Source organism: Staurois parvus, unplaced genomic scaffold (assembly GCF_062004578.1).
Source record: "Staurois parvus isolate SC_StPar_1 unplaced genomic scaffold, SC_StPar_1.0 ptg000154l, whole genome shotgun sequence".
In the NCBI taxonomy this organism is placed as follows: Eukaryota; Metazoa; Chordata; class Amphibia; order Anura; family Ranidae; genus Staurois; species Staurois parvus.
In genome coordinates, this window is record NW_028317950.1 from 23,821,618 (window position 1) to 23,893,706 (window position 72,089).

At 41.5% G+C, this 72,089-nt stretch overlaps 3 protein-coding genes across 5 annotated transcripts in view; 1 reads left to right on the plus strand and 2 right to left on the minus strand.

Annotated features, from left to right (window-relative positions):
- Positions 1-8,868: 8,868 nt before the first annotated feature.
- On the minus strand, positions 8,869-44,601 carry LOC149463663 (rho guanine nucleotide exchange factor 3-like). Its single transcript, XM_089675256.1, has 12 exons — positions 44,355-44,601; positions 37,827-37,884; positions 37,697-37,750; positions 30,776-30,883; positions 28,909-29,070; positions 27,441-27,503; positions 25,298-25,394; positions 21,457-21,533; positions 20,068-20,325; positions 18,714-18,884; positions 16,029-16,218; positions 8,869-9,598 (listed from the first exon to the last, which is right to left on the minus strand). The coding sequence occupies exons 1-12, from the start codon at positions 44,426-44,428 to the stop codon at positions 9,360-9,362; spliced, it is 1,551 nt and encodes a 516-aa protein (XP_089531382.1). The 5' UTR covers positions 44,429-44,601; the 3' UTR covers positions 8,869-9,359.
- Positions 44,602-53,770: 9,169 nt separating this feature from the next.
- VMA22 (vacuolar ATPase assembly factor VMA22) lies at positions 53,771-68,558 on the minus strand. 2 transcript variants are annotated; one of them, XM_089675265.1, is made up of 6 exons: positions 68,504-68,558; positions 65,630-65,863; positions 64,150-64,253; positions 62,194-62,309; positions 60,602-60,763; positions 53,771-57,601 (listed from the first exon to the last, which is right to left on the minus strand). In XM_089675265.1, exons 2-6 carry the CDS (start codon positions 65,756-65,758, stop codon positions 57,483-57,485), a joined length of 630 nt encoding a protein of 209 aa, XP_089531391.1. In that variant the 5' UTR covers positions 65,759-65,863; positions 68,504-68,558; the 3' UTR covers positions 53,771-57,482. The 2 variants fall into 2 exon arrangements, with proteins under 2 accessions (XP_089531391.1, XP_089531393.1); XM_089675267.1 differs by lacking the exon at positions 68,504-68,558 and adding an exon at positions 68,438-68,457.
- Positions 68,559-68,574: 16 nt separating this feature from the next.
- Positions 68,575-72,089, plus strand: part of IMP4 (IMP U3 small nucleolar ribonucleoprotein 4) — a 10,539-nt gene continuing 7,024 nt past the window's right edge. Inside the window, exons 1-2 of one of the 2 annotated variants that reach the window (XM_089675261.1) lie at positions 68,575-68,694; positions 71,977-72,085. In XM_089675261.1, the coding sequence (XP_089531387.1) occupies positions 68,692-68,694; positions 71,977-72,085 (112 nt within the window). In that variant the 5' untranslated portion in view covers positions 68,575-68,691. Of the gene's footprint in view, positions 68,695-69,064; positions 69,086-71,976; positions 72,086-72,089 lie in introns of those variants that run through there. The other variant, XM_089675260.1, reaches the window with a different exon arrangement.

Below are 72,089 nucleotides of genomic sequence, written 5' to 3' on the forward strand. Positions count from 1 at the left end.
TCCTAGAGCAAAATGAAAACTCCTCCTACAAGCTTTAACCAGTGCTCTGCTGGAGACTGATAGAAGTCACAACTCTTTATATTTACTAAAATAATTGCATTTCCATGTACTGTGGGAGACCAGATATAGTGAATGCAGGGAAAACAGCAAACTCAAATACTCCTGCGCTTGGAGATGGACTCAGCTAGGGCTATGGCTGCATCTCGGATGTACTGGAATAAGCACTCTTTGCTGCTCTCAACAGACTGGGGTAGTCCAAATGCCCATTTCTGTTTTTACATCAATTTTTTTACATATATTTTTTTTTCTCTTGTCAAACAGACACGTACAAATATAGGTTTAATAAGCACATGTGTGTTCACACTGCAATGATATAAAACTACTCAAAACTGTTTTTCACATTGCTTAGACACACCATCTTTTGCACATTGATACCCCAAGTTTACAGTCAGGCTAGGCGGATGAGTGGAGTTTTGTTAATATTAACAACAATAATATACACCAATTGTTACAGTCTGCCCTCTAAAGCCCCTGAGAACAATTAGGGAATTAGCAACTGCATTGACAGTGTAGTTACCCATTAGCTAGGATTCTATTTGTTATAGTTTCCTTTATTTTCATACGTATTGACATTTACAGCATAGTCACCCATAATCACCCTATTTATTAAATATTGATCACTGTCCCTCTCGTTTTTATATTAATTGATAGTTACATATCCTATGCCTGCACATATACAGCCACACAAGTATTCTTTTGTTACTATTAGCTTACCGTCGTTAGTAACCATTTTTATTAACAAATTTCCTGGTAAATAGGCCTCCACCCATGAAATCATTGGGTTATCGTAACATAATATTATATTTGCATCTCTGTTATTGTTAATTGTTATGCATGAGTCGGCCACTTTATTATTAATACTAATTAATACCAATTTTTACTAATCTATTCACTATTTGAAATTCCATTTGAGCTTTTGTCTCAGGCTACCTAGAAAATAGGGATGAGGATGATGGGCGTTGTGACTGCAGACTAACATCTGCTGCCCAGCAAATATCCAGCATTAAGCTTGCTTTTGACCTCTAGTGACTGTGTTTAATTTAGTGCATCAGAGGAAACATTGAAGATGGCCGCTGGAGCGCAAGTTGGAAGTGACATAATTCTTTGACCAGAAGTAGCGGCTGGAACACAAGACGATGCCCCATTTCCGGTCTTCCTGAACGGCGTGCGTTCCACCACTACAGCAGCTATTCCAATTTCTGCTTTTCACTGCATTCAATTGCAAAGGTGTTTTTTTTCCTCTTTCTCCAATGGTAACTGAAGCCTGGACACTAAAAGTACCTAAGTGATACTTTTTTGTACATTTTTGTAAATATTTTATTTATTATATCTTTTCATGTGACAACACTGAAGAAATGACACTTTTCTACAATGTGACGTAGTGAGTGTACAGCTTGTATAACGGTGTAAATTTTCTGTCCCCTCAAAATAACTCAACACACAGCCATTAATGTCTAAACCACTGGCAACAAAAGGGAGTCCACCCCTAAGTGACAATGTCCAAATTGGGCCCAAAGTGTCAATAGTTTGTGTGGCCACCATTATTTTCCAGCACTGCCTTAACCACACTTTTACCCCCTTCCTGTCCAGGGCAATTTTCAGCTTTCAGCGCTATCACACTTTGAATGACAATTGCGCGGTCATGCAATACTGTACCCATATGAATTTTTTATAATTTTTTTGAGACAGATAAAGCTTTATTTTGGTGGTATTTATTCACCGCAGGGACTTTTATTTTTTTTGCTATGTAAATGAAAAAGTCCAAAAATTTTGAAAAAAAGTGTTTTTCTTATTAAATTTTGCAAATAAATAATCTTTCATCATAAATCTTGACCAAAATGTATTCCGTTATATTTTTAGTAAAAAATAAAATAAGCCAAATTAGTTTATAACCAAAAATCATAATTTTTAAACTTTTTTTTTACATTTTTATTTTATTTTTTTATATTATTTGTTTTTTTTTTGTTTTTGTTTTTTTTTTACATACTGTCACCCTAGCAGTACAGTGTCACCATGGTGACACTGTACTACTTGTGGGGGGTGATGAAGATTTTTTTTTTTAACAGTGATTGCCTTTACACCCATATAGGATGTAAAAGCAATCATTTCTCTTTCTCTCTGTCTGCATTCTTGCAGCCATTGAGAAATACTGAGTGAGCTGTGATTGGTCACACCTTGTCACATGGTACAAGGCTGTTGTGAATAGCCTTGTACCATGTGACCTCTGTGATCATTCATTCACAGATTTCACACGTAGTAAGCAATGATGTCACAAGTGACATCTTGCTTACTACTTTGCATGTGATCACTGATTGGCCAATCAGTGATCACATGATCGGGACCTCGTACAGAGGCAACCCGCCCCTGGAGTGCCACCGCCCTGCCGTTTATAAACAGGCGGACGGCAAGTGGTTAACCCTCTTGGGCATGGGATTCACCAGAGCTTCACAGGTTGCCACTGGAGTCCTCTTCCACTCCTCCATGACGACATCACGGAGCTGGTGGATGTTAGAGACCTTGCGCTCCTCCACCTTCCATTTGAAGATGCTCAATAGGGTTTAGGTCTGGAGACATGCTTGGCCAGTCCATCACCTTTACCCTCAGCTTCTTTAGCAAGGCAGTGGTCGTCTTGGAGGTGTGTTTGGTTCGTTATCATGTTGGAATACTGCCCTGCGGCCCAGTCTCTGAAGGGAGGGGATCATGCTCTGCTTCAGTATGTCACAGTACATGTTGGCATTCATGGTTCCCTCAATGAACTGTAGCTTCCCAGTGCTGGCAGCACTCATGCAGCCGCAGACCACGAAACTCCCACCACCATGCTTGACTGTAGGCAAGACACACTTGTCTTTGTACTCCTCACCTGGTTGCCGCCACACACGCTTGACACCATGTGAACCAAATAAGTTTATCGTGGTCTCATCAGACCACAGGACAAGGTTCCAGTAATCCATGTCCTTAGTCTGCTTGTCTTCAGCGAACTATTTGCGGGCTTTCTTGTGCATCATCTTCACAAGAGGCTTCCTTCTGGGACGACAGCCATGCAGACCAATTTGATGCAGTGTGCGTCGTATGGTCTGAGCACTGACAGACTGACACCCCCCACCCCTTCAACCTCTGCAGCAATGCTGGCAGCACTCGTGTCTATTTCCCAAAGCAACCTCTGGCTATGTCGCTGAGCACGTGCACTCAACTTCCTTGGTCGACCATGGCGAGGCCTGTTCTGAGTGGAACCTGTCCTGTTAAACTGCTGTATGGTCTTGGCCACCGTGCTGCAGCTCAGTTTCAGGGTTTTGGCAATCTTCTTATAGCCTAGGCCATCTTTATGTAGAGCAACAATTCTTTGTTTCAGATCCTCAGAGTTCTTTGCCATGAGGTGCCATGTTGAACTTCCAGTGACCAGTATGAGAAAGTGAGAGCGATAACACCAAGTTAAACACACCTGCGCCCCATTCACACCTGAGACCTTGTAACACTAACGAGTCACATGAGACCGGGAAGGGAAAATGGCTTATTGGGCCCAATTTGGACATTGTCACTTAGGGGTGTACTCACTTTTGTTGCCAGCGGATTAGACATTAATGGCTGTGTGTTGAGTTATTTTGAGGGGACAGCAAATTTACACTGTTATACAAGCTGTACACTCACTACTTTACATTGTAGCAAAGTGTTGTTTCTTGAAAAGATATAATAAAACATTTACAAAAATGTGAGGGTGTACTCACTTCTGTGAGATACTGTATATGGTAGGTTATTGTGTCTTTTGTTTCTCATTTTAGCATGCATATGTATGTACATACAATATGAATAATAACCATTATTGGAAATGTTTTAATATGTTATAAAAATCCTAGTAGCTATATCTTTTCTATATATATGTTTTTCTTTGAATAATGTTGGATATCCTGTTGAGTATTTTAGTGCACACCCCCCAGATAATACTGGTAAATGGGAGGAGCCTATTCACAGGACCTGGGACCAGAGTCAAATGATGTTATATAAGGGGTGACTGCACAGCATTAGGAATAGGCTCTAATGAAGAGGGGATCGTTCCTCGAAACGCATCAATATTTCTGAATCATCCTTTTGATTTTGGGATTTGTGCATCATTTCATCATGGACTATTTCCGGTCATGATATTCCTGGGTACATTTGTTTGTGAGAATACATCTGCTACATTTTGTGATTAAAGTTTTTATTGAAGTAATGTGCAAGGCTTGTGCACCCCTTTTCTTAGTGCCATATTTGGCTACCCCAGCCCTTGGGGGGGCTGCACAGCATTGCCTTTTTGGATTGAATGCTAAAGTCTACAAAGATCCTTCCACATATGCCATATCCGGTCCTTTGCGCGCAGCAGGTTTTTTTCCTCTCTTATCTAAATGTTTGCAAGCCCAGTCTGTTTTCGTCCAGGAGTCGAATTCTTGTAGTCCGTTTCGTGCCAACCTGTTCAAAAAAAAATGTGTGTGTGTGCAAAAAAGTTCATTTATTTCAGTAATGCAACTTAAAAGGTGAAACTAATATGTGAGATAAGACTCATTACATGCAAAGCAAGATAGTTCAAGCCATGATTTGTCATAATTGTGATGATTATGGCTTACAGCTCATGAAAACCCCAAATCCACAATCTCAGAAAATGAGAATATTACATGCAATCAATAAAACAAGGATTGTACATAGAACAATATCGGACCTCTGAAAAGTATAAGCATGCATATGTACTCAGTACTTGGTTTGGGCCCCTTTAGCAGCAATTGCTGCCTCAATGCGGCATGGCATGGAAGATATCAGCCTGTGGCACTGCTGAGGTGTTCTGGAAGACCAGGATGCTTCAATAGCGGCCTTCAGCTCTTCTGCATTGTTCGGTCTCATGTCTTTCATCTTTCTCTTGGCAATGCCCCATAGATTCTCTATGGGGTTCAGGTCAGCCGAGTTTGCTGCCAAATCAAGCACAGTAATCCCACGGTCATTGAACCAGGTTTTGGTGCTTTTGGCAGTGTGGGCAGGTGCCAAGTCCTGCTGGAAAATAAAGTCAGGAACCCTTTGCAGGTGTTATGGCTTAATTAGCTGATTAGAGTGGGACACTTTGAGCCGAGAATATTGCACCTTTTCACAATATTCTAATTTTCTGAGATTGTGGATTTGGGGTTTTCATGAGCTGTAAGCCATAATCATCACAATTATGACAAATCACGGCTTGAACTATCTTGCTTTGCATGTAATGAGTCTCTCATGTATTAGTTTCACCTTTTAAGTTGCATTACTGAAATAAATGAACTTTTGCACGATATTCTAATTTTTCGAGTTTCGTGTGTGTGTGTGTGTGTGTGTGTGTGTATACACACATACTCTGTAATGTTATCCAGCTGTTAGGACACATACATTTTGAATTCACTCAGTTTTTATAGTGTCTTGAAGATGCCTCTGAAAGGGTATAAAACTAAATCTTAATCATACAGTTCAGGACCCATGAATTGATTCTTAGACCATGGGTTATATTCCACTACCTTCAGGTGATGACCCTGACAGCCTCTTCGGGGTATGGCTACCATAACAGACAAGGCCAATGACGTGGACAAGGTAAGACAGGATTTTTCTTTACCTTTACATACTGGTTAATAGCTATAGATATCTTGTTGGATTATTATTGGGATGTAGCACACACTACATAATATCCCTTTACCCTACAAAGTACACCGCAGTGCTAACACACAAGCAGTTTTTAAGGCACAGATAATTCTTAGGGTAATTCTACATTTTGTGTGTTTTTTTCCCGTTGGTATTATTGGCCTTGTAGGTGATGTTTTTAAAGCTTTTAATTTTTTACAATTAGTGTTCTTTCTTTCACCTCACTACTGGAAGTTCTGCTCTGGTTTGTGACATAGTGCTTATAAGACTCCTAACTGTGCACTTCCGACTGCCGTTCTACGCCAACGAAGCAAGCTGAGCATTTCTGTCTCATCTGTTGCATAATATCTCAGAGACACAGCCTCCAGAACTCCAGCCCACATCTAGTCTGTGAGTACCCCGCAGTGGGAGGACCTCATTTAGGAATAGCAGATTTCATGCATGCAGGGGCATATGGGACAAATGGCAAGAATAACACTGCAGGCTCTGAGGAAACTTAAAGTTCCTCTCATGTTGATAACTGTTACTGTGTTTTAGAGCAAAACTTTCATCCTCCTGAATCCAGCTCCTTCAAAGACACACAACATGTGGCCTGTCTGACTGAAGCAGAATTTTTTACACTCTGATCTATCCCAATTTCTATCCCCTCTCTGTTCTTCTCCCCCTCCCCCTGACTGTATTAGAACCTGAATTTCCTGGATTACTTGCATTAGCATAAGGCAAGGGGGCACTGACATTTTAATGGAGAATTTTATCACCAATATTTTATGAAGTTAGTCCTTCTCAAATAATATGGTTTCTAGATTTTATTGACTTTTTTTTATTGAATTAGTATATGTTCTCTTTGTGGCACATTCAAAGTCCCCTTTTCTTTGACCACCTCCCTTCTCATTTGTTGTGGTCAGACGTTGGGATATTATAGTTTTTCCTTATTGATTTGTCGTCCTATACCTTACATGTACAATTTATTCACCTCTTCCAGGTTTCCCCTATCTACTGCACATTCCTGATTACAGAAGGTTCTAAAGGCTTGAGGTTTTTTTTTTCTGTATGTGTTTGGTTAAAAAGAAAACCTCAAGCATTTAGAACCACCTTTTAGGTTGGGTGCCCCCTCTATCCTTGGTGTATTATTTTTATTACTGCAGGTACTTCTATAGCGCCATCAATTTACACAGGGCTTTATATATATATATATATATTGTACATTCGCATCAGTCTCTAACCCTCAAGGGGTGTAGAAGCTAAGGTCCCTAACTCACATTCATACATACACATACTAGGGCCAATTTATACAGGATCCAATTAACCTACCATCATGTCATTGATGGAAGGACATGTCGTTGATGTGGATGGAAACCGGAGTACCTGGAGGAAACTCGCACAGGGAGAACATGCAAACTCCAGGCAGGTGGTGCCGTGGTTTGAGATTCAAACCAACAATCCTAGTAGTTCCAGGCAGAAGTGCTAAGCATTTAGCCACTGTGCTACCCCGGTATGCTGATTGCTTCCGCCATACTCTGTAATCTATCATGTTCGGCAGTTCTCATCTAGTGTGATGATAGGAAACTCCATATTAAGAAGTATTTCCATTCCTTGTCCTGCAATTTCTTTACTTTGCCAAACACCTAGTCTTTGGTACCCTGCAGGTGTTGGTTTGGCCATGTAGGTCCTCTTCCAAACACTTTAGCTCTTGTACTCCCTGTGCACTATTTTTGCAAAAAGTTGCTCTTTGTCACCCGCTGCAACCTTCTGTGTCCCTCTGGGGCCTGCTTCAAGTGCTCACCAGAGCCCTCCCATTGTGTTTTTGGGAGCCACTCCCTTAAAAGTCCTTTGGAGAAAAAAAAACAGCCTTCTTGTCTCCATTGTTCCTAGCAGCCATAGTTCTGCCTTGTCTCTTCCTATTTTCTTTTGCTATATGGGGACATTTCCTAAAAGCCAATTATTTTTGCTTCTCTGGTGCTCTTCCCATCGACTTTTTTGGAAATTGTTTTCTCCTTACGCATGTTCTGCCTTGAAAGCATGTCAAGTAATTTTTGCTTCACCTTATGGGCGGGTCAGGACTGTCATCTGTGGCTACCTGCAACATCTCCCCTCGCGAATGGACTCCCTTTTCTGTTTCCCCACAGGGCTGTCCCCCTATGGAATGCTTCCCTCCTCTACTATACTGCTGGGTGTTTATTTTGCCTTTTTTCCAGGGTTTCCTCTTTTCAGAGAGCTTTGTTCCAACCTAAGCCCATTCTCTCAGAGACGTTGGGGTTTCTGGACTTTTTCAGCATCAATCATGTTTTTTTTTTTCTCTGGTTGGGTGGCCAGCACCTGATCCACTAAACCAATTTTTGCCAGATGTCATTTTGGGCCTCTGCTAATATGTACAGACTGTCCTTTTTTCCTGTGGTCGTGGTCCTGCTTCTGCTGTTTCCCACCCCTTGCCTTATTGCTTGGGGATGTCCCAGGATCTGAGTAACAATTCTGTGTCCTGTACTGTACAGTTAACATAACAGGAAATTTGCTTTGTCTGTAAATTACATATCTTAAAGTACAGTACAAGATCAAGTCTCCCTCCCCCCCCCCACAGCATGGGCAAGCTTTATATGGAGACACTGGGGGCAGTCTCAGCAAAGCTTGGGCCAGTGTCCAATCACCTAAAGGTAGCAGCATGGTCGTGTATTATGTGCTTTTCTCCAAATGTGTGCAATCTACTTTACCTTAGAATTGTCTCTAGAAAAGCCAAGCGGTGAAAATGATTGTGGATCAGCATATTGCGTCTCCTCACTTCCTCGAATCTGTTGCTTGCACACGGAAATGACTATACTTTTGCCATCCAGTCAGTGGGTAGCTAAACCAGGCAGGTAAAACACTAAGGCAGCTCTTAGATTGTTTGTTTTTTTTCCATTCCTCACACACACTGACAAAATTTCAGGGAAAATAGTAAAGGCCTTGTTAGGTATTTTTTCCAGGAAATAAACCAGTGCTAGAGGTGTCTTCATTTACATAAACATGCATGATCATCAGGCGGTGGGGGAAATGTCTGCATCAAACCACCTCACCTATCCGGTTAAACGTTTCACAAGCAGAAAGATTTGGTAACACTATAATATGCTCTGCTTCTAGAAGTTCCATTTAGTAAAGACCTTCTAAAGAAAAAAATACTAAGCTTTGAAACAGACCAGGTATGCGCTGACACTGTTTTTACAGTAATCCACAGTCATATTTATTTATGTCTTATAAAATGCAACCAATTCACTATTTGCAACAGTAAATAAAGTGGTCAGTTCTCCTTAGTTATTGGTATTCATAAAAATGTTAATAGCCTCCTTACTAAAATGTACAAAAGATCAATACTGCGTCACCTTCTTAATGAAGCTTTAAAATAGACCTTAACACTCCTTCACTCTCCTTGCGGCTCTGCGAAGTGGTGGACATCAGTTATATGGCAGACCTAGTCCTCTCCTCACAAAAAGACATTGATCATTTTTAATTAACAGCCTATTAAAATTAAAAAGATCATGCTCTTATAAACAATGTATAAAAATATATGTCCTTGAAATAGGTAAAATCTGTAATTTTTTTTGTTTCAGCCTAATTTATTAGAATTCCAAGTTGTTGCCATAGGTCTGATCTATCAAATTGTCTCTTTACTAACTGCATTTGCGTACCAGAGAAGCACAGTTGCCTTTTCACCCATCCTCCATCTTCTTGCTGTCCTCATAGCAATTGAGGCTCAGGTCAGAAAAGTCTATAAGAGTACCAGCATTCTCCTGTGTCTGGAGGGAGCTGCTACTTTGCTCTCTACTTGCCACCATGGCCTGCCGGATACAGCTGACCCACTGTTGTTTGTTGAAGGAGTCATTGGTTTGTAGAGTGTGAGCTTGGCCTCTGGATCGGTCCCGGAAACTCACCCGAAAAAAGTTTTTGGCTGTTTTGAAAAGAAAAAAAAATTATGTAGAAATCTTGGTGAGTCATAGTATTTCTTTTTCTCACCCATCTATATTATAGCATTAGATTAACTTGCCACACTCTATCTGGCTAAAATCAGTTCTGAACACCAGGCATTAAAAATACCACATAATGCTGTTATGTATTCATTAAATCATTTTAAATGCAACTAGTGTAAGGCCACCCATACATAATACAATTTTCCATTAGATTTACCAAAACCATATAATATGAGGTCAAGCTCAATCTGCTACTGCTTCTTCTTCACTGTCCAATCACAAAATGGGTGCTGGGAGTTGTTATAATTGTACTAAGCTGGCCATAGATCCAAATTTGTCTGATTGTTGCAGGGACCAGACGTATTTTGATCCAGCTCTGGCTGTTCCTGTTCAATAGGAGTCAACCTAGTGATCAGCTGCTCACAAATGGGAATGTTGGGGAAAAAAATTCCCAGTTACTACGTGCAGCCAATTAGTTTTTTTTCTAAACATTTAATCTATATTTATTGTTAAATATGAACATACTAAAAGTTCCTGTATGATGTGTTTTTATATGGGCTGCTTGCAAGGTCCTGCAAGATAAAGAAATTAGTGGTGGCATCCCAGGCTGTCAGTCTAACATTGGATGTTTGTTGGTAGGAGTATTAAGCAGAGTCATTTTCAATGTGCTGCAGTGGAGGTCAGGAACCTTGGCTGTGGAATGTCAGAATAACAAGACTGTCTAAAGAGAATTAGAAATTCTTTGCTAGGTATGACAGTTCACAAATGTGTATTTCAGCTGTGTGTATAGTTTGCCTGAAGATCAGCATCAAGTCTACAGTTTACTATACAGAATTCTTGGAGTTTATATTCTAAAGATACACATTGATGCTAAACAACCAATGTACATTATGCATAAACTTCACAGTCGGTTCAAAGTGGATCTAATGTGTAAACAGGATTCCCAGAGTCTTCTTTTAATAGTTGTCGGCACTCCCAGACACAGAATTCCATGACAGGCAGTCACATGACAAAATGTCTCAGCATTTGATCACACAATTTTTGCTGAAGACACAAGTTAAGCTTAGAGTGGCTGGTCCATAATGTTAACAACTGTGGGTTTTCTAGACATAAATATTTCAGGACTGCTGTTGCCATTTATGATTTTAAATGGGACAAGGCAGAACAGCTGGATTCTAAATTTAACGGATTATTTAGAATTTACTCTAATTCCCCTAAGTCATCAGGGCTATGCCTTACATTATTTTGGAATGAACTTTACGGTTGCAGGCTTGTGTTCTGTTGCCCACTGCTCCTAGAGTTTATCCTGACATCCTCTTTAGCTCATTTGCATGTGACTGGTTCCTCTAGTCTTTCGGCTGAGGTTTTTAATACAGCCATGCAAGACTTTGAGTCAACAAAAATTGTTGGATTTGGGCTATAGTCAGTCCACTGCTATTAATTCCAAGTTAAGAGTTTCATCTCTCATTGATGTGGTGAGTACCACCTTGAAGCTACAGTACCAGCCTGTTGCATCTATTACTGCTGCGTCCAGTCTTAGATCCCTTACAGCCCCTAAGGCTGCAAAGATTTTCCCATTGTACCTGCTGTTCCAATTCTCCCTTCCTGGCTGTGACTTTACTTTGCGAAACCATGGCTGATTGGGCAAAAGCCCCTAAAAGAGATCTTGCACTGCAAGGTAGGATTTCTAATTTCCCTGGAGATTGGCTTTAAGATGCTGGGCTGTGGAAACTGCATTCAAGAAGCATCTGATACTCATGGCCTTTGCAGACCATCTCTTATGATCTACCATTGATACATTATCAAGGATGCTAGTGGTGGCAAGTATACCTTTCTTCTATAGCACAAGCTCAATAAATTGGCTACAAAGTGTTATCGATCTTTTATCTGTCAAGAAAACCTCCTTTTATTTCTCTAATCTCACATCCACCATGTCCACACCTCTCCCCAAGCTTGGGTGTCATTTCAACTTCAAAGGCTGGAGCTTTAAATCTGCCAAATCCTCAGACAAGCCTTCCTCTGCCTGAAAGTTCATCCCCACTTTACAAAGGGGGGGGAGACATTTGTTAACCATTGCTTCTCAGACACTTAGATGCAGGAAGTGATTTCCCTGGCCTAAAAATTGGTGTTTTGTTCTCTGCCACTTCCCCGCTTTCTCACTTCCAACCCTCCTGTGTCACCACACAAATTTGCAGATCTTCATCAAGATCTCTGGCCCAAGACATCATTGCTCCCAGTTCCTGTGGCAAAAAAAATTCAAGGATTTATTTCTCCAACACAGTTCTCAGACCTTAAGGGGGCATTTGCTCTATCTTGGATCTCATAGCTCTGAATGTACTTAGACAAGGAACAGTTGGTGTGGGCTGTGTCTCACAACATAGCATTAACTGCCCAAATAATACAGCAGTTCGGATAGATCCTAAACCTTCAGAAACTATTGCTGAAACAGACATCCTTTGGAGTATCATGGTCTATTCCTAAAAACGGAGTAAGTCCGAGTGTTCCTTCCATAGGAGAAACTGCAATATCTCCAGTCTCAGATACAAGCTCTCCAGTCCAGAATTCATCCAACTCTCCACCATTTTTGGGTCTGATGGTAGCCTTCTTTGAGGCAGTCCCAGTTTCAGTCTAGAACTCTACAATGCATCATTCTGTTTGGCACTGAGGACCAGGTTGTCCCTAGTCTGGTGGATCAGGAGTTTGGCTCTGGAATCGCAGAAATCTTTCCTTTCTGTCTTCTGGAAGATCTTAATGATGATTGGCAGCTTGTCAGGTTAGGGATGAACCCTGGGTACCCTGTCATTGCAGGGGACTTGACTTTCTCTGCAGTGTAGGACCACCCAGCTGCAAGGTTATCTAGATTCAGTCAGAAAACAGTATGGCGGTGATATATAGCAATGCACTTGGACCCAAGAGAGTGGTCCATAAACCCAGAAGTGCTTTAGGACCCATATCACAGGTGGGGGATGCTGACTTCCTGGCCTCCAGGTGCAACAACAAACTGAAAAAGTTTGTCTCCAGGTATAGGGATCCTCTGGCAGAAACAGTGGCTCTGGGATCTACACACCTTGATCTGTGCCTTTCTGCCCATGAAGCTTCTTTCTAGTCTGCATAGCAGAATAAAGATGGAGGCCATTCCAGTATTCCCCATTACCCTGGACTGTCCCAAGTGGATGTAGTATGCTAATTTTGATAAGACTTCTTGCACACACTGTGTGGGCTCTGCCATATTATCAGAATCTTCTCTGCCAGGAATTAATTTACCAGTCTGCTTCACACTGACAGATTTTAATGGCATGGTTGTTTGAACCTATGTTCCTGCGATGTTAAAAGCTAGGAAGTTCACTACTTACAAAAACTATAATTTAACATGGTAGGCATACTTCACTTGGTGTGAGCCTCAGGACTTCCACCCCTGGAGCTTCTCTATGGTTCTAATCCTCTCCTCTCTCTGGCTGTTTGACTTTGTCCCATCAACTGTCATGTTTCTGACTGTTTCAGAAACAATTGACCACACACTCTTTAAGACCTTGGTGCAGGGGGTCTCTGAGTAGTTCCCCCCAGTTCCTCTGACATGTGTGTACAGTGAAGGAAATAAGTATTTGATCCCCTGCTGATTTTGAATGTTTGCCCACTCACAAAGAAATGATCAGTCTAAAAATCGAATGGTAAGTGTATTGTAACACAGACAGAATAGCAACAAAAAATTCAAAAGAAATGCATGTCTAACAAATGATGCACTGATTTGCATGTTCATGAGGGAAAGAAGTATTTGATCCTCTTCACAAAACATGACTTAGTACTTGTGGCAAATCCCTTGTTGGCAATCACAGAGGTCAGACGTTTCCTGTAGTTGGCCACCAGGTTTTCATACATCTCAGGAGGGATTTTGGTCCACTCCTTTTGGCAGATCCTCTCCAAGTCATTAAGGTTTGGTGGCTGACGTTTGGCAACTTTCAGCTCCCTCCAAAGATTTTCAATCGGATTAAGGTCTGAAGACTGGCTAGGCCACTCCAGGACCTTAATGTGCTTCTTTTTGAGCCACTCCTTTGTTGCCTTGTTTTGGGTCATTGTCATGCTGGAACACCCATCTATGATCCATTTTCAATGCCCTGGCTGAAGGAAGAAGGTTCTCACTCAAGATTTGACAGTACATTGCCCGTCCATCATCCCTTTGATGTGGTGCAGTTGTTCTGTCCCCTTAGCAAAAAACACCCTCAAAGCAGAATGTTTCCACCACCATGTTTGACAGTTGGGATGGTGTTCTTGGGGTTATAGGCAGCATTCCTCCTCCTCCAAACACGGCGAGTTGAGTTGATACCAAAGAGCTCGATTTTGGTCTCCTCTGACCCCACTTTCAACCAGTCCTCCTCTGCATCATTCAGATGTTCAGTGGCAAACTTCAGACGGGCCAGGACATGTGCTTTTTGAGCAGAGGGACCTTGAGGGCACTGCAGGATTTCAATCCTTGTCGGCATAGTGTGTTACCAATTGTCTTCTTGGTGACTGTGGTCCCAGCTGCCTGAAGATCATTGACATGATCCTCACATGTAGTTCTGGGATGATTCCTCACTGTTCTCATGATCATTGACACTCCACGAGGTGAGATCTTGCATGCTGCACCAGACCTAGGGAGACTGACAGTTTTTTTTGTGTTTCTTCCATTTGCAAATCATTGCACCAACTGTTGTCACCTTCTCACCAAGCTGCTTGGAATTAGTTTGGTAGCCCAGTCTAGCCTTGTGTAGGACTACAATCTTGTCACTGACATCCTTGGACAGCTCTTTGGTCATTGCCATGGTGGAGAGTTTGGAATCTGATTGATTGCTCCTGTGGACAGGTGTATTTTATACAGGTAACAAAATGAGATTAGCAGCACTCCCTTTAAGAGACTACTTCTAATCTCAGCTTGTTACCTGTATGACAGACACCTGGTAGCAAGAAATCCTGCTGAATGACAGGGGATCAAATACTTATTTCCCTCATGAACATGCAAATCAGTGCATCATTTGTTAGACATGCATTTCTTTTGAATTTTTTGTTTCTATTCTGTCTGTGTTACAATACACCTATCATTCGATTCTTGGACTGATAATTTCTTTGTGAGTAGGCAAACATTCAAAATCAGCAGGGGATCAAATACTTATTTCCGTGTGTGTGTACATATAATGTCCCTAATGGGTTCAAACTGATGCTTGTTGTAGCCATCTCCTCTGTAAGCCAAGTGTTTGGCCTGGCAGGAGTGTCTTGCAAGGAAACCTTTTTGATTTTTCATAGGGACAGAGGTGGTGTTGAGGCCCAGTACTTCCTTCCTGCCCAAGGTGGTTTCTGTCTTTCACCTCACTTAAGGCATTAGGGTTTCATTACTAAAGCTGCTTCACTCAGAATCTCGTGCACTACATACAAACCAATCTTACCGTTTTTATTGCTAAAGCTTAATTGAACAAGCTGAGGTTAGGAGCCGATTGGCTACCATGCACAGCTGCACCAGATTCTGAGTGAACCAGCTTTAGTAAATAAACCCCACTGTTCTTTCATCACTCAGTTCACCAAAAGGAAATTTCCCTCTGTTGTCTGGATGTGGTGAGTCTCTCAGCAACTGCCTATTTCACAAAGACTGATTATTATGTTACCCTGAATGGTGGATTCTCATTCCACCATCTCTAGTAGGCTTAGTCAGAGCATCATCCATCCATATTGTCTCACTCTACACGATCTGTGAGTGCTTCTTGGGCTTTTCGGCATCAAGCAACTGTTTCCCAGATTTGCAAGGCTGCCACCTGGTCTTTTGTTTGCATATTGTCTAGGTTCTACCAGGTGAATGTTCTGTCCTCATCTGATGCCAGCTTCAGGCCTAAGGTCCTTTATGTACGTCTTTGAGCGGCAGGCAGTCCCCAGTCTTCTATTCTCCTTTCTTTCTTTTTTTTTTCCTGAGCCTGTCATAGTGTTTCTTTGCTGTGTTGTCCACCCCTCTGTTAGACTGCTTTTGTATATCCATAGGTTAAATACATTCTGTATCTCACTTGACAAGAAAAACAAAATATGATTTTTGTAGTCCCCATAAAATTCTTACCTTGGAGGATACAAATCCCATTCCTCTGTGTTTATAATCTTGCAGTACTAAATGCTTTGCTACTAAGAAGGCATGCTGGTAGTAATAGGCGTTTTCCTGGGCTGACCTGCAGTTTTTGTTTGTTAGTGTCCAATCCTCCTGGGGGCAGCAGCATGATGCAATGGTTTAAAAACCTTCTGTGTCCTTCAATGGACTCCAATTAAAGAATTTTACAGTGAGTAAACAAAATCCTGATTCTCCCACAGCAACTAAACCTCTTTTGTGGCTCTGGTGCATAGTGAAAAAATCTGACTATTAGGCTACAGTAACCCACATAAATTGGAGGTATGAACCAGTACCTCGCTCACTGGCTGCTGTGAAAGCTCCTCGAATGGAGCCACTGACTCGCACTTCACCATCAGGGAGGTCCTCCAACACCAATTCTGGAAGAGGGATGGGTTGACGATAGACCTGGAACTGAGGCTGATCATTGTGGTTCACTAAGCGCGTTAGGACCAAGACGCTCTCAAACAAGAAGACGTGAAGCCTCTAGAAAGAAAAAAAAACATGGGCAATTATAAACACTTACGTTTTGCTCCTGAGTAAAAAAAAAATTATTTTATAAACCCAACATAATTACTACTTTTTACTGAACAGCAAAATGTTTCTATAGTTCTTAAAAGTTAGACACTGAACAGTTATGAACATGCTAAAAATTGTTTAAAAGTAAACTGATAAACAGCATTTGGAAAACAAATGTCCCCTTGAGTCTGTTCTTTCTCGAAAATAATGGATTATAATAATAATTTGGAGAAATTTCCAGTGAGAAGTTGTGAACACTTTTCTTACCAAGAAAAAAAATAAATCAACCAAAGCAGCTTAATAAACTGGTGAAACGTATTGAAACAAAAAAAAAAAAAAAAAATCAGTCAGGTTTAATTTTTATCTTGTTTGAACTTTCTCAAAATTGACAAGTTACAGGTGCATGTTGCATTGAGCAAGGCCATTTATTTTTAATCAGACCTCAATCCAGGTCCATTGGCCAAAAAAAAAATATACCTCCTTATTTTTATTCCTGCGCACTGCCAAGCAATGTATTCTATGTAGTATAACAAGAAATGATTTTCCCTAAAAGGACATATAGTTGTAGAGTCATTAAATGGTGTACCATACCTTCAAACAGATGAATATTCCTATCCCCTTCCAATATTCCCATCACATTCATGGAAAATGCTCGAAAGTAATGAGTGCTACAGCAACAACTGGAACCATGCGCACAGAGCAATGGAAATATTTGCCAACACACCACAGATCTTCAGATAAAGTCCAAAGGTTTTTTTTATTGAAAAGAGATCACTTCACATCAGTGTAATGTTTCTGAACCACGCAGGCCTCCTTTGTTAGGTATACCTTCAAACAGTTTCTGGAGTGTGAGGAACTGTCCTGGCTTTTCAGCTGAGTCCCACTGTCCCTTGGGCAGGGGCTTTATGGCTTTGCTTCTGTACACAGTGCTCATCCTACATTCATATGCAAATTGTTGTCTATACCAAGAATGTAATTTGCATATAAATGGTGTTAGGGGTTATTTTTGGTTGTTATCCTGTGTGACTTCTGCCTGCTGCACTCTGCATGACTTACTTCTGGCTCTTGCACTCTCTGCATTACATATCCTGACCCCTGCACTCAAGAGTACAAATTGCATAGAGTGGAGGTGTTTAATACAGAGTCCTGCAGCCTGTGCACTCTAGACTCCTGCACTCCCTGTTACACTCTCCTGATCTCTACTCTTGACCACTGCACACTGTAAACTGAGGTTTAAACGACATACTCCTGACAACTGCATTCTATATACCCCTGATATTCTTCTTTAGCTGTGGTCCTGCTGCGGGATCCACACAAATACCTGCAGCCACACCACCCACAGAGAAGAATGTGGGACCTGCAGGTGGGTACCATTAATTCTAACGGCACGCTGCCCAAACTGGAAATCGCAACGGTACTGGGTACCTTGGTTCCCCTGCGGACTGTGGTTTCTGAAGTAGTGCAGGGACTTCTTCCCTGCGTGTTCCGGGGCACTGGAGTCCTTTCAAATGAATTTTCTTCCAGCAGAAGTCCGAATCTCATATTTGTTCTGTGACTCAAATCCTTCACATCAGTGTCATCCGTCCTCCCCTTCCCATCAACATCCCCCCTTTACATCACAACGTTCCTCTTTACAATACAACCCCCATTTACATCACAGTCCTCCCTTTACATTGCAGCCCCCCTTACATCATAGAGTCCCTTCATATCATACACCCCTTTGCATCACAGCACCCCATTCACATCACAGTCCCCTGTTTACATCACAGTCCACCTCTGTAAATACAACCCCCTTTACATTACAGCACCCAGTTTTACATCACAGCCACCCTTATATTACATTACAGTGCCTGCATTTACATCACAGCCCTGCTTTGTATCACAGTCCCTCCATATACATCACAGTGCTACTCTTTACATGACAGCCTCCCTTAAGACAACAGCGTCCCCCTTTTACATTGCACCTATTCTTACCTTACACAGCAGGGCAAAGAGAGGCAGGTGCATCAGAAAGAAGGGCAGGAGATTTCCAACCTTTCCTGATAACTAGTGAGCGATAGGTTGCCAGTACCGCCCTGTGTTGTAGCAAGCCAATCACTGCTAGTTAACTTGAAAAGTGGGGCTGCTCCTGCCTTCTAACCAGACCAGCCGGGACTTCCGCCCTCTGCCCTGAAGTGAAGATGATAGTGTCAGCTTCATAGTGGGGCAGAGGATGGGTGTGCTAGCAGGTCTTGACAGAGTGTGGGAAGGAGAAGGGAACACAGGCAGCTGAATAGCGTGGCCACAGTAGTCCAGACAGACCTGTCGCTTGGTCCGCACTGCAGTTCGCCATTTAGAGATCCCTGCTATAGAGGGATATGCTTTGTTCATATAATAATGTCTGAGATTTACAACCACTTGAACAGCAGCAGGCAGACACAGTTTTCCACCCATTCCTCTTTATAGAAGACTGACAGTCTTACTTGGCCTTTGTTGTTCTTCAGCTCTCCATGACAATGCAAAATTCGAGAACGTGACACCTCCTCTTCATTCTGACTCTCATACAGATAGGACAACCTTTTCTTATAATATTCACACTCGGCCTCTCCAGCTTTGCTGTTTATCTGGCTTATGATGGTCTGAATGACATTCACCTAAACAGAGAATGGACAATTGAGCATTATTGCTCATAAGATTTCTCTTTAAAAGACGAAAAAAATAATTATTATTATTATTATACAGGATTTATATAGCGCCAACAGTTTGCTCAGCGCTTTACAATATAAAGGGAGACAATACAGTTCAATACAAGAGGGATAGGGGGGTCCTGCTCCTTGGAGAATAGAAATATCTGCAGAGCCAGCATTGTTCAGAGATTTGCAAGGGATATTAGTCATTAACCTGCTACTGACATTTTAAATGGGCAGTCTACTGAATACAAACTTTATATTTCAGTGGGAGTGATCTGCCATGGTACCTGTGAGTACCGGAGTTCCCAAATTTCCCCATTGGTCACATTCAAAGTTGGTCCCGCTTCTCCTGTGGGAGTTTTAGTTTATCTTCCATTATGGAGCAGGAGGAGTGGGACTGACAGAGGTACCCAGGTATGGATATGAAGTAATGGGAACTCCAGTGAGGAAATTTTGCCCCCAATAAGTGGTAAATAGAAAATGTCACAGCCTCCTATACAATACCCAGTACAATCAGACACTGTGTGATGCCTACAGGTATATTTGTTATTACATAGGGACACCTGGATCCCAAGCACACTGCAATTGTGACCTCGGCCTCTGTGAGATTGGAGCCATATCTCCTTTCAGCATCCAGCTATGCAACAAGAGGAGTGACATTGGCAGCTGATCCACTAACATTGGTTTGAGGTACAGCAGACTTGTAAAGTTTTAGCAGGCTCCTGGGATAAGTGGCTCTCTTGAGTAAAGAAAAGCGAAGTAACAATGACAGTATCTGCAGCACTGCATAGTGCCTGGGCATGCTCTGTAGGTTGGTAAGGTTAGAAGGGTTACAGTAATCTTCATTTCCGTCATGCAAACATTTTACTGACAAACTAGTGAGCAGTGCTGTGCTTTAGGCATCACACCTCTGCGGTCCCAGATTTGAACCCCATTAGGACCCCATGCATGGCATTTGAGTTTGTGTCTATTTGCTGTTGTTCGTCAAAAGTGTACTAGAAAATAAATGACTGTGGTAAGGGCTGTAGATTTGAAGCTCTTTTTGGGATTCATAGATATTGTAATTCTGTACATTCTATATAGCTATCCAAAATCTTGACACATCTCTGGAAGTAAATGATGGGACACTTTTATGTGCATTACTCACAGCCTGACTCAGGGGTCCATGGTCTGGGTGATCTACCATTGTGTGCTTCAGTATCTCCTTCAGCAGAAGTGGGTATTTCACCAGTCGGCTCCGGGGTAGGTCAAGGAAGCTCCACACATCCAGTTTACGGCTGAAGGCTGATTCCTGGCACAGCTGTAGGAAGTTGTGTACAGCCTGGCTTCTCCTCTTGTGATCCAGCAGAGTCTTGGCAGACACTTGGTTGCAGCAGTATGTCTTGTAGGACTGGAGATAAGGAATCTGCAGAGCATTTTTATTATTTAATGGAACAAAATAGTGACAGTGACTTTTGTTAAAGGAGTAATGAGAGCAATGCAGAGGCTACCATTGTTAACTATTTACCTAGCAGACTCAAGCTTCAAGTGGTTGTAAAGTATAGTGTAAGAAGCTATGTGAAGCAGTTACCATACCGGAAGGTACCTCGTCCCAAAATATAAATACTGGTGATGACTGTAGACAGGATTTTATAAGTACCAAATGTAACCACTATTTTTTTTTTCTTCAAATAAAATCGTAACATTTCATTTAACAATAATATAATATCATAAAATATCTTGATACAAAATTGGCCTTGTCCAACTTTACAGCTTCAAGTAGATACTTTGACATATTTCGCCATAATTGGCTTCAGCAGGAAAATTACATACAGGAAGCAAAGCTGTATCAAAACAGGTATATTCTCACATTATTATTTAGAAAATATATATATACAAACTTCAAATACAATGAAATACTACAAAAGGTAGTTTCTTATTGATGCAAAGACAATCTATCCAGTATGTGTAGTTGAAGCTTGTATATACAGGGGTTAGACAAATAAATGGAAACACTACATGATTTTCTGGTGTGAAAGCGAAGACGTTTCTTGTTGAAAACGGAAGTGATATAACATTCTTTTGTTTCCGCTGTGTGATAACACACCTAGCTGGGAATCCTCACTTTCGTCATTCACTGCATGGCTGCTAGTAATTAGGAGTCATATCAGAGCTTACTGTGCTTCAAAGAGGGTAAATTATTGGTGCCACTTAGCTGGTGCCTCAGTGACTGAAGTTGCCAATTTATTTGCTGTGTCACGAGGTACAGTATCAAAGGTTATGATGGCAATTTCTAGGAAAACATCGTCTGATAAGTATAAGCGCGGTCGACATGGTCAACTGACTGAATGAGATAAAAGGACATTGCGCAGGATTGTGACCCGAAATAAGAAAACTGCTGCAAAACTCAATCTCAGTCCCGTAAAGAGATAATGACAAAAATTGAGGCTTCCCATCTGTTAGCTAGACATTTGAAAGACATATTAAGAATTTGCTTTAAAATATTGATTGTTCATTGTGTAACTATCACACAGCGAAGGGCCAAGATTCTGCTCACCCATTCTAGCATTGCTGGCCCCACTTGATCAACCGTTCCATCCTCACGGCGCAACTTCAGCAGGCGGTCTAGGAGATCTGGAACAGAAGGAGAGGTTTTCTCCTGGTAAATTGCCTCTAGACACATCCTAAACATTATCCACCATGCTAGGGCTAGTAGGACGCCTTCTTTGCTTCTCTCCATAGATGCAGAGAAGGCATTCGACAAGGTCCACTGGGGATGCATGACCACTGTCCACTCTAAATTTGGCTTTCAAGGAAAAATTCTCACTCATATTAGCACTATATTCCAGCCCATCAGAGCAAGTATACACATCAGGGTTTCTGTCTAAATCCTTTGTCATTACCAAGGGCACACGCAAAGGTTATCCACTCTCCCCTTCCCTTTTCAATTTAATGATAGTACCTCTAGCGGGGAAACCATCTGCTCGCACCCCCATATCTCAGATTTTCGCTTTCATTACCATTCTCATGTTATTAATCTATCCACAGATGATGCAATGCTCCTCCTGACCAATCAACTTATCTCTCTGCCCTTTGCTCATGATATATTAACACACTTTAGTTCACTCTCATAATATAAAGTCAATTTTAATAAATCTTTCATTTTAGACCTAGAAATTAAGAAATATACTAGAGATCATCTGGCTGCACTTCTTCCCTACCAATGGACTGATCAAAGCATCCCATATTTAGGGATCACACTAACTCCATCCTTCACATCAATTGTCGAGATAAATCCTAAACCTTTTCTTTCCAAACTACGTCAAGAACTGACTTGTATCTCCAAATTTGAACTCTCATGGATGGGTAAAATTGCAGCCTTCAAGATGGTAGCCCTCCCTAAGATCCTAGATTTGTTTCGGACATTGCCCCTTTCATTTAAAATTTCACAGCTGAATTCAACAAGGTCTTCAGACAGTTTATAGGGCAAGGGAAGAGCACGCTGTTCTCATGTCCATCTAACAGAACAGTAGGAGGTGCAAGCTTGCCTGACATCAAAGACTACTAATTAGCTGTACAACTTTCCCAGCTCAAACATTGGTTCCTTACCCCTACTGAAGCCTTATGGGTAGAAACAGAAACCGCAAGCACACACTCCACTAGTATACACTTACTGTTCTTACGATTACTAGCAGATGCGTGGATCCACTAAATCTATCCCACTTCCTTCCAACCATCCAGGCTTCTCTATTAGCGTGGCATACACTTCTACAAAACTCACACCTAAATCACCATACCATGCCCTTGAGATTTCCAACTACCATCCTGGAAATTCTTATCCCTATGTTTTGGTCACACCTTGGGTTGCTAAAAGTATCCAGTGGGTTGACGAACTCTATGCAGACAATGCTCCCAAAAGCATTGCATTACTATCAAAAGAATATGACATCCCTAAAACTACCCTTTTCAAACATACTCATATACTAAGCTTTCTTTCTAAACCACCCCCTCCAACTGTCTCTGTCAATAAGTCTGTATGGGAATTTACACCACCCAATCCATTGCCTGTAAATGCATATCTATTATATATAAAACTCTGCACCAAAACTCCTCCTATATTGGTGTAGGAGTCGAATTTAGCCCACTCCTTCACCTTTGAACAATGGACCACAGCCATAAAGCAACACACTGTATTAACCATTTGGAGTTAACAGAAAAGATTTTACACAGATGGTATCGGACCCTTCACAGTTGGCAAAATATTAATCATCTAACTCCCCAATCTGTTGGAGATTATGTGGGCAAGTCGGCACTATTTTCCACACCTGATCATGTAAAAATCTAACTAGCTACTGGAAAAAAAAAATGTCTCTTATTTCAGAAATCTCTGGAATTTTAATTCACCCAGATCCAGTACTAGCTATTTTACACCTTGATCTGGAGACATTCCCTTCAGTATACAGAGTAGCAATAACCCACATCCTTGTGGCGACCAACACAATCATAGTTGGCATCGGAAATACAACCTGACCCCAACCCATCTGAAGTAGTGGTTATGGTCAGACTAAACTATTGATACGAAAAATTTTTATCTTACAGGTTAGCCTCTCGCCCCACCTTTGATAAAGCATGGAAACCTTGGGTTGACTGATGCTCCTAAAATCTAATATCTATTATTCCATATTTGGCAGCTGAATATTAGTTATATTGAATACATCCTTTGACAGTTCATAATCTTACTGTATCCTTTTATATTCCATTGTACTCAACATCCTATGAAGTGCATGTTATGCTCTGGAAGTCCCTTATTGTAAACATCTCATTGTTTGTTATTCTTTTTTTTTTTGTTTTTTTATCTCTGTCTATTGATAAAACCTAATAAAAATTATGGTTTAAGAAAAAAAAAAATTCAATAAATAAAAAGACAATTGTTTTACAATACATGCATAAATGTTGTTTTGTAAGGGATTAGATCTATTTTAAAAGTAGAACTATGCTAAGTGCCATTTGCATCAAATCAGTGCATTAAACACCCATAGCAATCTTTTGTGTAATATACAGCATATATATATAGTGTGTGTGTTTTTTTTGTGTGTGCCAATTTCCAATCATAAATACATATAAATTAATGTTGTTACCTGCTACAATATTTAGCAAGTCTTGTGATTCACAAGCTCACTAAAAACTACTGCGGCTTTGTGTAACATTTGATCCAGTTTCTGCTGTGTGAGGAAATTTAAGAAGATAATAAGAAAGACAGTTACACTAGCAGTATTTAAATCTGCTGAATGAAGGCCAGCATTGTTGACTGAAAATGCCAATTGCCTGGCTGTCCCTATCTTCAGTGTTTTCTCGATCACTGGTCCTGAGCAAACAAGCAGATTGGAAAGTCAAAGAAAAGTTTGAACTCCTGATCATGGCAGAAAGTACTCATGACAGCGAGGGTAATAGCATTCTTTTTTAGAAGGAAAGGTCAGCAATGGCAGTCTACATGCAATACAGGTTTCTTTAAAACATATTGGGGGGAATTCAATAAAGCCGCTGTGCCACTACTCTGGCGTTAATCCCTCTTGGTAAAGTATTGCACGAAATTCATGAAGCATCTGCGATAATTTTGGTTCTGACAGAGACTCGTGCACCAATTTCGGCAATCTTACATTGTGGCTCATTGAATGCGCCACCTCTACATTGTGGCACTAAGAATGCACCAAATTCAAAATAAAATACCAACAGTATGGGGGAGATTTACTAAAAGTGGTGCACTCAGAATCTGATGCAGCTGTGCATGATAGCCAATCAGCTTCTAACTTCAGCTTGTTCAATTAAGCTTTGGCAATAGAACCTGGAAGCTGATTTGTTTCAATGTGCAGCTGCACCAGATTTTGCACTCTTGAGTTTTAATAAACAAATCCCTTTGTCTCCTATGGAAGTGGAGCTAATTAAGACCCACTCTCTTTTGGCATACAGAGAGAAACTGGTGCAGAGATTTTGTGAAAGTGGCTTGAGTGCATTCTAAAGGTGCTGCAGCATGCACCAAAATCAAGTGCAAGTTCTAGACAGGTACATGGATTTGGCGCATGCTGCACCACTTTTTGAACATATGAGAGACACTTTGGCAAAATCTGTCTTCGCCAGTCTTTATGAACTCCATGGATAATGACTATATAAGTAAATACATAACTTGACTAAGGAGTGTTTTGTATACCTATCCAAAGTGACACTTTAATTTTGCTTTGCATGGTGGCCTGTTCCCGAATAGAGATATTTGTATTATTCTCCATGTAGTGTAACAGTATATAGAATACATTTTTTTGGCATGTTATAAGATTATACCCAAACCTGACTAATGACACCAACTGTTTGTATTTCCTACCAGTACTGTATAATAACCATCTCACCTTGGTGCAGTGAGGGCAGAGAGTTCAGGATGCCAAATATCTGGTTCAGCTCTTCCTCACTCATGATCGCCAGTTTTAGCATGGGCTCATAGTAGTTCTAGAAGAACAATCCACACAAGGAATAGTGAGCAGGTTCTGCACTGCAGGAACGGGGGGTATACAGAAGGGTCAAGAGTACCAACATATACCAAAGAAACTCCATATCTAACTGTTGTGGATGGTGGAACTAATTCTAGGCAAGTTATACCAGCAAAAGATTTATATAAAGCCCTGGGGCTCAACTGGAGGCCCTTTAGCACTTGCTGTGTATCCCTTGGCTCCCAGCAGTCAGTAGTGGAAGCACTGATTTGATTTGTAAAGGGTGCTTTAATAGCAGTGATCTCTAGCAGTCTCATGCCACATGCTCAGTCTCTGATGCTCCTGCAAGCATGTCTCCAGTCTCCAATACCTGAGGCGTATCTAAAGACTCTTACTATCAACTGTAACGAACCTGTAGTCTCTGACAATCTTCACTAGTATTACATACACTGAATATTAGTGGTGATGTCAGGGGCCATTAGTTGAGGCCCCTATACCACATAAGAGTATAATCACTGATTTAAGTGATCAGCTCCACCAATACTGACATTTTAGAGTTCAGTAGATGCTGGGACAGTAAACTTAACCCCAGCCAAACTTTTTTGACTTCATTTTACACAGAGATATCCCCTGACTTCCTATGGTGTCAGTGGTATAGGAAAGTAGTAGAATCTTTCCAACAGAGACACACAAGAAGCAATTCCTGTTCTGTCACTGGGACAAAAAGTGAAGGGATAATCTTTGCAATGCAAACATAGTAAGAAGAAAAAAAAAAAGGAACATTCTAATTCTTCCCTTTCCTATGAAACTTTAAAATGATCCCTTGCGGATTGCACTCGCACTGCAAGAGTTACCTGCTCATTTTGTCTAGGAAAAAGATGAAGCACTTTTACTTACCTGATCCTCCACTCTCCTGGCAGTGGACTGTCCCTCCGCATCATCATGTCTAACACAGATAAGTATTTAGTCATTGATATGCGGAGCTCACTATGAATCACTCTTGAAGACTCAATATATCAACCGTGTATAAATTGATACAAAATATTCTCATACCAAACTAAAATCTACAAGTGTATGTTATTAAAGTCCTAGGAAAGATATATGACTACAGATATATAATTATTACTAACGGAGATCTGCCATCTAGTGAAAAATATAAAATATCTTCATAAGAAACTACAATCTACAATTTTATATTAGTAGAAGCCTGGGAAAGGTATAAGACTACAGGTATATGTTTTTTTTCTATTGAAAAAGCGCATCGGAAAGAAGATGATGGGATCCACGTTGCATGCGATATACATTCAAGAGTGTACTGAGTGGAGGAAGATATGCATTAACACAATATATTGGATTTGGACTTTTCTATTTCATCACAGAAATTTGCAATAGACTTTTATTTATGCATTTGGATTATACTGTTATTCATGGATGCTTGCTATATGAATTGTATTTATAATGTATGTGTGTACACAGTTGATATATTGAGTCTTAAAGAGTGAAATATAGGGAGAGCCACATACCAATTATTAAATATTTAACGGTCATGTGCAGGAACACATTATGACGTGAGCAGCACCCTAGATATGTGCTTATTCATTGTTTGATATATTCTGTCACATTTTAAGTTTTTTGGAACATGGAGAAAAATATATGGCCAGTCTAGGAGGATCAGGTAAGTAAATCTTCTTTTTCTATGTCCCCTAGGCATAAATGAGCATTTAACTCTTGCAGTGTGGGGCACAGCCAACTGCAAGTGATCATTTTAATGTTTCCTCTAAACCACTGTACGGTTCCTTTTAGCTCCTGTGGGTGCCTAGTAAATGTGATCTATACACTTGAATTTCAAGGTCTATACACCTGCTAAGGTCATTACCAGGGGTCTGGATCTCCATGATCGGAGTTTAAGTTATTTTTATATTACATAGACATTTGTAATTACATAATATAAATTATATTACATAGAAGGCAAGAGGGGGAGGAGGAGAAACACACAGGAGCACTAATGGAGTTTCACAATCTTACATTTTTTAATACTGATTTTCTTGCAGGTTTTTTTTTTTACCTTCTTGACTAGGTTGAGGTCATCTATTAGCATGTGCTCCCCCTGCATCAGCTCGAAGATCACCTGTGTGTAAATTATATTTGTCATATATACAACAAACTGAATAGAGATCATGCATTACATAGAAGAAACCCTGGGACCTACTATATTGCTTGTGATGTACAGAACCCTATAGCTGGTTCACACCAACTGCAGTCCAGTGTGTTTTTACTCTGCATCAAAAATGCATGGGCAGTGTTTACCAAGGATTCCATAGACCATAGGTCACACCAGTGCAGTGCATTCCACTGCAGTCAACCAAAGTAAAACATGCTGCATTTTTTTATATGGAAGGAGGCAAAACACATCAAATAGAACTGGAATGCACATGTCAATAATGAAGATGAAGAAATAAAGAAGGGGAAAAGAAACACACCAGAACACATCAAAAACACATATAAACGATCATGCAAAACGCAACTGGAAGGCAGAAGTGGCGTGAACTGGCCCTTACAGAGGGTCTAGTATATAGGGGTGTCCACTATACTAGGAGGAAGTAGAGAGTTAATTAATAGTACACAAGTAAAATGTAATTCAGCTCCACAGAAACTACAATATTTGCATTGCATAAAACATTAGATATCTTTAACTCTCCTGAAGTATCTTGATGCTCCTGTGAGTAAAGGTCCCTGCCTTCTGAATAGCAGCAGAACAAAAAAGCTCATCACTGCACATCGTGAAAGAAAAACAAACGATGGTAGATGTTGAAGTAGAGTGAGTGATGACATGCAAATCTATCTCCTGTAGTTTTATCTTTTAAAGCAATTTGAAAGGTTAACTTTTTTTGTTTGGAAAATAACAAACATTTCTATACTTTTCTACTGTGTGCAGTGGTTTTTCACAGAGCAGCCTTCTCAGGTCCCCCACAGGCTCTCCTGGCCCCTCCCTCCTGCCGGGTGCCCCCCACAGCAAGCAGCTTGCTATAGGGGTACCCGCTGCTCTGTGTGTCCATTTACACATAGAGCCATGTCTGAGCCCCGGCTCCTCTCTCCCCCCATTGGCTGACTGGCCAATGGTTCCTGCTTGCTGTCTCAGCCAATGAGGAGGCAGACACCCGGAACAGCCGAGGCTGTCATTCACATCACTGGATCGCGATGAGGTTCAGGTAAGTATTGAGGGGGCTGGGGGCACTGCTGCACACAGAAGGTTTTTTACCTTCATGCATAGAATGCATGAAGGTAAAAAAAACCTTCAGCCTTTACAACCACTTTAATTATTGATGTTTAAGAGAGGTCTGGACAAAATCTTGTTAAGGCCAGAGTGGCTGCCAGAAAGGATATATTGACTCTGTAAGAATCACTAAAGGTTAGAAAAAGGTCATAGTTGATCAGTCCCATCACATTTTAGTTTAGGATAAATTAATCCTTTAATAAATCATAAAGAAGGAACTGGTATTTGTAACAGCATTCATGGTATAGTTGGGCCTCACCTCCTGACGTTTGATCTCCCGGGTGGACAGCTCCTCCCGTGCACTGTCATAGGTCTCACTCCACAACTTGCTGTTCCTCTTCTTAGCTGATGCTGAATCTCGGCTCCGTGTACGTGGATAGAAGCTGAAAAGACGATTGTCATTGCAACAGCCTATAGAACGCTGCAAAGATTGGAATCTGTTAGTCAACATTCTGCCTTTAGGTTCACAGTCCCCCCATTCTCTTGGGCCCAATACCAACTGCAACTTCACTAAAGACTTTGTGAAAATATGGTTGATCATTATTTGCTGCTCGCTATTCCTTTGTACCATTTTTCACTGTAGCAATTTGGGTTCAAAGGAGAATAAACTAGTGTAAGTCCATCTTTTTGTCTGTAGTTTTTATAGGTTTCCAAAGAGTACATTATGTTTGATGAAGTATCAATAAACTAGAATTGATCCAGTAAGTGTAAAGTAGTATTGTTACAGTCAAGAGATATTCACATTTCTCCATATTTGTTGACATATTTTGGTCATTAAAAAGCTAAAATATTAACCAAGTAATGTTTGTGTATGAATATACTGTAACTCCCAACACTTACTTCAAATAAGCATTGATTCTCAAGTTCAATTGGTCTAATACTGCATAAAGAAATAACAGTAAGAAAAGAAGGTGAATTCAAGTCTTATGGAGATGGCTAGGGATCGGAACTCAAAAACTTCCCAAATTCCATCCCCTACTAACAACACAGAGAAGTAGAAGAGGGAACAAAAGAAAGAAATATGCCACCATCCAACTAACCCATTCCCCCACTAACCCAGGACGCTGTTCCCCACATCCATAAAGCCATCTACACCTTTAACTTACTGGTCACATTCCTCCTTATTGTCTTTTTCTTCTTACTGATCACCACTAGGTACTCAGTACTCAGAATTTCTTCTTCAAGAATTATTTTTCCTATCTGCTCCGCTAGACTTCTCTAAGGATGTTTTTACAAAACAGTGAAAAATTGAAGGTATTCAAAAAGTAAATAAACTAACACTAAAAGCCATTACTACTTTATATGGTGTTTTGTTACAATAATGTCAATAAAGATATTAATAAACCTCACAGGTTTAATGGTACCCAAGTGTGTGCACCTGTATTAGGTCTGTATTAATTTTGTATTATTAATATTTTATCTATTATTTACCATGTATTTTGCACATCAGTCTATTACAGTGTTAAAGATGGTGACAGCTCCACTTTAAGGAGTCCACAAGAGGGTGCCTCCACTATGTGCTGCAGAAAGATTATGAACACAGAGAGCCCAGTCTCCTTCTCTCCAAGTGCAATACTGACACTGAACCCAAAACTGTTTAGCATTGAGAATTCTATCTTTACTCACAAAAGATTAGTGTACGTAAGACACATTCAGAAACCTCTGTGGTTATCATCCTGTAAATAAATGCTGACGAAGAGATAATGGACATTAAAAATCTGTTTCCTCTTCTGTAAAATGTTCTACTACTGGTGATGGTCAATGACCTCCTCTTCTGGTAGCAGGTTACCTTTTGCTATTACCATGAGGTTTAGCGATGTCACCACAAATGATATTTGTTGGTAGGGAGGTAAGTAAAAATCAGCAATAGTAATGCTGCAGGCCAAGACCTACTTGTCCAAAACACAGACCACAGGCATGGACCTCCACATTCTGGGGGGGAATTTAATAAAACTAGAGCAGACAGAATTTGGAGGAGCTGTGCATAGTACCCAATCAGCTTCTAACTTCAGCTTTTTTTTTTTAGTTAAACTGTAAAAATGAAAGCTGATGGTTGCAATGCACATCTGCTCCAGATTCTGACACCTCAGGTCATACTAAATTCCGCTTTCTGTGCCTTTTATTACCTGGATGGATAAGCTGAGCTTCTTCAGTGGAGTGACTTTCGTTTGCTGAGGCGTGCTGTTGGACGATAAAGACTTTGCGACAGGCTTAACCCTCTTGTTACTGGGTTCCTACGAATGACATGCAAAGAAAACAGACTGTGACAACAGCTTGTTAGAGAAAAAAAAATTGTTCTTGTAATGTTAATCTCCTTGGAGGGTGGCTATGCTAAAGTCACAAGAATGAACAGTGAACGTAGAATCACACGCTTCTTAAAATGGATAGAACACTAAACAGATTAAGGTTATAGGGAACATTTAGCAATATACTGTGCTAAGCCATACCCTGAAACATGTACATTTGTCTTAAATTCCTCCTGAAAAAACAGCAATGCGTTTCCTGGTATACAGGGATGCCTAGGCACTCCTGTGCCCCTTTGCCAAGATGTCTGCTTTCAAATCAGAGATACAATGCAGAACAAGGCATGGTAAGGTAGTAATGGGGAGACCACATGCTATACTGGTGATTAGCCCTTTGCAATCTGTCTCCCTTTTTTTTTTTGGGAATCGATTCCAGGGTGCCGTTCCACTTTATGAGGATTGTGTGTTAGCAGAAGCCAAAAAGAGACAAAAGGCAGAATGGTTGGTGAGTATATAACTTGACACTAGAGTTCTGCCCTCCTCCTCACATATGACTGGTTAACCTATGCCACTCTTCTCTGTCACCAATCTATACACAGCCTCACCCTTTATACACTATATTGCCAAAAGTATTAGGACACTCGCTCTTACATGCACATGAACTTTAATGGCATCCCAGTCTTAGTCCATAGGGTTCAATATTGAGCTAGCCCACCCTTTGCAGCTATAACAGCTTCAACTCTTCTGGGAAAGATGTCCACAAGGTTTAGGAGTGTGTCTATGGGAATGTTTGACCATTATTCCAGAAGCGCATTCGTGAGGTCAGGCACTGATGTCATGTAAGAAGGCCTGGCTCACAGTCTCCGCTCTAATTCATCCCAACGGTGTTCTATCGGGTTGAAGTCAGGACTCTGTGCAGGCCAGTCATGTTCCTCCACCCCAAACTCGCTCATCCATGTCTTTAAGGATCTTGCTTTGTGCACTGGTGCGCAGTCATGTTGGAACAGAAAGGGGCCATCCCCAAAATCTTCCCACAAAGGGAGCATGAAATTGTCCAAAATTATGTCATAAAAGTGTCTTTGTATGCTCATGCCTTAAGAGTTCCCTTCACTGGAACTAATGGGCCAAGCCCAACCCCTGAAAAACAACCCCACACTATAATCCCCCCTCCACCAAACTTTACTCCTGGCACAATACAGTCAGGCAAGTACCGTTCTCCTGGCAACCGCCAAACCCAGACATATCCATCGGATTGCTAGACAGAGAAGCGTGATTCGTCACTCCAGAGAACACGTCTCCACTGCTCTAGAATCCAGTGGCAGCGTGCTTTACACCACTGTATCCTAGGCTTTGCTTTGCATTGCACTTGGTGATGTAAGGCTTGGATAGAGCTGCTCGGCCATGGAAACCCATTCCATGAAGCTCTCTACACTGTTGTTGTGCTAATCTGAAGGCCACATTTTGTTTGGAGGTATTTAGCTATTGACTCTGCACACAGTTGGCGACTTCTGTGCACTGTGCTCTGACCCCGCTCTGTAATTTTACGTGGCTTACCACTTCGAGGCTGAGTTGCAGTTGTTCCCAGTTGCTTCCACTTTGTTATAATACCTCTAACAGTTGACCATGGAATATTTAGTAGCAAGAAAATTTCACAGATGGACTTATTGCACAGGTGGCAACCTATCACAGTACCACACTTGAATTCACTGAGCTCCTGAGAGTGACCCATTCTTTCACAAATATTTGTAGAAGCAGTCTGCATGCCTAGGTGCTTGATTATATACACCTGTGGCCATGGAGGTGATTGGAACACCTGAATCCAATGATTTGAAGGGGTGTCCCAATACTTTTGGCAATATAGTGTATCTTGAGCCGCTACTATACTGCAAACAGCAATGCTGGCAGGAAAAGAGGTAGGAAAGCACAGACATTTTGCAGACAATTTTCAAAGCTTAACTGAACAAGCTTACGATAGAAGCCAATTGGTTGTCATAAACAGCTTCTCAGGTTTTGAAGCACTCTATCATTAGACTTGTAACTAATTAAAGCAGAACTAAACCAATCGATTTAAAGGTTTCAAAAAACAGTTACACTCCCGGCATGCCAGGAATGATAACTGTCATATTTGCTTGTGCACTCAACCAAACTGTCAATCAAATGGCTGATGTCATAACTGATCACATGTGCAGACCCATGGCAGTTGCAGATCAAACAGCTCAGATGGCATTTTCCTTGGTTGAAAAGCATAGGAAGGTTTAGTTCCACTTTAAGAGACTAATACCACTCTGATCCGATTATCCAAATGCAGGTACCCAGATGAGGAGGTGTCTCTTTAGGAGCCAGTAAAAAGCTCAACTGAGGTCTCAACTGCTCATTATCGTACAAGGAAACTGTAACATTTGTTTCCTTTTTAAATACCTAGGAAACCTGACAACTGTTAGGCTAGTTGGGCAGTGGGTCTAAAAGCTACTGTTAGACAAATGTCCCCCAAGCTTTGCCATCTCACATTAACACCAGAGCATATACTGTATGTCTAGCTAGCCTTGGTAGCTTGCTGAAATATTTGTCTACACAAAGTCTATGAGGCCAAACACACACTATGCTGCACCAAAGAAGCACGTGCACCTTTTCAAAAGTTTTACTGCACCATGCTGCCTTGATGTTAATGGACTCCATAGAGAATAATGTGAGTTCCATTGTTGTGCAGCAAGACGACAGATGCAGAAGAACTTACACTAGTGTGAACGAGACCTTATGGTTTGTTTTCTTTACCTACTTCCCTACTGGGCCAATTCTGACATTTCTATCCTACGTGTAAAAACCATCATTTTTTACAAGAAAATTTATCAGAACCCCCAAACATTATATATTATTTTTTAGCAGAGGCCCTAGAGAATAAAATGGTTGGTTTTGAAATTTTTCATAAAAAATTCTGGATGAATCAGAACTCTATTGCAATTTTTTAAGTGCAAAAGTTTTTAAACACATATTTTTTGGGAAAAATACACTTTAATGAATTTTAATGCACACAAACACATAATACAAATTTTTTTGTAAACTATAAATATGTTATGCTGAGTGAATACCTTAGATACCTAACATTTCACACTTTAAAATTGTGTATGTCCTTGTGAACATCATTTACATATGCGTGTGAGACCCAGGTATCCACTCACCTTTTTGCGTCCGTGGGGGTGCCGGGGGAGGGGACAGGGGAGCTTTATATTTTTTACTTATTTATTTTATTTAAAACAAATAACTTTTTACACTGTCTTTTTTAATCACTTTTATTGCTATCACCAGGAATGAGCAACATCCCTTGTGATAGCATGGGCCGTGACAGGTCCTCTTAGACTCCATATCCAAAATTGTTTTGGTCAGATGCTTTCACATGCCAGTAATGGCTTGGTTACATCCTGGTTAAATCGGAAGTGACAAAATACTCATTGCTTCTGGTTTCTTAGACCATAGAGATGCTCGGGGACGTTCCAGCCCTCGATCATCTGTATGGTATTCCAGCAGAAGCACCCGCTTCAGTCCCGGATTGCCCGGTGGGACAGAAGAGCACAGAAAGGCGGTGGGGGGGAACCCCCTCCCACCTCATGCAAAGCCATTCCAGCAGCTATTTTAACTTTTCCAATATCTCTTCCCTTATGTTCATTACTATAAACTCACAATCTATTATTTCATAACATCACAACTCTTGCATACAGTGCATATCTACAATGAAAGAAATTTTTTTACTTATGCTATATGATGTGATTCACTATTTACTTTTTATATTGCGCATCCATTTTATTAATGTCATCCACCATAAATCATTATCCTTAAAAATATCACCGACATACATGCTTAAATTTACAGTTGCATCAAGACACATTCCAATGCACTTTTAAAACAAGGTCTTCATTGTCTTCCTTCATCACACTGTAAGTGCAATACTGCAAACCTCTATTACAATAAATATTGACAGACATATTTTTTGAACCATTTTTTATACAGATCACATGACTTTTATGGAACATTGCAGTTTTTTTTTCACATTTGGCATGCTAGTCTAATCTTTCAAACATTCTAAAGCGGAACTACACTGTATCTGAGCACCACAAACCAAAAACGCTATTTAATTAATTTTTATTATTCAAAGCAAACTCCCCCATCCATCCATGTCTCCAGGCTTTTTTGCTGAGAAATCAGTTTGATAACCTCCTCCCTAAAATTTCTTGCTGTGCCATCTTGAGTAAGGGCAAATGATTCATGGAACATTTACTTCCTGGAGTCCATCTGCCGTTAGCTCAGGCATACAGGCAGGAGGATGTGCTTAGCTGAAAAAGCCCCACCTCCCCTCCTGAAGACTCCTGGGATGTATGACATCATTTGCCTAGGCCTGGAAACCAAGATGTGACTGAAGAAATGTAATAAAAAAAAAGTTTAAATCAACAAGTAAATTTGATATACCTTCCGATTTTCTAATGCTAGCAGCATAAGGAATGCAAATAGTCAATGTTAATTGAGAGAGTGAAGTTCCACTTTAACTTGAAAAATTATATGCCACATTCTATAAATCTGTTTTTGTTGTGCCAAATACTTGGTGCACTATTAATAACTTATCAGGGCCCAATATGTGGTTATTATAAGATTACAGAATGGAATTGGCATAGGATTACAGGAATGAATTATTTTAGCAGGGGCAGTAATTAGGGATGCAATTTATCCGCTGGCAGTGCTGATCTAAATAGCATGTCATGGATGTAATGTGGAGGTACAGCGACAGAGGAAATGTGTATATAATCAGGAGGTGCAGCATCCAGGATTAAGCAGCATCTGACAGTTTGAAAATAAGAAGATGAGAGCCGCAGCTGCATACATGTAGTCGCCACCTAAAAACCACATTTCCTAAAACGTGTTTCACCCTGATGGGCTTGTTCACAAGGACAGAGTAGGTAAACAGGAAGTAGCTGAAACTTTGCTTCACTTGTCATGAACAGTGCACTTCTGAAAGGAGGATGTGGTTTTGAAGTGTTCTATAAATGCACACACAGTATACATGAAGCCCCTGATTAGAAATACACTAATTGGAGAGACCTTTTTTTATTATCAACAAATACTTGAAGTGCATATAAATTAACATACAGTTGTTCTCAAAAGTTTGCATACCCTGGCAGAAATTGTGAAATTTTGGCATTGATATTGAAAATATGACTGATCATGCTAAAAAATGCTCTTTTATTGAAGGATAATGATCATATGAAGCCATTTATTATCAAATAGTTGTTTGGATCTTTTTTAAATCATAATGATAACAGAAATCACCCAAATGGCCATGATCAAAAATTTACATACCCTGGAGTGTTTGGCCTTGGTACAGACACACAAGGTGACACACACGGGTTAAAATGCCATTTAGAGGTTAATGTCCCAGATCTGTGGCTTTTTAAATTGCAGTTAGTATCAGCGTATAAATAGTCAATGAGTTTGATAGCTCTTACGTGGAAGCACTGACTAGGCTAGATACTGAACCATGGGGATCAGAAAAGAACTGTCAAAAGTCCTGCGTAACAAGGTAATGGAACTTTATAAAGATGGAAAAAGACATAAAGAGAAGTCCAAAGCCTTGAATATGCCAGTCATCACTTCCAATAAGAAGTAGAAAATTCAGGGACCTCTTGATACCAAGCCAAGTACAGTTAGACCAAAAAGGATTGCAGCCACAACTGCCAGAAGAATTGTTCAGGATACAAAGGGAAACCCATAGGAAACCACAAGAAAAATACAGGCTGTTCTGTAAAAAGGCAGTGTGGCTGTTTTGAAGGAGTACAATATTATGACACTTGAAAAAAATGAGCTGCATGGTTGAGGTGCCAGAGAGAAGCTTTTACTGCATCAATGACACAAAAAGGCCTGGTTAGGCATGTCAAGGTGTTGTCAGGCATATTGTAACCGGGCTTTTTTGTGGCATTGGTGCAGTAAAAGCTTCTTTCTGGCACCTCGACCAAACAGCTCATTTTTGTTCAAGTATCACCATATTGTACTCCTTAAAAACAACCACACCATTTTTTTCCAGAGCAGCCTGTATTTCTTTCATGGTTACCTGTGGGTTTTTTTTGAATCCCGGACAATTCTTCTGTCAGTTATGGCTGCAATCTTTCTTGGTCTACCTGACCTTGGCTTGGTATCAAGAGATCTCTGAACTTTCCACTTCTTAATAGGTGATTTAACAGTACTGATTGGCATATTCAAGGCTTTGAACATCTTTTTATGTCCTTGTCCATCTTTATAAAGTTCCATTACCTTGTTACGCAGTACGTTTGACAGTTCTTTTCAGATCCCCATTGCTCAGTATCTAGCCTAGTCAGTGCTTCCACGTAAGAGCTAACAAACTCATTTACTATTTATATACTGACACTAATTACAATTTAAAAAGCCACAGATGTGGGACATTAACCTCTAATTGGCATTTTAACCTGTGTGTGTCACCTTGTGTGTCTGTACCAAGGCCAAACATTCCAGGGTATGTAAACGTTTGAGCAATGAGTAGAGGATCCTGTGAGTAGTACCGGTGTGCAATGAGTAGAGGATCCTATGAGTGGGGCCAGTTTGTGTAGAGAGAAAAGTATTCTGTAAGTAGAGACAGAATGTAATAAGCAAAGGATTTTGGGACTAAGGCCAATGTTTGTAGAGAGCAGGAGACTCTGTGAGTAGAGTAAGTGTGTAAACAGCAGAGGATTCTGGGAGTAGGGCCAGTGTGCAGAGAGCAGAAGATTCTAGAATTTAATCGCCATGGGCAGTATTGTTTTTATTCACCTTTTCATCTGTGACTTGGGCCGGTAAACTGTCTCCATGTTTCCTCCTCTTCAGCTAAAACGAAAAAAAAAAAAAGTCATTAGATACACCCCTAAGCACTGTGCCCCACACAGTGCCCCTAATTACTTACCCCCGAGCTCTCAGACAGTGACCCAGTGGTATAGGAGCGCTCTCTCTGCACTGGAGCCCTTTAGGAGGCGAACAGATGGAATATTATTAGTTTTATAGCATCCTGCCTTGTAGCGCCCCCAGCTGCCAAGGAAGCCTTGGAATGTGATATCTAACAAAAAAAGGATGCTTTCACTGGAATGGGACCTACTAGATGTAGTCCAACTCCTGAAACAAACTTTTGACTATTCTGGTCCAAGTTACAGCAGGTCATAATATGGCAGAATTCCAGAACATGACCCATTTCACACTGTATCTACCATTGTGATTGTAAAACTGTTCTTTGTTATCAGCTCCCTGAGGCAGATTAGAACCTAATGCTGAGTCCTTTAATAAAATTACAGTGATAAGTGATGACTGGCATATTCAAGGCTTTGAACATCTTTTTATGTCCTTGTCCATCTTTATAAAGTTCCATTACCTTGTTACGCAGTACGTTTGACAGTTCTTTTCAGATCCCCATTGCTCAGTATCTAGCCTAGTCAGTCATAATATGGCAGAATTCCAGAACATGACCCATTTCACACTGTATCTACCATTGTGATTGTAAAACTGTTCTTTGTTATCAGCTCCCTGAGGCAGATTAGAACCTAATGCTGAGTCCTTTAATAAAATTACAGAGCAGGAAGTTAGAAGTGTGCAGAAAAAATATTTCCCCTACCTGAATCTTTTCAGATTCTAAGTGTTAAATTTTTAGATAAGCTCATGAAATCCTTTGTGAAAGTTATTTATAGATAAACTCTTGCACATAAAGCATCTCAAATGTTATTTAAATTGTATTTCTGGGGGAAAAACTGCACTTAGTGCAAAAAATATTAAATAATAATGACTGTGAGAAAATAAATGTACAGCAGCACTCAAAAACACATCCAAAAGCAAAAACTGTTGTGCTATACCTTAAAATAATAAAACATACATAACACCCTTAAGTGCAAAAATGTGTATAAAAGTCCATCATATACAATATAATTGTAATCCAGTGATATAAAATCTTCAAAATCCCTTGTAACTCCACCACCAATATATATAAAATGACAGTCTCCTACCAGATGAACAGACCTCAAAGCCTCAGAGGTCAGCTCTCACACATAATGTACAGTAAATGCATTGGGATGATTGGGGACCACATGGCACACCAGGAGAGATCAAAGGAATTCAGCTGCAGCCAGTACCTCCACTCAGCATGTGTCAGGATTATACCAAAGAAAACAAATAACAAGCATCATAGCGTAAAATCGTTTTAACATTTTATTAGCAACAAAAACATCTCACAATAGGCAGCAATGTATAGGAGCAAAACAAATAACCCAGACACTGCTCAAGCCAGCAGCATAATGACATCAGCACAGGCACCACCCCAACAGGTTTCGTCCCAGAAGATGTTCTCAAGAAGCTTTCATATCAATGGATAACAAATATATAGGATACATATTTGGAACCGCCAAAGCTAATGGCCATTATTCAGTGCTCCTACTCGTTGACCTCTCTGCGGCCTTCGACATAGTCGACCACCCCCTCCTCCTCAAAAAAGTACACTCCCTCGGCCTTAGAGATTCTGCTCTCTCCTGGCTCTCATCCTACCTGTTACAACGCTCTTTCAGCGTTACCTATAATGCTACCACCTCCCCCTCACTCCCCCTCTCTGTTGGGGTCCCTCAAGGCTCTGTCCTCAGGCCCCTTCTCTTCTCCATCTACACCTCCTCCTTTGGCCAACTCATACACTCTCACGGCTTCAACTACCACCTCTATGCCGACGACACACAAATTTATTTCTCAACCCCCCACCACACCACCTCGGTCCCCGCCCGAATCACACACCTACTGAGCGACATATCAGACTGGATGTCGCTCCACTTCCTTAAACTGAACCTCTCCAAAACCGAGTTTCTTGTCTTCCCCCCAGCCCGGACACCACCCCCATTGACTTCTCCGTCACATCCAACAATGCCACCATCAAACCCGCCCCGCAGGCCAGAGTACTTGGTGTCATTCTGGACTCCAACCTATCCTTCCAGCCCCAATTCCAATCTTTAACAAACTCGTGCAGACTCCGCAACATCTCCAAAATCCGCACGTTCCTAACCCCAGAAACCAATAAACAGCTCATCCACTCCCTCATCATATCACGACTCGACTACTGCAACTCCCTCCTCACTGGCCTGCCTCGCCGCTGGCTATTTCCGCTTCAGTCAATCCTGAATACGGCTGCCAGACTCATTCACCTTTCCAACCGCTCCACCTCCGCCACCCCCCTCTGCCAATCCCTCCACTGGCTTCCGATTGCGCAACGGATCAAATTCAAAATCCTAACACTGACGTACAAAGCTGTCCACCATACTGCCCCGTACTACATCACTGACCTAATAGTCAAGTACCGCCCAGCACGCACACTCCGCTCCTCACAAGGCCTCCTTCTCTCTAGTTCCCTGGTCTCCTCCTCCCATGCACGCCTCCAGGACTTCTCCAGGGTGTCACCCATCCTCTGGAACTCCCTGCCCCAACCCATCAGATTATAACCTACTCTCCTCTCCTTTAGGCGCACCCTGAAAACCCATCTCTTCGGGGAAGCCTACCCCACCCCCTGCTAACCTGCCGACCTCCTCCACTCTTCCTACCACTCCATCCCCCACAGCTATCTCCTCCTGTGCCACCATCCCCTCCCTCCTAGATTGTAAACTGGAAAGAGCAGGGCCCTCATTCCCCTCATGTTTTGCATTGTATTGGTATTGTTCTGTCACATGTTCTGTCCCCCTTTGTAATGTACAGCGCTGAGCGAACCATTGGCGCTTTATAAATACTGTATAATAATAATAACATATTGGACTTCTATACACATTTTTGCACCGTTAGGGTGTTATATAGGGTTTATTAATTTATCAGGTATTGCTTTTAGTATCCATTCATATCTGAGATTTTTTAATTGCGGGCAGAATTGCTGTGATTCTGCCTGCGATAGCAGATCACTGTGCAAAAATGACAAATTGCATCATGCGTGTTAATGTGCAATTCATTTTCAATGGCACCTAAAACAGTGATGCAATTCTGCCGCGATAAATCGCAGTGCAATCACAGCAGGCTGCATCACACAAAGCTTGTCCCCCAAAAAAGAAGCAGGAACGTCTTTTGGGGTGACAAGGTTTGTGCGATTGAGCACGTGGCAATCGGGGCATAATTCACCGCATTTTAGTGCCATTGAAAATAATGGTGCGATTTGTCATTTTTGCACAGTGTTTTGGGATTGCGGCAAAACGCCCAGATGTGAACAGAGCCTTACTTTTCTGCAATAAATGTATATTTTCCAAAGATTTGTCCTGTGAAAAATGTAGCAAATACAGAAATGTACTTGGCAATATGCCAGAAATCCAGTGAGCTTGAGCTCCAAATCACATATTTTAACCCTTCCCAAGCTTCTCCTGCCTGACTACTGAGCACATCCTCTTTGGGGTGAGGGGGCAGGGAGGTCTGTAGTCCAGCAAGGAAGAGGATAGGGCTGGTAACACTGCTTGGGATTTCTGTGCAGCAGTGGCCACATTCTCACACCACAAGACATTAAGAGCTTTTTGGATTTCTGGTAGGATAAATTGGTTATTTTTCTGTGCTTACATATTTTGTAAAGGTATATTACATGGAGAAATATGCTCATATTAGGTGTACTGGATATTTGTTTTTATTTTTTTACAAACACACACTTCAAATAAGAACTCCTACCAGAAGTTGAGGCTTGTTAAAACTCCCAAGGACCCAAGTGCACATAGCACATGTCCCCATTAAAATCTGTGCTATGGTTTAAAAATAATTTGTAATTTTTATTTCTATCAGTGCTGCCTGTATCTCTACTCTCAGCGGAAGCCTAAATAGGCATTCCTATGGAAAGGATAAAGGCAGCTCTAAGGCTCCATGCACACTGGACATTTTAATAATGCTGGTAACGTTAGCTGTGTAAAGTCACGTTAAAACCGTGAGTTTTTCAGCATTTTTGTATTAGTGTTTACCTGCGTTTTTTCGCATTTGCGTTATTTAGGGGTTTTTTTGGTAAAAAAAATCCAAAAATGCCGGTTTGCCTCGTTTTTTAGAGTTTACAGCTAAAAAAGTCTTCTAGAAACCCACTAGTTCTAAGTTTTTTTTCCAGCCAAAAAACGTTGATTACAGTCTATGTGTGCATGGAAATATAGGATAACATACTGGGGGGGGTTTACTGGCTGTAGAAAATAATGTCAAAAGCCAAAAACAGCCGCTGTATAAACATTCAGTGTGCATGAGGACTAAAACTACAGCCCCCTCTCTGGTTTTGCAGCCTTCCTTGTTGTTTAACCCTTTCCTCCTCTGCCCTTATTGTACTGTGAAAAGACAGCGCACACAATCTCCTGCAGCCCCCAACTAGGGTGGAGATCACTACAGCAGTAGCTGGTATTTTGATTGACAGCAGCAGGAGAATAGCTGTTAGCTTTTGCCAATGGCAGTGTTTCCCCGAAAATAACACTGTCTTATATTTTTTTTTGGCTCAAAAACCACACTAGGTCTTATTTTCAGGGTAGGTCTTATTTTTTAAATGTCCAGGTGTGGACAGGGGGTGCAGAGGTGAGCTGCAGGCAGTTGTGGATGAGGGTTACTATGGAGAGGGCCGGCTGATGACAGTTGTGAGCTGCAGTCAGGTGTTGCAGGGGTGACTTGACAGGTGAGTTTCAGACAGGGTGCAGACAGGAGCCACAGACAGGGTGCAGGATTGATTAGCAGATGTGGGATGCAGAGGTGAGCTGTGACCAGGGGGTGCAGAGCTGAGCTGTGGCTTGGGGGTGCAAAGGTGGGTTGCAACTCAGCTCACCTCTGCACCCCTCCAGCCGCAGCTAACCCCTGCACCCCCCCAGCCACAGCTCACCTATGCACCCTGTCTGCAACTCACCTGACTCAATTTACCTCTGCATCACCTGACTGCAGCTCACCTTTGTACATCCCCCCCCTCCCCCTCCACTGTCCCCATATGGTTAGCTAGCTTTGCAAAACACAGCTGTCAGCAGCCGGCCCCTCTCTATAGTAACTCCCGTTTCGGGTCCTATCTTCCCACACAGTGCACCAAGTGCACTTACTCACTGCTCCGCCTCTTCTCCACTGGCCGGTGATCACCCCTGGGGTATCAGCTTCCATGCATTAGGCTGGAGGAGGAGATGCCCCGCTCCTAAACACACTGCATACTGCACCCGCAGATATCTGTTCCTTCCCTGTCCCACAGTGAGTACAGAGGTAAGGAGGTTCTGTGGGAGCGGAGGAGGTTTTGTGGGAGCGGATGGTGCTGTTACTTTAGTCTCGCTTCTGTGTTTATAAGAGACAGTAGATATGGGTGTGCGCAAAGCCAGTGGCGGAGGTGGTGGAATGGCGTTCCACCATGTCCCGTCTGAAAAAAGAACCCTGATCACAACTAGGTCTTATTTTCGGGGTAGGTCTTATACTTTAGCAATTCCTAAAAATAGCACTAGGTCTTATTTTCAGGGTAGGTCTTATTTTAGGGGAAACAGGGTATTACAGTAGCCTCTCTCGGACAAATGCAGTAACAATATTTCATACAAACTCATCCAAACTTTATTAGTGACATTGGGTCTTTGGTTTTGGTGATCGATAACCTACAATGCAACTAAATTATTACTAAAAATGGATATTAAGTGACAGTTTTTAGAGGCTTATTACAGCCAAGAAACAGTACAGAAGATGTTCTGGGAAGTGATAATTGTCAAATGATCAGCTGACTTCCCTCCATTAATCATATAACCAAATTAGTCCAATCCACCCATCACCATAATCTTTTCCGTTCTTAAGGGGTGCACAGTTAGTGGTGATATTGTAGATCAATGACATGGAAAGCTAGCACACTTTACAGGTCCCCTCTCTCAAGATGACAGACTTCAATGGACTCCTTTCTCAAGGTAACAGAGATCATTATCTATCACCTTCAGAAAAGGGTCCATAGAAGCCCTGAAATGACGGTGGATATGTCTCTTTTTGTTTGCACTCAGTAAAGACTTTAAATATTTTTGAGTTATACCCATATTGTGTGCTGGCTTTTCGGGTAAATCAGAAATCACAGAACAGGGCCAACTTTCCCTTTTAAGCCCTGTTTAGCCAAAAATGGCAGCTTACATAGAATGATGGACTGTACTGTTACAGTATATAAATAGGAAATACCTCATCATCTGTGAAGGAGTATAAGTCACAAACACAGCGTTATTAGTATTTCCATAAAGTTATTAGATTTTTGTTTTACTGACTTTTTTAAAGGAAATCATCCTAAAGCAAAAAACATTGTGAGAAGGCTTTGATGGAAGCTGCCGTTCTGACCCCTGGCTTGCACACAAATTCTAAAAGGTGCAAAAATGTGATTATTTAGTATAAGTCATAACACTGAACTGAAACTAATACGATTTTGACACAGAACACATTTCTTTTACATAAAGTAGGTCATGCTAAATCTGTGCTCATTCATCCCCAAAATCTGTCATACCAAACTTCGCCATCCTCCTCGAGGGACTCATGGGGCTTTCCACCTCCCTCCATGGTTTTCGCTGCAGGTGCCATCAAAAATGTTTCCCCCTGGTCTTCATAGCGAGCGTTGGCTCCATAGATCGAGATTCATCTTGAATGCTGTGTGCCCCCTCGGCTCTTCTGAAGCTGTTCTCTTGTTTCCTCTCTGTGGCTATGGCTTCCTGTCATAGGTAGCTGTCATGGTTGGATATGATAAACGACATCACTTCCTGGCTTGTTACCTCGGCTCTCTGTGGTCAGCTTCTGAGCATTACTTCCTTAGTGAAGGGAAATGCTTCTTGACTAGAAGTTGCATTGCAGAATTGTGTCATATTTTACTATGAAATGTCCTGGAGATGTCTTGTGAAAATATTTAGAGAGAAGCAACACTCACATATAGTACGCCATGGGTTGGCCATTTTGTGAGTGCGTGTGGTATTAAAAAATCAGCTTACTGAAAATTAAACTTGTTAAAAATGGCTGGTAGTACTAGACACCCCTGGATGACTGTATATTTGGGAAAATAAGGTACACTTATGGTGCAACAATCACTAATGTTTCATTCAAGATAACCCAGAATCCATGTTTATTACCCATGCCTGACAGTTTTCCATTCCACATCTATGGCAAACCTTATCCTACAGATTTTTATATCATTCAGGACCTGTTCACATGAGATAAGCCACAAAAAAGAAAAAAAAAACAAAAAAACAAAAAGGAGGCATAAACATGGAAAATCCTATGCTTTTAAAAAAGTTGTTCACACCATTCACTAATCTGCAGCATGCTGCAGTTTGGGTGCCATTCAAGGAAGGTGAAATTTAGTTTTACAAAAAAAAACAAAAAGCGCATTTAAGATGCACAACAATGCGCTTGTAATACTTTTCCTGTTATTAAGTTCTGTGTTTTTGTATGCATTTTGTTCCTATACTCCCCTTTCCTTTTTTTCGGTAGCCTTCCTGTCCCCCCCTCTTTTATTACCTCAATAAAAAAGCATTTTTTGAATGTGGAAAAATAATGCATGTTAGCACACCTGAGTCTATATTGGAGTTCCCAGCTCTGCCCATTTTCTGGCCATATACTCCCTTGTGCCTTTGATTCAGCATTCTAAAAAAAATCCAGCAAGAACAACAAGAATCCTTTAGGGCAGTGGTTCTCAACCTGTGGGTCGCGACCCCTTTGGGGGTCGAACGACCCTTTCACAGGGGTCCCCTAAGACCATCAGAAAACACATATTTCCGATGTGTAAAGAGCAGCTACTGTGTAGAAAGCAGCTGCTGTGTTGAAAGCAGCTACTCTGTTAAAAGCAGCAGTATTGGAGGTAAAACGACACTCATGAATTATAATTACTGGGTAAATAATTTTATGGTTGGGGTCACCACAACATGAGGAACTGTATTAAAGGGTCACGGCATTAGGAAGGTTGAGAACCACTGCTTTAGGGCCCTTTCACACTGCTCTGTTGAAAAAACGTTGTAAAAAGGCATATGCATTTTTGATGCGTTTTCTGGTTACCTGGCTCCCAGCATGCACCTGTAACAACCATGGTGCATTTTTTATGCATTTTCCATTATTTTCTAAGGGGAGGTGCATTTTTGATGTGCTGTTTAAACATGCAACAAAAATGCAACATGCAGGACTTTTGTTTTATAAACGCACCGGTGTTTTAAAAATGCACTGGCATGAAGTTTTCTATAGGATTTAAAGCGATACATTTTTCTTTTGCTTTTTAAACCCTAAAAGCAGATCAAAAACTGATCAATGTGAAAGGACCCTTAATCAGAATAGCCACAGCAACTGAAAGAATTGGATCTCTAGTAGGGGAAATCTTACTGTTACTATTCCAGAGAAATGCCAGAGGCTAGTAGCTGATAAAATAATATTTTGATATGCGTTTTGGGTGGATCTGTTCTGTATAAGAACAGCTCCAGGTAAATATACAGCATAAAACTTCAGTTCACTTTTGCATTACTACAGTAGTCACTCAACATTTTGAGAAGTGTGGTCACTTGACATTTGACTAAGTATATGCCAAGTTTCTATACCAGCTGAAAACAGGCTCACAGTGTGATTGTCTGTTCTATAAACTGAAGATTAATTGGAAATGGAAGATTGGTTTTAAGGGACGGCAAGAGCTCATAATGGGCACCACTAACTACAGTCATGTCCAAAGGTTTTGAGAATGACACAAATATTAATTTTCACAAAGTCTACTGCTTCAGTGTTTTTAGATCTTTTTATCAGATGTTACTATAGTATACTGAAGTATAATTACAAGCATTTCAGACCTGTCAAAGGCTTTTATTGCATTAAGTTTATGCCAAGTGTCAATATTTGCAATGTTGACACTTCTTTTTCAAGACCTAATTCACCCTGGCATGCTGTCAATCAATTTCTGGCAGCCCATTCTTGCATAATCAATGCTTGGAGTTTGTCAGAATTTGTGGGTTTTTTTTGTTCACCCATTTCTTGAGGACTGAGCACAAGTTCTCAGTGGGAATAAGATCTGGAGAGTTTCCTGGCCATGGACCCAAAATTTTGATGTTTTGTCCCCCGAGTCACTTAGTTATCACTTTTGCCTTATGGCAAAGTGCCTCATTATGCTGGAAAAAGCATTGTTCATCACCAAACTGTTCTCGGATGGTTGGTAGAAGTTGCTCTCGGAGGATGTTTTTGTACCATTCTTTATTGATGGTATAAATCAACCAAAAAGAGAAGGCCAGAAATTTGGACTTTAGAGGCACTGGAACAATATTCATTAAATTGTTTCTTTACTGGGTGTACACAATTACACAACAGTACATAAAAACCATCTGCTAAGAATGTAGGACCCCCATTGGGGTAGTACATTCTAAGCATTTACAAATCTCATAGATACACAAAATCTTGATCCATACAAAAATACCGTGTCCCGGTAAGGGTGTCAGGGAACATGAATCAGATGTCAATAACCATAGAGACTCAACACGTTTCGTGAGAATATCGCTTCTTTAGGAGTTACTACATATGAAAAAAGTGAGTATAGATATAACATAACATGACATGACATGGTATATTGTCCATCATTCATCATTAAACATATTCTGAATATACCTTAAATCACAGGCATCGTAGCGGGGTTACGGAGGGGGAAAAGGCATCCAACGCCCAGGCAAGTCGACAGGGGGATCCTTTAGTGGTGGCCGGCATTGGCCGGGTGTCGCTTGCAATGTTTTCCCGCTGTCATCTTGATGGTGGATGCGCCATGCTGGGATCCCATAAGATGGAACGGTCACTGACGGTCCTGCAGGCAACTACAGTGGGACAAAGCAGGAAACCATAGCTGGACAGCACAGGTATATTTGGCGTTAGCCCCAGGTGGGCAAAGGGGATCAGTGAGTTTCGTTGAACGATACAGGTATAGCCTAATACATTCTATTACCATCAGTCAAGGCGTTTCTGTGTCTTTGGGTCATAACTTATATAATTTTGGACCTTTGTGGTCATTTGCATTGCAGATGGGATTCTGATAGATGATCTTATCGTTCCTAATACTATTTTAAAATTACTATACTGGTGGAACTTGCCCCATCGGCCCCTTGTCTGCATATAGTAAGATCAGTAGTTACTTATTTCACTATGTAGTCCTGTCCCCTATATATTGAAATGTCACTTACAATTTTGTGACATTGTAATGATAAAACACTCTGTATTTCATCTAATTGTCCCTTTTTGGGGCCTTTCCAGATACTATCAACACTGATTATTACTCCTGATGTGGAGTAAATTGGAGATTTGACTACACTTCCTCCACATAGTCTAGGTGATGGAATATCATTTATGTGGGTTTGTAGCTTCGAAATCTGTGATATCATTATACCTTCCTCAGGTTGGAAGGTTAGTACATTTTCTACCATCAATTTTTTATTATCTGGGAAGACTCTTATGCTTTAATAGCTGTATATTTTATATATATATTAGGAAGTCCTCTTTAGGACTGTCCACAACATGGTCTATTCTTTTGGGACCCCCCCGTCGACTTGCCTGGGCGTTGGATGCCTTTTCCCCCTCCGTAACCCCCGCTACGATGCCTGTGGTTGAAGGTATATTCAGAATATGGTTAATGATGAATGATGGACAATATAACATGTCATGTTATATCTATACTCACTTTTTTCTTATGTAGTAACTCCTGAAGAAGCGATATTCCCGTGAAAAATGTTGAGTCACGAAGGCTATAGACACCTGATTCATTTTCCCTGACACCCTTACGGGACACAGTATTTTTGTATGGATCAAGATTTTATGTATCTACGAGATTTGTAACTGCATAGAATGCACCAACCCTAATGGGGTTCTTACATTCTTAGGAGATGTTTTTTATGTACTGTTGCATAATTGTGTATGTCAAATAAACGATTTTAATGAATATTGTTGCAGTACCTCTAAAGTCCAAAATTCTGGCCTCTTCCTTTTGGTCGATTTATACTAGTGCTATTAGGACGTGGCACTTGGGTGCCTATTTATATACCCACAGCCACTACTCTGTGTTGGGTATTGTTTACTTTTCCCATTCTTTATTCATGGCTGTGTTCTTAGCCAAAATTGTGAGTGAGCCCATTCCCTTGGCTGAGAAGTAACACCACACACTCAGGATGCTTTACTGTTGACATGACACAGGACTGATGGTAGTGCTCACCTTTTCTTCTCCATTCAAGGTTTCTTCTGGATTCCCCAAACAATCGGAAGGGGGATTCATCAGACTTTCCCCCAGTCCTCAGCAGTCCAATCCCTGTACCTTTTGCAGAATATCAGTCTGTCCCTGATGTTTTTCCTGGAGAGAAGTGGCTTCTTTGCTGCCCTTCTTGACACCAGGTCATCCTCCAAAAGCCTCACTGTGCATGCAGATGCACTCACACCTGCCTGCTTCCACTCCGGTGCAAGCTCTGTACTGCTTGTGCCCCGATCCTGCAACTGAATCAACTTTAGGAGACAGTTCTGGCACTTGCTGGACTTTCTTGGGCGCCCTGAAACCTTCTTCACAATAGAACCTCTCTCCTTGACATTTTTGATGATCCGATAAATAGTTAATTTACAGTCAGGTCCATAAATATTGGGACATCGACACAATTCTAACATTTTTGCCTCTATACACCACCACAATGGATTTGAAATGAAACAAACAAGACGTGCTTTAACTGCAGACTGTCAGCTTTCATTTGGGGGAATTTACATCCAAATCAGGTGAACGGTGTAGGAATTACAACAGTTTGCATATGTGCCTCCCACTTGTTAAGGGACCAAAAGTAATGGGACAGAATAATAATCATAAATCAAACTTTCACTTTTTAATACTTGGTTGCAAATCCTTTGCAGTCAATTACAACCTGAAGTCTGGAACGCATAGACATCACCAGACGCTGGGTTTCATCCCTGGTGATGCTCTGCCAGGCCTCTACTGCAACTGTCTTCAGTTCCTGCTTGTTCTTGGGGCATTTTCCCTTCAGTTTTGTCTTCAGCAAGTGAAATGCATGCTCAATCTGATTCAGGTCAGGTGATTGACTTGGCCATTGCATAACATTCCACTTCTTTCCCTTAAAAAACTCTTTGGTTGCTTTTGCAGTATGCTTTGGGTCATTGTCCATCTGCACTGTGAAGCGGCGTCCAATGAGTTGTGAAGCATTTAGCTGAATATGAGCAGATAATATTGCCCGAAACACTTCACAATTCATCCTGCTGCTTTTGTCAGCAGTCACATCATCAATAAATACAAGAGAACCAGTTCCATTGGCAGCCATACATGCCCACGCCATGACACTACCACCACCATGCTTCACTGATGAGGTGGTATGCTTAGGATCATGAGCAGTTCCTTTCCTTCTCCATACTCTTCTCTTCCCATCACTCTGGTACAAGTTGATCTTGGTCTCATCTGTCCATAGGATGTTGTTCCAGAACTGTGAAGGCTTTTTTAGATGTCGTTTGGCAAACTCTAATCTGGTCTTCCTGTTTTTGAGGCTCACCAATGGTTTACATCTTGTGGTGAACCCTCTGTATTCACTCTGGTGAAGTCTTCTCTTGATTGTTGACTTTGACACACATACACCTACCTCCTGGAGAGTGTTCTTGATCTGGCCAATGGTTGTGAAGGGTGTTTTCTTCACCAGGGAAAAGAATTCTTTGGTCATCCACCACAGTTGTTTTCCGTGGTCTTCCGGGTCTTTTGGTGTTGCTGAGCTCACCGGTGCGTTCCTTCTTTTTAAGAATGTTCCAAACAGTTGTTTTGGCCATGCCTAATGTTTTTGCTATCTTTCTGATGGGTTTGTTTTGTTTTTTCAGCCTAATGATGGCTTGCTTCACTGATAGTGACGGCTCTTTGGATCTCATCTTGAGAGTTGACAGCAACAGATTCCAAATGCAAATAGCACACTTGGAATGAACTCTGGACCTTTTATCTGCTCATTGTAATTGGGATAATGAGGGAATAACACACACCTGGCCATGGAACAGCTGAGAAGCCAATTGTCCCATTACTTTTGGTCCCTTAAAAAGTGGGAGGCACATATGCAAACTGTTGTAATTCCTACACCGTTCACCTGATTTGGATGTAAATACCCTCAAATTAAAGCTGACAGTCTGCAGTTAAAGCACATCTTGTTTGTTTCATTTCAAATCCAGTGTGGTGGTGTATTGAGCCAAAAATGTTAGAATTGTGTTGATGTCCCAATATTTTATGGACCTGACTGTAGGTGCAATCTTAGTAGCAGCAATATCCTTGCCTGTGAATCCTGTTTTGTGCAAAGCAATGATGACTGCATGTGTTTCTTTGCAGGTAGGCATGGTTACATAGTTAGTCTGGCTGAAAAAAGACAAAAGTCCATCCAGTTCAACCATTAAAAAAAAAAAAAAGTTATAATCCTATAGCCACAGGTGATCCAGGTTAACAGAGGACGAACAATGATTTCAAGCACCACCCTCCTTTTAAAGCTTCCAGTCTGTTATTCTAACTCAATCAGAATGCCAGAGTGATCTCCAGCCTTGTCCTCAACACTGATACCTATGTTATCAAGAGAATCACTGACATGATGGCAGCTGGTCCTTTTGTGGCAGGGCTGAAATGCAGAGGAAATGTATTTATGGGGATTAAATATTTTTTTTTATGTCAAAGAGGAACTTTGCAATTAATTGCAATTCATCTGATCACTTTTCATAACATTCTGAAGTTTATGCAAATTGCCATCATAAAAACTAGGGCAGCAGAATTTTTGAAAATTAATATCTGTGTCATTCTCAAAACTTTTGGCCACAGCTGTAGTGTAATGAAATTACAATTCATTCAGCAGTAAGAAGGGCAATGACATGGTCTGCAAAACCAAACTGTGAGAAGTGATGTCACCCTCACCATACTAAGCAGCCATAATATGCTAGAGTACAGACATTAGTATGTACATAAGCTTAACATCATTTAACCACCTGCCGACCGCAGATAGCCGAATGACGGCTGCACTGCGGCCGGCCAGTTCTGGGTGGACATCATATGACGTCCCCCCAGAACGCGCTCTCCTGCGCGCCCCAGGGGGCGCGCACCCGGCGATCTCCGTGATCGCTGTGTCCTACGGACACAGCTGATCACGAGATGTGGTAAAAGGCCGATCATACCGGCCTTTTACCACGTGATCAGCGGTGTCCAATGACACGCTGATCACAGGGAAATGCAAGTGCCGGTTCTCGGCTGCACTTTCCTCACGCTGTCAGATCGTGAGGAAAGTACTGCCGAGAACCGGCAATTGTCAGAGCGGGGATCGGCACCGATCATCAGGGCACTGATGATCAGTGCCCTGATGATCGGTGCCCAGCAGTGAGACCCGCAAGTTCCGCCCAGCAGTGCATCCACTAGCTCCGCCCACCCGTGCCCAGCAGTGCACCCACCTGTGCCACTCTGCAGTGCCACCCACCTGTGCCCAGAAGTGCCACCCACCTGTGCCCACCAGTGCCACCCACCTGTGCCCACCCACCAGTGCAGCCCAGCAGTGCTGCCAGTCAGTGCCACCAGTCAGTGCCCAGGGGTTGTGCCAGTCAGTGCCACCAGTCAGTGCCCAGGGGTTGTGCCAGTCAGTGCCCAGCAGTGATGCCAGTCAGTGCCGTCTATCAGTACCCATCATCAGTGTCACCTATCAGTGCCGCCTATCAGTGCTGCATATCAGTGCCGCCTATCCGTGACCCCTAATTAGTGCTGTCTATCAGTGCCGCCTATCCGTGCCACCTCATTAGAACTGCCTATCAGTGCCCTTTAGTGCTGCCTATCAGTGCCCTTTAGTGCTGCCTATCAGTGCCCTTTAGTGCTGCCTATCAGTGCTGCCTATCAGTGCCCATCAGTGCCGCCTATCAATGCACATCAGTGAAGGAGAAAAAATACCCGTTTGAAAAATTTTATAAAAGAAACAAAAACTTTTTTTTTTCAAATTTTTTGCACTTTTTTTTTTATAGCGCAAAAAGTAAAGCGCCCAGTGGCGATTAAATACCACCAAAAGAAAGCTCTATTTGTGAGAAAAAAATGATCAAAATTTCATATGGGTACAATGTTGCATGACTGCGCAATTGTCAATCAAAGTGCGGCAGCGCTGAAAGCTGAAAATTGGCCTGGTAAGGAAGGGGGTATAAGTGCCTGGTAGGCAAGTGGTTAAAGAAGAACTACAGTAATAACATATAATAGATACCTTAGAAAAAATTTTTTAGACTTTAAATCTGTTCCCCAGGTAATACGCTTAAGAAAATGGTAGTCACCCAAAACAACAGTAGAGTTGTTTAGAAGACACAAACAGAAGGAAATATATTCAAAACATGAGGTTGAATATATATCACTTTATATATACACATCAAGTTTTAATCACTTGCCCTCCAGAGGATTTATCCCCCCTTTCTGACCAGGCCATTTTTTGCTGTTCAGCACTGCACAATTTCAACTGGTAATTGCACGGTGGAGCAATGCTGTACCCAAACAAAATTTATGTCCTTTTTTTCACATAAATAGAGTTTTTCTTTTGGTGGTATTTGATTACCTCTGCAGTTTTTATTTTTTTGCGTTATAAACAAAAAAAAAAAATACAGAAAATTGAAAAAAAAAAAAAACCCGGTATTTTTCACTTTTTGTTATAAAAAATATCCAATAAACTCAAAGTTAGTCAAATTTAGGCTAAAATGTATTCTGCTATGTCTTTGGTAAAAAAAATCCCAATACATGTATATTAATTGGTTATAGCGTCTACAAACTACGGTATATATATTGGAATTTACGTAGCTTTTACTGACTGCCTACCACATTTCTTGAGGTGCTAAAATGCCAGGACAGTACAAACCCCCTCAAAATGACCCCTATTTTGGAAAGTAGACACCCCAAGGATTTTGCAGAGAGGCATGTTGAGTCCATGGAACATTTTATTTTTTGCCACAAATGTTTTTTAATGACTTTTTTTCTTTTACACAAAGTTGTCACTTTAATGATATATTGCTCATGCATGCCATGGGTATATGTGGAATAACACCCCAAAACACATTCTTCAACTTCTCCCAAGTATGTGGATACCACATGTGAGAGACTTTGGCAGCCTAGCTATATACAAGCCCCCAAAATCCAATGACCACCGCCAGGCTTTCAGAGGGCATATTTCCTCATATCACTTCTCCACTACCTTTCACAGTTTCAGAGGCTCTAAAATGCCAGGATAGTACAAACACCCCCCCCCCCAAATGACCCCTTTTTGGAAAGTAGACACCCCAAAGAATTTCATAAGAGGAATGGTGAGTATTTTACAGATATTTTTGTCACAAGGTTTTGAAAAAGAAAAAAAGAGAAGAAAAAAATTATTTTTGTTTTCTGTCTTCATATTCCAAAAACATGTTGCAACAAATTAGATCTGCAAAACACTCACCATGCCTCTTAGCAAATACCTTGGAGTGTCTACTTTCCAAAAAGGGGACATTTGGAGGGGTTTCTTCTACTATCCTGGCATTTCAGGGCCAACATTAGAAGCTTATGCCACACATCACCCACTCTTGAAGACCAAGCCTTTTCTGACACTTTTTGTTCACATGAAAAAACGATTTTTTTGCTAGAAAATTACTTTGAACCCCAAAACATATATTTTTTTTTAAAGCAGAGGCCCTACAGAATAAAACAGTGGGTGTTGAAAATTTTTTACTGCCCTCAATCTGACATTTGCAGCGATACCTCACATGCATGGTGAAACCACTGTTTACATATCGGCACAGGGTCAACGCTTGTGCACGTGCGCAGGGGGGGCAAGGATACTTTTTTTTTTTTTTTTTTTTAATTATTTTTACACTGTACCTTTCATTTCTGTTTTGATCACTTTTAATGCTATCACAGGGAATGCAAATATCCCCTATAACGTCAATGGGCGTTGTCATAGATTCTTTTTTGAGAAATCTGGGGACTATCAGACTCTAGATATCTCCTCTGCCCTTACATTACCTAATATCACCAAGATCGGTGTGATCAGATGATTTCCCAATTTACAAATGGCGCTGTTTATATCCTGCGAAACTGAAGTGATGAAATGCTCGTAGCTTCAGAGTTCTTAGACTATAGAGATGATTGGAGTTACTCTGGTCTTCGATTAGATCTATGGTCAGCCAGCTGAAAACCTCCAGCTGCATTCTGGGACAGGAGAGCCCAAAGAAACTGTGGAAGGCAGGATGGTGGGGGTGTGATGTCCCTTCCCTTCCCACTGCTCGTAAAACCAATTCAGCAGCTAATTGGCCACTAGGATTGCTTTTACATGAAAGCCAACCGCCAGCTGCAAAAAATTATACCAGGATGATTCCTGTAGCTGCAGGCATCATCCCGGTATAACTACTCAAAGTCCAGCGATGTACCAGTATTTTGCTGGTCCATGTTGGGCATATTTGTAACAGCAGAGAACATAGGCATATCATGAATCAGGTCTGTGGACCAATATGACCGCAATTCATTTTTTTTTGTAATGCCCAATGTTGAGGGTTAGGCCCAAAAGAGTTTTAAATTCAGAAACCGTGATAGATTTCCATGCAAATTGTCTGGCAAGAGCTGAATTCGGGTGGACAGCGATGTATTGTTGTGTGTATAAATTGCCTTCACAATCGATACAAATTTTCCATGAAAAACAACGGAAGGGCTAAACGCTGGCAGCGAACGGGACTGATCTTGCTAACACTGCACTTTTGGGGACACTACACTATACAAAGGAGGCACTAGTATAGTTCTGTTCGTGATCAATATCTTGATCTGTACAAACACTATACTAGTAATGTGGGTGATCAGCGACCTATATTGTGCGGGCAATCTAATGTCAGCTGACCCTGGCTGGGAGGGGCGCTTACTGACCCTGAAGCTATCTGATGTCGCTAGTGGCAGTAAAACAGTGATCAGTGAAAAATTCTATATACTGACACTGTACTAATGGCACTGGTTGGGTGATGGAGTGATCAAAGGGTTAAATGTGCTAATCTAACCTGTGTGTGTAAAATGTAGTGCTTTTACTTGGTGCCGTGTTCTCTTCTCTCCCTGGACCGATGGATGGGGAGGTAGGTTCACACCCCAAAATAGAAAGCGATGCAAGATTATGTCACTGCTAGCCCGCAAATTGCGGGTAAATGGTTGGCAAGTAGTTAAAAAAAAAAAAAAATTCTCAATTTTTTTTTTTTTTTTTTAATTCTTCTCAGAACAGTACAATGTTACCATAGTAACATTGTACTAGAGTGTGTGGGGATTTCTTTTTTTTTTTTTATTTTACACTTTGCCTTGCAGGAGAAATAAAGATCATTTCTGTCATGAATTAGTTAAGTTTTGACAGCTCAGGATAATGATCTGTGATTGGCTGGAGCTGGTCACATGGTACAGAGTGCTGTGATTGGCCCCATGTATAAGCATGACAGCTGTGGGCCAATCACAGCTCACTAGGAAGCAGAGCAGAGCTGTTATTATTGAGATTGATTCATAACAGCTTTGCTTACATGCTTACCGTTCACCGGGATCTTCATTCCGCTGGACACAGCATTCGCGAGGGGGGAGTGCGGCGTCCCCCTCTGTTAGTACAGCCAGGGCGACGAACAGGTATGTCGCTTTGCCTGTAGATGCCACCCTGCCGCAGTACATTGCAGGCAGGCGGGAAGCGGTTAACCATGCTTGCTTACAACTGGCTGTCTAAGGTCACATGGGAGGGGCTATAGAAGGTTGGGTATGCTTCCTGCAGGCTCTGTCCTCAGCGTTTGTTTGTGAATAAATATTTACCAAGACTGGACTAGCAGGTCCTGTATAAAAATAATAAAATGGCTGACACCAAATTAACCAGGGATGGGGATTAGCATAATAATACACTTTTAATTTGAACAAACAAGTACATGTATACATTAAATTACAGACAGAAAAAAAATACACAATATATATATATATATATACACACACACACACACACACACACACACACACAGCAGTAGTTTCCAAATGAACTGCACTCACACATAACCTATGGGAGAGATCCAAGAAGCAGCTCCAAAATAATTCTAATAATTAGGAAATTAACAATACTAAACAAATGAATAAATTGGTCTTGCTCTTATGAGAAGTGGGTAATGCAGCAGGGATTCCAGAACCAAAGAAGAAGATCCAGTCAGGACAGCATTAGAGGGAGTTGAAAGCCACCAGTTGTGTGTAATTCAAAGTTTGCGAATTAAACATTTCCAGGAAAGACAGAAATTATCAAAGCAGAATGTTAGAAAATAATCTAATGAAAATCAAGTCTGAATTGTGCGTGAATAAAAACAGAAAGCCCTGAGGAAAAAGGCTGAAGTACAAGTTAAGCCAAATCTGATATTTCAGCTAAAATGTCTGTACCAGTTCTAGTGCACATAATCGCTGACAGCCCATTATAGACCCCCTTGCTTTGCTTCATAAAGGCTGAGTTGGGAACAGGCAGTAACAGAAGGCAGATTTTACCCCAGAAGCTATTGAGAGATATGTATGGCAATGTCCCATAGTTGTATCCCCTGATTCAACCAAAAATTGGCCAGTCAAAGCTGAAATATCAGTTTTGGGTGGAGTGACCCTTAAATATTATTGAAGTAAAAAAGCTTATGCACAGACAGACTGAGACTGTAGCTGATGTTTGTCAGTCAGTAATGCTCGGTACTGTTTGCGGGTCTCATCGATGCTGCTCTGTAGAGAGGCAACTTCAGCAGTTAGAAGGATACCTAAAGAAGACAACATAAGAGATGAGAGCCGGCTTGGCTAAAGCTGGACCTTCATCCACTCAACTAAATCACATGGCTGTTTGCTGCTCATTTCATTCTTCTTAGAAATACAGAAGGAATGGACTAAAGATATACAGCAGATATAATAGGGCAGCACAAGGAAACATTTCATAGATAATTTCAACATTTCTGACACCTGAAAGAGCTATTTTCATATAAAAAAAAAAAAAAAAAGTTAAACGAAATGTACTTTTGAATTAAAAGCGGTTCTAAAGGCTCAAAGATGTTTTTCTACTTTCATGCACCCTATGCATGAAGGTAAAAAACCTTCTGTATGCAGCCCCCCCAATCATTACCTGAGCCCCCTCTGATCCAGTGATGTTCACAACAGAATCGGCTATATGGGGACTCTCCTTCCTCATTAGTGGAGACAGGGAACTGCGCGAGTTGGAGGAGCCAGGAGCACGGGAGGGGATCCGTAAATAGAGGATTGGGGCAGCTGTGTGCAAAACCACTGCACAGAGCAGGTAAGTAGAACAGGTTTGTTATTTTATTAAAAAAAACTAACAAAAAAAAAACCCACAAAGCTTTAGTATCACTAAGTTTCATACATGCAGTACATGTAATCAGTACATGTAATTAGTGTATTTTTATCTCATCAATGTGAATATTTAAAAAATCTTTTTACCACATAAATATGAAATTTTTACTCCGTTATGTAACCTAGTGATTAATGTAGATCTCCAACCAAACATTTCTGTTATTGTTGGATAAATTGGAAATTAATTAGACCCCCTGTTGAGTTTCTATTTCTCATTATGTCCCCACTGGGAACCCAGATTCACACTCTTTGTCCTTCTGACTACTGTACTTTCACAATGAGAAAAAGTGAGAGGTAAACCAAAATATAAAATGGATCTGGCTGACAGTTAAGAGGTGATTTCCCCTCATTTTGGAGTGAATTCCTCTCACTTCCTGTTTGTGTCGCTGGGACAGCAAGAGAAAAGAAATCTCTCCAAACACAGACAAGAAAAAAAACCTGACGAGTTCAATTGCTACTGTACAGACCAGGGTTTCAAACCATTAACTACTCTATTCATGAAAACCTTTTGCACTTATAAATTGCTTAAGCTTTTCATGTAAGCCCATTACACTATGTGGGTGGTTTATTTTCTTGTCACTTTAGTAAAGGATACTGATTGCCTTGTCTGACAGATAGGCACTAATCCACAGCATAAAAAGCTCCATATGGCATGCTTTGCCAGACTTGTAAACCTCCTAAAAGATCCACTTTAGACTGTCTTTATATTGTCTACAGACTAAGAAAAGGGCACCACCAAGCCAGACTTTACTGTACTGTATGATGGTGTCCATCAAAAACAGAAACTCACTAGCTCCAAGGCCAGGGAACAGGCGGTCATTGCCCCACCCATGTCTAGTTTTACAATGTTCTCAGTATAAGAATGTTAGTCCTGTCCTCCTATACGTTTTCCACCACAAAGCAATGTAATTTTTCTAAGGGTAAGTTGGCCTTGAACTTTAGTTATATCGTGTTGCTGTGGTGGTTCAAGGTATATTACATTGTTAGCGTATTTTACATTCTTGTCTGTATGCATATTACATGCCTGCTAATGGATATCATCAGGAATGTAATGCCATGTCATACTCTTATGTTCAGTTGCATACCTCTACAAGAATTTAACTGCTTCCCAACTGCCCTATAGCAGAAATAGCGCTACAGGGCAGCATGGGTGCACAAAATCAAGTATATATATATGTGATTTCGCATTTCCGGATAGGGGGCACGTGTGTGCCCTACCCGCGCCGCCATTCGAGTCTGTCAATCACCGTGTCCCGGCCAGTAATTACTCGCCGGCGCCCGGTGATTGCTGAGGATCTCCAACGGGAAAAAGAACTGTTTGTAAACAAAACAGTTCTCCTCCCTGTTGGCTCATGCACACTGCTTTGGATGGCTAGGTAAAGCAGTGTGATTACAGTGAAACACACGGACACAGGATAAAGTGAAACAGCACACAGTTAACCCTTTGATTGCCCCTCATGTTAACCCCTTCCTGCCCAGTGCCATTAGTACAGTGTCTGCTTTTTTTTTTATCACTGATCACTGTATTGGTGTCACTGGGGAAGTCAGTCCCCCTCCCAGTGTCAGAATGCCCGCCACAGTCCCGCTATAAGTCGCTGATCGCTGTCATTACTAGTAAAAAGATTAAAAAAAAAAAAAAAAAAAAAAAGCCCAGTATATAAACCACCATTTGTAAACTCTATAACTTTCACGCAAACACGTAATGGGATTTTATTTTAGCAAAAACATGTAGCAGAATACATTTTGGCTTAAATTTATGATGAAATTTGATTTTTTACTGGATATGTTAAATAGCAAAAAGTCAAAAATACTGTTTTTTTTTCTTTTTTGTCGGTCTCTTTTTTTTTTCAGTGCAACAAAAAAAAACAAAAAAAAAAAAAACACAGGTGATCAAATACCACCGAAAGAAAGCTCAATTCGTGAGAAAAAAAAAAAAAAAAAAAAAGGACATAAATTTCATTTTGGTACAGCATTGCATGACTGTGCAATTGTGAGTTAAAGTAATGCAGCGCCGTAATGCAAAAAATTGCCTGATCAGGAAGGGGGGGGGGGGGGGTTAAATGCTCCACAAAAACCAACCAAAAAAAAAAAAAAACAAAAAACCACAAACTTCTGACAGGAAGAGAGAAAATTGATAACCTTGCCAGTGAACTGATGCTTCCTCAATATTCATTCACAGGTCAGAGTGGATCCTTGACTAAGCTGTGTTACTTTAACTAAGAAAAAACAAAGCTGTTCTGTTTCTTAGGGGTACATGAATTACAAGATTGGCTGAATGGAACTAAACATTTTTTGCCATGTAAAACTATTTACATATATGAATTTCGGCTTTGTGTTTTAGCAGTGTGCCTGGAGTTCAGCTTTAAGTTTGGCTGGGGGTAGGCTTTAAATGTACTCACCCTGGCGGAAAGTATTTTGTGCTTGGCGCAAGCTCTGAGGAACAAGAATGCCAAACCAGTGCAAAGGGTCATGACTAGGTAGCGGCTTTTGTTTCTCATTTCCTTCAGTCTTTGGGTGTTTAGGAGTCTCTGTAGTTGACTTGTGGCCGCGGTGTCTCAGCACTGAAAAGGAATGCAAGAAAAAATTATTTCACTATTTTCTAACAAAATGTTGAACACATTTGAATACTATCCAGGAAATACATCAACTCTGCTTAAGTCAGCAAGTTCTCTTAGAATAATTTTTTACATGGTTTGTGTGTGATGCAGCTGTCACATAGTTCTGTGTATTGCAGTTCATGTGCTTCAGTACACAGGGCTCTCTTGTTTTCAGACTGGGTACTGCTGAACAATACACACGATGGATGTGCAGTCACAGGCTCAAAGAAGAAGGTAAAAGGTAGTTGATTTAGAGAGCAGGCTAACCAGCTATACAAGGTGAATGCCAGGGTGAAAATTAGAAAGACCAGATGTGTCTCAGATTCAGTTCAAAGTGCAGTAACACAAATATATGAATTTTCTTTAACAGAAGCTTTTCCCTGAGTCAGGGACAAAATGTGCAACATACTATTTCAGGGCCAGTGTAGCTGAACCTTTTCAGCATGTCACTACCCTGGAGAATTTGTGTGGCATAGATTGGGCAAAATCTGCTTCCATCAAAGCCCAATTACACAATTTTTTTGCAATGAAAGAAAAAAAAAATCTCTTTAAAGTGTTACTAAAGTAAAAAAAAAATGTTAAATTAAAATAACAAACATGTTATACTCACCTGCTCTGTGCAGTGGTATTGCACAGAGCGGCCCCGATACTCTTCTTCTTGGTTCCCCCGCCGGCAATCTTGGCTCCTCCTCTTCTTTGTGTGTCCCCATAGCAAGCAGTTTGCTATGGAGGCACACAATGTCTGCACACTCCTGAGCTGTGTGTCTATGGAGCCTCGCTCCATAGACTTGCACAGTGGGACTTAACCCCACACCACTTCCTCCTCACTACATTTAATTGACAGCAGCAGGAGCCAATGACTCCTGCTGCTGCTCAAGTGCTGTGTGAAGAGGAAGAGAGGGGTGAAGAGATGCATCTGTATATAGCACTGGATCTATTCTCCCCCCTCTTCTCCTTCACACAAAATAGGGGGAGGACATAGGGATAGAAAACATTTTTTACCCTAGTGCAAGGAATGTATGAAGGTAAAAAATGTTTTTAGCTTAATTTCACTTTAAGTAGAGCTTCAAAATGTTTAAGAATTAAATGGGAAAGGGTTAGATCCATTGTAAGGTTTTTATTGTCTGTGGCTCCACTGGGGAGCTCTCAATTAGGAAGTGACTGGAAATCACCTCTTGGAGAGCTATCACATGTTCTGGGGACAACTGTACAATGTTGATTTCCCATCGCTTTCTATCCCAGTGAATGTCACCCGGACACACAGTGCAAATCTTCCTAAGCAAACACAGGCAGCAATTAAAACCTGACAGAGGCTCCCACTCTTCCTAACCATATTCAAAGTAACAACAAAAATGTATATTATTTACACTTAGCTGAAGTATACATAAAATTACCTTGATCCAATGCTCCAATTGTCTCGACCTCTTGAGTTTCCTCTCTTTTCCCAGACTCCCCCTTTTTCGACTCAATATTCCCAACAAGAAACACTGTTGCACCCTCCTCTGAGGTACTAAATCACAAGACGAGTATAAAAAAGGGACATGTCAGACAGTACATGAAAATAATCAAGCTACAAGCTAACTAGTGCTATTCCCATGCCAATTTCAAAAAACTCTTAGATGGGCATTTTAGTGAGAACAAAATACAAGGAAAGCTATATATATTGGATGGACTGATGTGTTTATTCAACCCTACTAACTATGTAAACTAAATGTTAGTAAAGCAACAGGATCATAATACCCTCTTCACCAGCAGCACATTTTACCTTTCTTGCTTACTTGTGGCAGCATTCAGTTATGAAGAGTAAAGAAAATACGTGATGCATTTTCCATAGAGAGGCATTTGACACTGCTGGTACTATGTGATTTGCCCAGCGCTGTCACACAAACTATTTCGCTATAAAGAAATACAGAATTCCACTTATAACATTCTTAATGTGGAACTTCACTCCGCATAGGACGTTTGGGTCCATGACTATACTGACCTGACCCCCCTAAAGAATAATAGGAGTTTTTTTGTTTGGGGGAAGGGGATTGACATTTTTGTGGTTTTGTTTTTACTGCTCCAGCCAGAAACAATGACCTGTCCTGCTGCTGAGACCCCTGTCATATATCCTAGAAGTCTGCGGGAACCCATTCACAGAAACCCAAGGGTTGAACTGCACTCGGAAGAGGCAGCCAGCTGACGAGAACAGCAGGAGACAGGCAAAAACAGCTGAACAGTGAATTTGAACCCAGCATAACAGGTTGGACAGGATGGTAAAAAGGAAAGGTAGGGGGGAGTAAAGTTCTGCTTTAATGTGTACTATGGTATAGTTATAATAAAGAATATTATTTGAAGGATACAGTTGATAAGGTATATTAAGGCTCCTGCCACAGTTATGCTCAGAAAAAATGTGTATGATGAAGCATGGTTCCTATCAGCGCTTGAACGTGCACTATGTATTGGCATGCGCGCTGCAGTGTCATTCATTTTTATTGACACCCCAAAGGCACCAGCCAACACACATGTATTACAGGCCAAGTTCACCTTAAAAAAAAAAAAAATATATAATGAATGCACTTTTTTGCAGGTAGAAAATTGTGTTGTTTTTTTTCTCTTAGGAGCCTGTAAAACAGTGCACTGGCGATCAGATTAGGGTTTAATGTCGGCTCCTGCATACTGTCAGTATAGCTGTATGCCCATACCTCCGATACAGGCAGGCAGTTAGGCAGTCCAGAAATATCATTAAACTTTCAGTGCTTATCAGCACCCTGCAGCATGGCTGACAGTAGTTGTAGTTCATTCATTCACAGAAGGAAGGCACCCTGTGGGCGAAGTCCCGCTCAGCCACGTTGTTTTCAAACTGCGACAGTGGGTGCGGGGAGACGGTCCCCCGCCTGCTGTTACAAAGAAGGGGGGGGGACTGGTTGGTGAGGTGGTGGATGCTGAACGTATTACACCCTAAATGCCGGTGTAACATACAACATAAAGCAAAGAGTAGCACAAGCAAATCCTGGATCCATATAAACTTATTTACTCTTTATGAGCAAATGTGTTTTGGCAGATAGCCTTGATCGCAACTGCTGCACACATAGGGAATATATATGTACCAAGCAAACTTTCACTTCTTTATTTAAACCAGTGAGAATGACAGTTATGATTGGCTGCAATGAGCTATGATATTTTTCTCTTGACTTGCATGAAAGATGCAATCTGTCATTAAAGGAAAACTAGGAACCTAAGCCATAAGGCCATCCTTTAGTGTACATAATGTTTGCTGATAGCCCGCATCAGGATAACAAATGAACCTGATAAGTTTGCAGAGAGATATACATTGTATTTAAATAAGCATGTCACTCACAGCTTACCTGCCCTTAACACAGACAGATGGAACCATGTCATGTTTATATTGCAGAGAAGATACAAATTTATTCCCCATTGAATACCGTGACTGAGAGAGGTAGAACCACCCCTGGAAAAAAAAGATTAAAAAAAAAAAAGTTATCTATTTATAAAAAGGCAAATATTTTGTTGCATAGTTCCAATTACACACAGGAAGTAGTTCTGTGATTTTACACACAAAGGCTCATTATCTTTCATAAGGAGAATTAAGGTTTGGGCCGTCATGTGAAATCATAGTGATTTCCCTTTATTTCCTGTCTTAAAGGATAAGTTCACCATTGGGAACATGTTACATGTTTCACCCGTTTTTAATGTAACATGTTCCCAATCCTGCAGCAGCCGCTGCCCCCCCCACCCCCCTTTTCCCTGTGAAGTACTGGAAGAAGTTCCCTGTACTAGCTGTCAGTTTTCAAACACAGCCCAGCCATGTGGGGCTACACCCACACAGCCATGTCATTCATTCAGAGTGTTCTGTGATTGAATGGACTACAAGTCCAAACAGCTTTATCGGCTGTCGACTTGTAGTCCTCAATGAACAACCATGCTGCTGGGGGCGTTCTGATATTTCATTGAGTCTACCGGTCAGCAAGTATTGGCTTGGCTGTACGGGATATAAGAAATCAGATATACAGACAGTCTGCAGGAGACCTGCATGGCACAAGCGATCTACTGATCACTGGTGCAATGCTTTACAGGCTCCTAACACAAAAAAAAATAATAATAAATGCACTTTTTTTTTTTAAACCTGCAAAAAAAATGTGCATTTATTATTTTTTGTGGAAAGGTGAACTTATCCTTTAAGACCCAAAAAGTGGAAGGATATCCCTTCAAAATAAAAGAAATCCCAACTCAGACAAATTTGCATGACAAGTTGCAGCCCATCTATGTGACTTAAAGTTGCAGCGACCTTAAAAAGGTTCCTGTACTACTCTGATAGGACGTGAGTGCCATAAATAGCAATGTAAAACTGTCAAAAGTCGCATCTTAATGTTATCAATGCGACAGTAAAGCCAAAGCAAACAGCAAAAAGTCACACCCAAGTCCCATCCATCCAAAGCTGCATCAAAGTCGCAATGGAAATTGCACAAATATGTAGTTACACAAGCGTGAATGGAACCTTAGGGCCCATTCACACTAGAAACATCACATACAGAACCCAGTCTCCCTTGGCAGTTAATAAAAGTGCCAAAAAGTTCTACTGTGAATGGAAAAAACTAGAGAACTCTTTAAATTGTATTTATCATATTGTATTTATCATATTGATTTGACAGGGGCTAGTTAGATCTAGTTAGAGTGAGGGACTCCATGCCCCTTAGATGTGACTGGCTCCTAAGCAGCGGATATGGTTTTGGTCCTGTCATGGATCCTGAGTGGTCTCACTTTAGTGGACGACAATTTGAACAGATTAAAACCAATTCCAGAGCTGCGATAATACAAAACACATACCTTCTCTATGAGGCTGTTGAGGTTTTCTCTTTTCTCCTTCAGGGCCTCCAAGTCATCCATCAGTTGGAGCAGAAGCTGATCCAGCCTCTCATTCACCTCAGAAAGAGTCTCTTTTGTAGCTGGGGCCATCTTGTTCTGGGCTGTGGATTCTGGATGTAACAAGGCGAGGCAACACTTAGGTTTCTGTAACAAGCAGAATACAGGGTGCAGAACCAGTCCAATCCAGCTTGTACTCTGTGTGTAAGAAACCAAATAAACATGGTAAAACATAACATTGCAATTCCTGTACTTATACAAGTATCTGATTTCCAAGGCCAGCTATACACACTAAGATTTGTTCAGCCAAGTTGCTTTGTATATAAAGGACACTTGTCAACAAAAACACACAGACTACCATTGCTAAACACCTCCTGGAACTGCAATATGCCTGGCTGCTGACCCTCCAGATCAAAACTCTGAATCAATTACCCGAAACAAATACACAATCATTGCCAAAAGTATTGGGATGCCTGCCACTCACATGAACTATAATGACATCCTAGTTTTAGTTTGTAGGGTTCAATATTGGATTGACCCACTCTTTGCAGCTATAACAGCTTCAACTCTTCTGGGAAGGCCATCCACAAGGTTTAGGAGTGTGTCTATGGGAATGTTTGACCATTCTTCCAGAAGTGCATTTGTGAGGTCAGACAATGATGTCGGACGAAAAGGTCTGGCCTCGCAGTCTCCTCTCTAATTCATCCCAATTCATGTATCGGGTTGAGGTCAGGACTCTCTGCAGGCCAGTCAAGTTCCTCCACCCCAAACTCACTCATCCATGTCTTTATGGACCTTGCTTTGTGCACTGGTGCGCAGTCATGTTGGAACAGGAAGAGGTCATCCCCAAACTGTTCCCACAAAGTTGGGAGCATCAAATTGTCCAAAATGTCTTGGTATGCTGACGGCTTAAGAGTTCACTCCACTGGAACTAAGGGGCCAAGCCCAACCCCTGAAAAACAATCCCACACCATTAGTCCCCCTCCACCAAACTTTACACTTGGCACAATGCAGTCAGGCAAGTACCGTTCTCCTGGCAACCACCAAACCCAGACAAGTCCATCAGATTGCCAGACAGAGAAGCGTGATTCGTCACTCCAGAGAACACGTCTCTACTGCTCTAGAGTCCAGTGGCGGCGTGCTTTACACCACTGCATCTGACACTTTGCATTGCACTTGGAGAAGTAAGGCTTGGATGCAGCTCCTCTGCCATGGAAATCCATTCCATGAAGCTCTCTATGCACTGTTGTTGTGCTAATCTGAAGGCCATATGAAGTTTGGAGGTCTTTAGCTATTGACTCTGCAGACAGTTGGTGACTTCTGTGCACTGTGCGCTCCAGCATGTGCTAACCCCGCTCTATCATTTTATGTGCCTACCACTTCATGGCTGAGTTGTTGTTCCCAGTTGCTTCCCCTTTGTTATAATACCACTAACAGATGACCGTGGAATATTTAGTAGATAGTAAATTTCACAGATGGACTTATTGCACGGATGGACAACCTATCACGGTACCACACTTGAATTCACTGAGCTCCTGAGAGTGACCCATTCTTTCACAAATGTTTGTAGAAGCAGTCTGCATGCCTAGGGGCTTGATTTTATACACCTGTGGCCATGGAGGTGATTGGAACACCTGAATCCAATGATTTGGAGGGCTGGCCCAATACTTCTGGCAATATAATGTATATAGATAAGGCGTTCTGACTTTTCTCAGGTTCCATGTTGTCAGGACAGGAAGGACGCTCTCCAATGGGGACACACAAAGAGTGAGGAAGGGTGAAGAACTTCCCAGTGTTTTATTTCTGTCTATACCAGGGGTCTGCAACTTTTAAGACATAAAGAGCCACTTGGACCCGTTTCCGAAGGAAAAAAAAAGACTGGGAGCCGCAAAACCATTGCAACATTTAAAACAAATCCGACACTGCATATATTGTTTCTTACCTTAATGCTATATACAGGATCGTGCAGTTAGCTTCATCCCCCATATAGTAATTCATCCCCCCTATAGTAATTCATCCCCCCTATAGTAATTCATCCCCCCTATAGTAATTCATCCCCCCTATAGTAATTCATCCCCCCTATAGTAATTCATCCCCCATATAGTAATTCATCCTCCATATAGTAATTCATCCCCCATAGTAATTCATCTCCCCTATAGTAATTAATTCCCCATATTGTCTCAATTCACTTACCTTTCCTCCGCGCGTTCCTCTCGCTGTGTTCCCGCGCTGTGTTCCGGTCTTCAGGGCGGACTGTGAGAGGAGTTCGTCACGCTGCCCCGCCTACATCCTGGCTGCCCCGCCTACATCCTGACAGCTAATGTTCCACGCTCCGCGGGCCGGATTAAAAGAGTCCTGACTTTTGAGGCGGCCGCCCGAGAGGAGGGAGGGGAGCGGGCGCCCGGCACACAGAAGAGCCGCATGTGGCTTGCGATCCGCGGCTTGCCGACCACTGAAACCCTATTGCCTGTCACCTGGTGGGCAGTGTGCTCCAGAGCCGCAGCAAAGATGAAAAAGAGCCGCGGGTTGCCGACACCCGGTCTATACCTTCCTGTCCGAGTAACAAATACACCCCCATTTCACATAAGGGTGTCACAGGGACAGGAAGTCTCTTATAAAGGGGTCACAAACAACCTGACTGGAAAGTTGAACTTTCCCCCACTTTATCTACAACTAAAGACACATTTGGCTGCAGTGCTAAATGAACAGCCCTGAAATATAAGATGACAGGATTGCTGAACCCCATTAGCAGCAGCAGAGATTTCCATGCACCTCACAGACGAAGGACAGCTCACAAAGCCTCTCTGACCATGAACACACCACACAGTCATCACTCACCCTCCTGCCCTCTCTTCTGATCTGAATCTCTCATGTGACTTTCACGGCCCGGAACTGAAATCCTCTGTCGGGTCACTTCCTGCCGCGGCTCCGCCATGTTTAGTAAGGGCAACAGAACGGTAGCTCCTGATTGGGTGGCTGCTGTTAGAGTGTGCTGACTACTTCCACGTGTAGTGAAGACTGCTATCATGGTGAGTAGAGAGATTTCCTCTGTGTACGTTCATTATGTGCCGTGTACGCGCCTCCGTGTGTCCTGGCCGATCTCCCTCCGTGTACGTTCATTATGTGCCGTGTAGTCACCTCCGTGTTTCCTGGCCGATCTCCCTCCCCCGTGTACGTTCATTATGTGCCGTGTACTCACCTCCGTGTGTCCTGGCCGATCTCCCTCCCCCGTGTACGTTCATTATGTGCCGTGTACTCACCTCCGTGTGTCCTGGCCGATCTCCCTCCGTGTACGTTCATTATGTGCCGTGTACTCACCTCCGTGTGTCCTGGCCGATCTCCCTCCCCCGTGTACGTTCATTATGTGCCGTGTACTCACCTCCGTGTGTCCTGGCCGATCTCCCTCCTCCATGTATGATGGTCAGTATCCGCTCCTTCTATATTCCAGTGTGTACTGAGGACAGACTGTTCCAATACTTCATATTTCATATACTCCACAACAGACTGATCTCTACACGATTGAAACCAAACCAGAAATGTCATATTTTGCCACTTACCGATCATTAGATGTGGCAGCTGCATTAGTGTTCTTTTCACCTGGTGATCTGGCCATGAACACACTTCCTGTCTTGGATGGTGGAGACCCCTCTGGACATCTGTATTGTCAGTCTGGGGAGAGAATTGTTTGGATATACTAGCAGATTTAGATGGAATTGACTCACAAATTGAAACCAAATTTTAGCAAATCAATTTTAAGCAGTTACAACAGCTTGTTTACACTTGTGTTGCCCTCTGAAGAGCGACCTGTGGAAGATTGCTTTTCAGAGGACATTTGATAGGCTGCGAGGAAGCGTTATGGCACCTCTTCAACAACTGTTTTAAAGGATAAGTTTGCCTTGGGTGCAAGTACCTCCAGGAGGATGTCGGGTGACAAAACGCATAGGGCGGGGCTTTGGAGTTGATGTCACTACGTATAGGTGAGCTGCCTGTGATAGGACTGGAGCTGACCTGCTGTTTTGTTTATGCAGTATACAGTGAAGGAAATAAGTATTTGATCCCCTGCTGATTTTGAATGTTTGCCCACTCACAAAGAAATGATCAGTCTAAAAATCGAATGGTAGGTGTATTGTAACACTGAGAGACAGGATAGCAACAAAAAATTCAAAAGAAATACATGTCTAACAAGTGATGCACTGATTTGCATGTTCATGAGGGAAAGAAGTATTTGATCCCCTATCATTCAGCAGGATTTCTGGCTACCAGGTGTCTTTCATACAGGTAACAAGCTGAGATTAGAAGCAGTCTCTTAAAGGGAGTGCTGCTAATCTCATTTTTTACCTGTATAAAAGACACCTGTCCACAGGAGCAACCAAACAATCAGATTCCAAACTCTCCACCATGGCAAAGACCAAAGAGCTGTCCAAGGATGTCAGGGACAAGATTGTAGACCTACACAAGGCTGGACTGGGCTACCAAACTATTGCCAAGCAGCTTGGTGAGAAGGTGACAACAGTTGGTGCAATCATTCGCAAATGGAAGAAACACAAAACAACTGTCAGTCTCCCTAGGTCTGGTGCACCATGCAAGATCTCACCTTGTAGAGTGTCAATGATCATGAGAACAGTGAGGAATCATCCCAGAACTACATGTGAGGATCATGTCAATGATCTCCAGGCAGCTGGGACCACAGTCACCAAGAAGACAATTGGTAACACACTACGCCGACAAGGATTGAAATCCTGCAGGACCCGCAAGGTCCGTCTGCTCAAGAAAGCACATGTCCAAGCCTGTCTGAAGTTTGCCACTGAACATCTGACTGATGCAGAGGAGGACTGGTTGAAAGTGTTGTGGTCAGAAGAGACCAAAATCGAGCTCTTTGGCATCAACTCAACTCGCTGTGTTTGGAGGAGAAATGCTGCCTATGACCCCAAGAACACCATCCCAACTGTCAAACATGGTAGTGGAAACATTCTGCTTTGGAAGTGTTTTTCTGCTAAAGGGACAGGACAACTGCACCGCATCAAAGGGACGATGGATGGTGCAATGTACCGTTAAATCTTGGATGAGAACCTTCTTCCCTCATCCAAGGCATTGAAAATGGATCATGGATGGGTGTTCCAGCATGACAATGACCCAAAACACACGGCCAAGGCAACAAAGAAGTGGCTCAAGAAGAAGCACACTAAGCTCCTGGAGTGGCCTAGCCAGTCTCCAGACCTTAATCTGATTGAAAATCTGTGGAGGGAGCTGAAAGTTCAAGTTGCCAAACGTCAGCCACCAAATCTTAATGACTTGGAGAGGATCTGCCAAGAGGAGTGGGTCAAAATCCCTCCTAAGATGTGTGCAAACCTGGTGGCCAACTACAGGAACGTCTGACCTCTGTGATTGCCAACAAGGGATTTGCCACCAAGTAATAAGTCATGGTTTGTGAAGGGGATCAAATACTTATTTCCCTCATGAACATGCAAATCAGTGCATCATTTGATAGACATGCATTTCTTTTGAATTTTTTGTTGCTATTCTGTCTGAGTGTTACAATACACCTACCATTCGATTTGTAGACTGATCATTTCTTTGTGAGTGGGCAAACATTCAAAATCAGCAGGGGATCAAATACTTATTTCCTTCACTGTATGCTATTGTCAGCTGTGACACTTTCTATTGTGAGTGTGATCTTAAGCTTTTAATACAATAATATACTTACGCTATGTAGTTTCCTCTTCCTTTCCTGTCTGGTCCCATTTGAGTATATGAAGATCCGAGTAAGGAGTTGCAATAGTTGGCGAGTGCCGTTGCAGATCGGTGCTTCCAGAGCTATAGTGGGTTAAGCTGGTTTATAATTTTACCAGCATGGAGCTCTGGTGAATTTATTCAGTTTGTTTGGTGGATTTCACGCGTGGTGTTGCACAACACAGAAGGTTTAATAAGAAGAATTTTTGAGAAATATATATATATATTTTTTTTTTTCTTTGGACACTGATTTATTATTTTTGATTTATTAATATTGATTTCATATAGGCACTTGTTCACTTTCACACATACATGATTTATGAGTTTGATTATTTTTCAGATTTTGCACATGTATTCATTTATTTTTCACCATTTTTATATTGATGCAATTTTATTAAGGTTTTTTTCCTTAATTGATGCTGACCTTATTCGGTTTGTATCAATAGAGATTAATCTGGTGAGGAGCGCTGTTCTAATTGATCAGTTTCTCTGAAAGCACGCTACATCTGACTTGTTTCTGAGGCTGAAGTTGAATACATTAAAGCTAAAGCTGATTTTTCTAATCCTCTGCTTCTCTATAGCTGCGCCGGGAGGCTCGGTTACGGAGGGAGTACCTCTACCGAAAAGCTCAAGAAGCCAAACAGCACAGCATAGAGGACAAAAAGCAACGACTGAAGAAAGCTTTAGAAGGTTT

Excerpts from the sequence above, each read along its gene's own strand:
- LOC149463663 (XM_089675256.1), bottom strand. The coding sequence starts at position 44,428 with ATGGCACCTGCAGCGAAAACCATGGAGGGAGGTGGAAAGCCCCATGAG. Across the intron at positions 18,885-20,067 it reads ATGGACCCCTGAGTCAGGCT|GTGAATGTCATTCAGACCAT; the intron begins GTGAGTAATGCA and ends TTCTCTGTTTAG. Across the intron at positions 9,599-16,028 it reads CACAGCAGCCAGTGAGCGAG|CCAAAAACTTTTTTCGGGTG; the intron begins GTACTGGTTCAT and ends TTTTCAAAACAG.
- VMA22 (XM_089675265.1), bottom strand. The coding sequence starts at position 65,758 with ATGGCCCCAGCTACAAAAGAGACTCTTTCTGAGGTGAATGAGAGGCTG. Across the intron at positions 62,310-64,149 it reads TCTGTCTGTGTTAAGGGCAG|TACCTCAGAGGAGGGTGCAA; the intron begins GTAAGCTGTGAG and ends CTTGTGATTTAG. Across the intron at positions 57,602-60,601 it reads ACAAAATACTTTCCGCCAGG|GTATCCTTCTAACTGCTGAA; the intron begins GTGAGTACATTT and ends TGTCTTCTTTAG.